Raw genomic sequence first — 58,898 nt, 5'->3', positions numbered from 1 at the left:
CCAAGGAATCTCAATTCTGAAACACCAGAAGAATCTCCCCATAATTGATCCCACGAAAGTCCTCGCCCAAGCACGTGATGACAAGATTTCAGTTTTGTCCCCTTGTGAAGTGCACCACAACCAACTGGACAGCTCACGCAAGCCACATACAGTCCATTAGTTCTGTTCAGTTACGCAATCTAAATAAAATAATGAAATAAAATATTTTAAATAATAATAAATAAAATATTATTATAATATAATTTTTTATTATTAATTTTATATTAAAATTTTAAAAAATTAAATTATTTATTATATTTTATATAATAATTATATAAAATGAAATAAAATTATTTAATTTTGATTAAACAATTCAGACGAAGACAACCATGCCAAGCCTTTTGTCCCTACAATACTTACGTTTTGTTTAGTTGATTTCATTTAATATAATTATTATAAATTATTAAATAAAATATAAAAAATAATTTAATATTTTAAATTTTAAAATAAAAATTATATTATAATAATATTTTATTTAATTTTTAACTTTCATCTCCTCTCAACTTATTATCTAAATATTTACTTAAATTATATCTTTGAGCTTAAGCCATTATCCCCTGCCAAGAAAGAAAAAAAATCTCCGCCTCATGTTATGAACTTACGGCTTTGTCACCCATTAAACATTAGGATTTGAGTAGATATTATATATTAGCCAATCATTCATGTCCCAAAGAATCTTTGGACCACAATAAATTATGTACAACGGGGCTACAAATATTTAGCTTGCGTATACTTGTAGGGAATGACCACTTGTAAATTAAATAACCAGCCCCTTTATTTGATTTTCAATGATTTTTCATATACATCTTTCTATATGTATATATTATATTTTGTTAAAAAGTGATGAACGAAAATTCATATTGGTGTTTTTGTAAAAATGGTGACAATTCCATTAAGAGTGTTTGTCCTATATGTTGATGATGGACAAAGAAATTGCATGTGCTATAAGAGTGTAAATCCAAATAGTACACTGTTTGGTGTGGGATCACACTCCTTACATTTACAATTTTGTTATCAAAGAGAAGCACGAGCAATATTCACATACAGAGAGAGAGAGAGAGTTGGAATCGGAAAGAATTCGGACACAGATGTGGAAGGCTTGGTGCCAAATTGGTGTAAACGGTAAACTAGTGGCCATGAATTGGAAGGGATATTTTCTCCCAAGGGCCCAACTTCCACTTGAGGACCCTCATGGCACGAGGTCTAAGTGAGCCCAGCCTAGCCCAATTTCTTATGAGGGAGAATTGGGCCACGGCACGCACAGGTGGGGCCCTAGCCCAAATTGTGTTTGAAGAAGGGCTACCACGTTAAATGTGTTGGCATGGTATGCGAGCGAGAATCCCAACTGAAGATCTCTTGAGTTGCCCCGTTAAATGCAATTGTCTAGCAGACCATGGGAACGAGACCTAAGGAGGGGAAATGTATACTCCTCGTATGTTTTTCAAAATTTTTTAAAATTTCAATATATTTAAAAATGTATTTTTTCAATTTTCTTATAGTTTCGAAATTTTGTATAATTTCTATATATTATTTATTTTCAAAGACGTGGTCTCACTAAAATTAAATTAGAATTAAGTTTAGGAAAAATAATATAGTTATTAGTATAGATTTCTAATTTTTTTTTTTGTTATACAATATTAGACTTCTTAATATGAAATTTAAATTTAAAATATAAGAAAAATCATTTAAGGTTGATAATTTACATGAAAAATAGTTGAGAGATTTTATCCTCTAAATTTCATTGAGAAAAAAAAATATTTAAAGTCTCCATTATAACATCATATGCTTAATGTGACATGAAAATATCTAAATTTTGCATGAAACTTGATAAATTAACTTACAAACTAAAATTAAATATGAAAATTTAAAAGAGCACTTGATAGTTTTTATAAAAATAAATAAATTCTAAATATTTTATTATAATAATAATAATGTATTAATATTATTTCATAAAATATTATCGTCAGAATTTAAAACATATATTCAGTTATGCTTTTTAAAATTTTATTTTTATGTATATGTTGTAAATTATTGAGATCTAATTTTATATATAGTTATATTTTATAATTTTATAATTTCTTTTTATTTTATATAAACATGTCACGTGATAGAAAAGTTAGCCCCACTCATAAATGTTCTTAGTTCCGCCACTGCCTTACGCTATTCTTTAGAGGATACTGAGTTTAACATCGGAGGTGACATGGCCATCCACTTCCTCCCTTTCTTCCACTTTTGCAAGTACATGAGAACTGTCATCGTCTGGTAGCTACAAAACATGCATCAACATGGATGGGCAGCTGGCTACGAACGATGGCTAAGAAAGAAAGCTCTGTTTTCAAGTGGCATCCATATATGATGTACAAATAAAGATGGTTCAGAAATATCAGTACATATTTTTATTTCTTTTTATAGACAACCATATTATTTAATTAGGACACACAATGAAAAGGTAGAAAAATATCAGCTTGAAACAAGCTAAAGAGCTACGAGTTCTGGGGCTGTCTAGAGTTCATGGAAATGGTCTGATTTCCTATCCGTTAAAGTCGTCGTTTTCACGTAGGAGTGTTTCAATATGGAAGTGCCTTTTGGATCCAAAGATATCAAATCTCCTTGGCATCTAAATGCGATTGATGCGTCAGTCCATTCATTGAATCTCTAGTTATGTGCTTTGTAAAGGAGACTTTGCTAATTTTGTTTGAAAGGAAGGTCCTTATCTGGTTTCAAAAGGCCCATGATAGCAAAGGTAGAAATGGGGATGGAATTCAAACAATTAGAAGCGAACGTGGATGTTTGATGGCAGCCTTTTGGGCATACTTTGGTGGTGGCACTAACATTGGTGGGGTTTTAGGGCAGTATTGGAGGGCAGCTTGCTCTTATGTGTGAAGCTGATTTTGAGGGAGTGGAGATGAATCATATTTATTGAAGGTGGCGAATTGGTTTAAAAATGTTCTTGGTGTACCATAGTCAGTGAGTTTTTGAGGGGTTATTGGGATTAAATTTGTTTGCCATGTTGATATGTCAAAGTAGTTATCTCATGTGCATTTTAGAGACTATCCACGTAGCATGGTATTGGTTAAAGACAGAACGAGAAATATAAATTAGGATGCTATCCACATATACGGGAGCGGAATCAACTCTTCCTAGCACATTGCCCCCGCATATGTGGTGGATAGTGTTTCCGCCCCCATCCACTCAGTCCAATTAGAGTGGGTCCAATAGTAACGATAGCCAATTGGGCCTAAAAATGATTTATGGGTCCAACCAAAAAACTATAATTTTTTTCTGTTCTTTTAGCTTAATATGACACTGTTATTAATATCTTACAGTGGTGGGTTTAATGGTGCAGAAGAACGCCTTCAAGATTCGAAAAATATAATTATGAAATACCCAGATCAAGTTCCTGTAAGTTTTAACGATATTCTATGGCTTTGGTTTTGAGTCATCTTTCCTCTACTTTCTGCTCTAATCGTTCTTCTAAGTATAATTATCTAAATATTGCAATTTATAATTAGAAATTGATAACTTGCGGTTGACCAATTTTTTTGAATGGGTAAAATATATCTGTTAACAAATTTGCAGTGGTCATTATTCGTTTTTGCTTTGATCTTGTGATCTTTATTTTTGGTTTATTTAAGTCTCGCAGTATCTTAATTTTATTAATGGGTTCCAGTTTTTTGTTCTCATTCATCTGATGTGGTAGTAGAAACATGGCTCGACACTGTGAGATTTTAGGCGAAAAATGTCTTGTATTTGATGGAACGCTGAATATATTAATTTTTTATAGAAACCTAGACGTTAAAAATTTCGACCACCAATATTCTGTTCCTGTAAATTCGAAAAGCCAATGGGCAGAAAGTTGCTTATGGCTTATGGCTTTCGACCATTGAAGTTTGAGGTCAATAGTAATAAAAAAAAAAAAAAAATCGATTTTTTGAAAACAGATTTTTTTAAGCTTTTTTTTTTAAAAATTATTTTTATAAACAGATTTTTTTTAATTTTTTTTTTAACAATTTACATTTCATTAAAACTAAAAAATTAGACCGGAACCGATAAAACCAGACGTACCAATTTAAGGGAATAATCAATGCATAATCGATTTTTAAAATTACAAAATCGATATATATTGATTTGGTTTTAAATTTTATTCAAAGCTAGATCGGACAAGATCAATTACATTACACCTCTACCTATCATATTACAATATATCATGTCATTAAAAACATTTGTGATTAATTTTAAGAACATTACATCTTCTGATATAATGATTTAATAATGGGTCAAAAAATTGCTTGGGAGGAGGGTGTATACAAGAAAGGTGTGTCTTATTATATTAATAAAAATTTTATGTGTAGTCACTTTAATATATTTTTTTATATATTCCACTAATATGGTTGGTTGTGTCACTTTTTTTAATATAAAATAACTATTTTGACTAATCATATCAATAAAAAATATAAAAAATACATAAAAATAACTATATGTAACAGAACTCATTAAAATAATAGTCATCATAAAACTGGCCTAAACCCATCAGAGACTAAGAAATTATCAACTTCTTGCCCCACAGCCAATGGCATTTGTATTAACTTGCAAAACAGTTCTTCCTGACTGTTCTTTCTTTAATCCCAATGGACATCCACTTCTCACTCCCAAGGAACCTGAGTTTCAATGCATGGTATTGGTGTTTGCGTTCCCTTTCATGTTTATTAACTGAATCTTGTCCCTTCTTCCCTTTAATAACAATCAAACATGGCACTAATTTGTTGAGCGGAAATAAAACTGTTACATTTATGAAGAAATTTTATAAAAAATAAATTTATAAATTGATATAATTTCAAGTGATATATTAAATTTATTTTATAATAAAAATAATAATTAGACTAAATTATTGATTTTATGAAATAATCTTAACCTAGAAAACATAATGTAATCATTACCGAGAATAAACATGTTAAGCCGGATGACTCAAATACTTTATCAACCAATGTTTTGAATACTGTACTGGATGGTATACCGGTCAATGCACTGAAACAAAATATTTCGATATCAATACTGTTTCGAGATAGTCGATATATGAATAAATTATATATATAAATATATATTAATTATATTCTAAAATAATAGTTTATATATAAATAAATTATACATAAATACATATATATAAATTATAAATAGTCTAGTATAAATTATTGATTAAAAAATGAGCTTGTAGTTTGAAAAAATGGAAGAAAAAAAAGAAAAGTAAAGGTCGAAATATCGGCCGGTACGGCTGGTATTTGAACCGGTACGGCTGGTATTTGAACCGGTACAAAACAAATGAAATTTCTGTACCAGACCAATATCGATAGGGCATATTCCAAGCGTATCAATCGGTACGATACGAAATTTGAAACAATGCTATCGACTGAGGATTCTCACTCACTAGCAGCTAGCTTTGGCTTTGACAAGTAACAAGCACCTACTCCTATCAAAATAAAAAGAGAGATGCTGGGTACATTCCTTATGAGGAGGCTCCGTGTACTCCATCCTTTGTCTTTTAGTCCATATAAGCATATGTCAAATAATCAAAATGTCATTCTTTGGATTTGCCCATAAATCATATACGGGAAGGAGGGAGCTATTCAATTTTGTCTTTGCTGCTCATCACCTAACCTACGTGAATCTCTTGTGCCTTGTGCAGTTCGAAATCCAGTGTTGTGGTCACCACCACTGGTATGATCCTCAACTCCTCCACCACCACCACCAATGGTGATGTTGACCCAACTCGGCCTATGCAAGTAACAAATTTCCCGAAATAATCCTGCTTAAATAATCAATGAACCCATGTAAATACATAATTTTCTCAAAGCTGGTTGCATTCCATGAAGTTGAGTCCCGCATACACATTTTCTCAAACAATTTTACTACAGCTTTGACCGCACGACATTTCCAATACAAACTCAAAAAGTAAATTTTCAACAAAAACTTCATTTAAAACTCTCAACTTCAACATGTGCCCATGAACTTTTTTAACCTTGTCTACATCAAAAGTATACAAAATGCCTTAATTAAACATGTAAAGAATCTGAATTGCTCATATGGAAAACCACATTGCCATAATAGAGAAAGAAATGAAGATGTATAAACCAAGGGTTTTAGTAAATCAACATTGCCATAGCATAGGAAACATTGCCATGAAAACTCGTTTTGTAAATAATGCCATAACAGAGAAAACACTAAGGCAAGAAGAAGATTAGTCTAGTGCTCAGACGGAATTACTCTTCAGGGCTGAAGTAGCTCCTCCACCACCTCACACGACGACATTACAGCTGGGCAAAACTTTAGTCTCGAAAAGGAAGGAGAAGAGCAATCTCTCAAAAAGAGAATAACAGTCTTGAGAGGATGGGGGAGAGCCATCTATTGTGAAGAGAAGAGTTGTCTCGAGCAAGACAGGCTCAGCGTCATGGAAAAGAGGAGTATGATGAATCGTTTTTACCACGTTGGGTGTGTGTGTCCAGTCATCTAATTTGAGACTGCATAAAGAATTTCTGAAATAAAAAACTAACAAGTTTTGTTCGAAGATGTGAGCCCCTATGAGAGAGAGCCTAATATCTATTCTATGTTGAGTATTGCTCTTTGGAGTCCTACGTCGGTGGAAAGTTAGGAAGACGTAAGGCTCATGACTTATAAAAATGAGATTTAGCTTTTTAATTTAAGTGTATCAATTGAAAGCTTATTTAATAACTTTTTACTTTAGTTAAATTTTTCTATTGACCTTTTTGTAAAAAATGGGAAGATGTGTAGGATTAAAATTTTGCTAGTAGGGAAGCTTTGTGGGGTTAGCAGAAAAATTGTGTGATTGTAACAATTTTTTACATAATGAATTTTCTTCTCTGGATCTAGTGTTTTTTTCCTATTTAAGAGTTTCCACTTAAATATCTTATGTTGTTATTATTTCTCTATTTTTCTTATTATTTATGCAAATGGTATATCCTAGAGGGTGAATTTGGGAGGTTCAAATTTACAACAATTGATAGTAGAGCCACTAGGTTCTTTTTGTAGAGTGGAGTTTTGGTGTGGTAGTGTGGATACGTACAGTCTAAGGAGGTTCTGTGTAGGATATTGAAAATTTTAAGCATATCTATTGTGACCTTTCAATCTTTTATGAGAACTTACTTAGTGATGTACTATTCATTTCTACGGTAAATTCATCAAAATAATGTAAGGAAGTAGGGTTTCAAATTTTATTAGATTTGAGGTGAAGAAATTGGTTTATACAAGGTGTTGAAGGGTAGATCAACCCCTGAAGTTAGCAGTGATACTAGCGATTGGTGAAACGGTTAGTACAAGAAGCATGTTCAGCAAGTGGTTTCAAGTCAGTAAATTGAAATATTGGTCTGGATGCTAACATTGTGTTTCTCTCCATAGAAAAAGAGACATGTATATCCTCATAACATGCTGCTAACTTCCAAAATTGTTATGATAGAGGATGTGTTAATGTTAGCAAGTCTACAAATTTGTACACATGCATTGGTTTGGCATTGATGTAGGGTGTGTGGTAGAAATTCATGTCGATAGCTGATGAACTTTCAGGAAAGCCAAACGTGGAAGTTACACCATAATTTTTAGCAAGGTTGTTTTCTACATGGGTCGAAGTGAAATGTTTTGAATTAATTTATTCTTAGTGATATGTTTTTATGATGAAGCATGATAGCGGAAGTTATGAAAATCTTCATTGAGCTGAAACTTGGTTGTGAAATAAGTCTAAGTCGCAAAGTAGAGATTGTTGAGTGTTGCTCTTTTGAGTCCCACAACAGTGGAAAGTTAGGAAGAGACAAGGCTCATGACTTATAAAAATGAGGTTTAGTCTCTTACTTTAAGTATACAAGTTGAAAGTTTATCTAATAACTTTTAACTTTAGTTAAATTCTTTTATTGGCCTTTTTGTAAAAAAGAGGAAAATGTGTAAAATTAAAATTTTGCTAATGAGGAAGCTTTGTAAGTGTGTTTGGGGTGATGAGAAAAATTATATGAATATAATAATTTTTTATATAGTAGATTTTCTTCTTTGAATCTTATGATTTTTCTCATGTTTAAGAGTTTTCATATAAATATCTTGTGTTATTATTATTTCTTTATTTTTCTCGTTATTTCTATAAAAAATAAATGATAAAGGAGTGAATTTGAAAGATTCAACTTTCTAATATTCTATTATGAGGGGCTTGGAGACATTAACAGCCTAATATCATCTCAATCTAGGCACGATCATAGCTGCTTTTGTTCATGAACCTTGGGGATAACCATTAGCATTGAGGTCAATCACCACACCACCTCTATCATACATACGACATTACATTAAGCGAGAGTGCACGGTCAAAACACACCGAAAGCTGGGGCTTGGGGACTTCAACTTGTTCTTGACAAATCTGATTATATGTTAATAATTTAGAATAAAAGGATTTGAACCTGTGCATGACCGTACAAATCTGATTATATGTTACGTGATACTTCCCGTTTTAGTCGGGGAAGGCACGATGACGTGTTGGTGGTGTTCAGAGATGTCCGAGTGTGGACTGTGCAGTTGTAACGGACAGCAAAATGATGATGAAATTGCTTGCGCAGTGTAATCAGTCAGGCGAGACAGAAGAGTAGTGAGGGTATCCTATGCACATCCAACCAATGAACACAAAACATTGAATGAAGGCAACCTCAAACCTATTCTACGACAACGAGGAACCTATACCCAAGACATGCCCATGCGCATCCACTCAAAAACCACCACCTTCAATGCGCACACATAGAGATACTTATGATTCCTACTTCCAAATAAATGACACTCTGCTGCGTCTGAAAATTTCTGCATTCGTGTACCTTTTTTCTTCGATGATTTCCCCCCGCTTCCGAACAAAAGTTTGAAATTATTATTAAAATTAAAAAAAACAATTTACTGCTGAGATAAACTCAATCGTTTGCTCCTTCCGAGATTAGTACTGTTTATTTTATGTTTACAGCTCATTCTTAGGAATTTAGGGGATGTTAATAAATAACAATATCTAATATTATATATAGGGATTTACCATTTATACTCGTCTCATTTGAACTTTGCTGAGACGGGGCCCATTTCTCTTCCGCTCTCCATACTTTTCCTACCTGCCAACGAATAGAACCGTTAGGGTCAATCTAGAAGTTATGTTCCAAACACAAGGGCTAACCCACAAATCACAATGCGCCGAAATTTCAGACGACTCGACATTATCTCGCCTCCCGAAACAAGGCTCAGAACCCGATGACACTGCGCCTGACTTCGAAGACACGTTCTCGAAACTAACCATCGAAATCACGTCTTTACCCTTCACTTGGCTGATGGCTCAAAATTCCAAAACCCGGTTTGTATCCACGAACTCAACAGTCAACATCCTCCGTGGTGAGCAGCGTCGAGATTAGATCTGATTTTGTCGGGAAATACTTCAATTAAAATTAAAAATTAAATAAAATATTATTAAAATATATTATTAAATTAAAAAATATAGTTACAAGTACAATTATATACTAATCTGTATATTAATATAATGTGATTAGTTAAAAAGTAAATTTTATTAAAAACAATATTAATTTAAATTTTAAGTATACATAAATCAGTATTAATACATAGATTAGTACACGACTATGTTTGTATATAACAAAATTTTTATTTTAAAATTTAAAAACATAATTATTTATTTTATTTTATATAAAAATTTAAAAATTTATAATAATAAGATAAATTGAGTTTACACAAATTAGGCCTAAATATCATTAATAATTTTTTAAAAATAAAATAAAATATTATTAATATATTTTTTTATAATTTTAAAAGATAATGAGGTTAACATTATAGATCTTATAATATTTAATATTCATATTATTCAAGAATTATTTAAGATCTTACAAGATCCGTACGTTATGTCTATTTGGATAAAAAAAACCCAACCCACCATCCCTGCGTAATCGCAGGAGGGCATATTCGACACGACGTTCAAATTGTATTCTTTCCTCCCGAGCCATCCATTCAAATTCTGGACCGCTACGAAACGCTTGTACGCCGTGCTCTAACGTGTTGTACTCTTTCTCGGCTTCTCGGACAGAGAGCAGAATGTCTAAAAAGCCCTTCAAAATTGCCGTTTCTTCGGGTTCTTAAAGTCTCGAATGCTACAGTAGCCGCAGCGAAATCTGCGCCGTTCTCTGCTACAAAGCGCAGCGACGATTTCCAAAGTTGGGGATTTTCCCGACCGGTTTCGGAGCTTCGGAAGTTTTCAGAGAGAGAGAGAGAGGGATAGTGTCAGTATGTGGTAAGAGAACACTTGAAATCGATGGTAGTCGTCAGGTGAAACCAGTGGGGGATTCACGGGCTGGCATTATGGAGAGAGAAAGTGAAGGCTGTAGAGAGAGAGAAAGTGAGGAGGAAATGGAGGTTGAACCAGTGTTTGAGGTCCATGAAGTCGATCTCGACTACGAGTTTGACGCGGCAATGTACTTCGATTTCACTCGACCGGAGACTGGAGAAGAGGCTCGTCTGGCCGAGCTCTGGTTCGTGTCCGCCGCAGAATATACTCCTTCTCGTGAGTCCAACTTAAACCTTAATATTCTTTGAACCACCTTTCATAAATAGCCGTTCTACTTTTACTTTGCTTAGCTGATTTTCCAGCTTTTTAAGCCCCAGAGTTAATGCATCTTGTTTAGTTTACTACTTTTTTTTTGGAAAAAAATTGAAATAAAAATTTTGCAATACGAGTGCGTATTTGGTAACATTTGCGGCAGAAAATTGTTCTGTCTTGCTCTGTTTTCCATTTCACATTTTTTTCTTTGATCCTTTGAATTATCTGCTGCATCTAATCCAATGTTAAGTGCGATATTAGATGTCACTTGCCATTCTCAGCTTGTTTTCGCCCCCTTTTTGCAAACCAAAAACTCTTCAGTTTCTGCCCGTCATAGGCTTATATACTTTTCTTTTCATGGTCCAGCTTTTGTAACAAAGTTGGTAATGAGAGAGGAGATACTGATGGAAAATGTTAATACATCCCCAAAATCAAAGGACGTGGAGACTACCATTGACGCCGATGTAAGCATGAATAGAGAATTTTGTGCATTTGATGCCAACGGGAAAGGTATTGTTTATTTGTTTATGTCCATTATCGATTCTAATGCGATGAATTATTGGGAAATTACCTATTATTCCTAAAAGTTAAGTTGATGGAAATGGATTCTTTAAAGATTTATATTTTCATCTTTAGCACTCTTCCTTGTGCTTCCTTGCGTGGGGGCCACTGTCCCTCAATAAGTGGCCCATCACTATGTTTCTGCTTTTTCTAACCGATAATCTTGAAGAATGGAATACAGTCCCTTCAGAAAACATCTCAAGATAGCAAACTGCAATGCACCTTCAGCATCCACCGCTGGAGTGTCATGTTCGCACAGCAGTAAAAAAGCATCATTAAGACAGTGCCCGCTTTTGTAGGGTATGGGTGGGGGACTAAGTTTTTGGTCCCAAAATCCGATTTCTCACATTAGCACTGTGATTGTTGTAATGTGGTGTTTGTTAGCTAACACCCCTCCTCATATATCTTGTTTTCCGTTTCTTAATGAAATATTTGCTTGCATAGGAAAAAAAAGTAGCCCATCAATGATGATTGATTGATCAAAACTTTCATCGTGTTGTTCTTGACGGAAGCGCCAGATTCCATGATTTATGAGGCTGTCAAGGCTGAAGAATCTCATTAATGAACGTTTAAGCCCTCTCTCACCGGTCAAAAATAAAAGAACTTTGCTACTCATCATTCATACCCTGCAAAATAAAAGCCCTCTCTAACTAGTCGATAATAAATATTTTTATTTATTTATTTATTTGTCTTATTCCTCCTAATTAATTGACTTCTTCTCCTCATCATCCATACATCATAATTTGGTAAGGAAAAAAAATAAAAAAATAAAAAATCATGTGTGGTGATGATGAGTATAACTTTTCAAAATAAAAATAAAAATTTAAGCCCTCTCAAATTTAAGTTGCGATGATAGCCCATATTTATGTTTACAAAAATTCTACGTGTAGTTATTTTTGTGTACTCTTTTACGCACTCCATTGATATGATTGGTTGTGTATGGAAAAAAAAAATTGATCCAGCCAATCATATCAGTGGAATGCACAAGGAGTACGCAAAAGTGATTGTATATAGCATTACTCTTATGTTTATTATGACTTGCATGTTATAGATGCTATCCAGTCTTGAGGTTTAAGGCTTTCACCAATTTTTTCTTTCAAAATTAAACCTTAGTTATGATTTCCAATCGAAAATGATCTAATTTTTAGCCAAAGCTTGCTGTTGGGCTGGGAATTCCTCGGGTACTGTATACATTTGCAACTGCCAGATATTCATTAAAGAAATTGCTGAGCTGAGTCTGCTTTAGTAGGACTATTTCTAAATGGAATGATACGACTTGTAGTTATGCTATTCTTTGATAGTGCAAGGAAGCATGATTCCAAAGGGAACACTCTTATTTTGATTCACTTATAAACTCTTTTCTAATAGTGATGTTGTACATGGTCCTCCAGATTGTGAAGGAATGCTTAGAGGAATCTTCGCCAAATTACGTAGTTGCAATCTGCAAAAAGTTTTGAACCAACCGTTAGAAGTAAATACAGGTGAACACTTCTCTACCTTGATAAATGATACATCGCCGCAAGAATGATATTTCCACAGGTTACAGACTTATGAAGACAGCACTTTACAATGATTACTTCAATCCCTAGAAACATTTAATTTTTATTATCACACCTTGACTGAAGCTCTGTTGATGCATGCCTATTTTTGATCTGGAATGTGGGTAGTGTTTTATCTGTGGATTAATACAGTTAAAATTGAAGACCCTGGACATATTAAAGCTATAGTTTTTTTTATTTTTCTCATGATTTTGTCTCGGTGAAGTTACCTCATTTTGATTTATGCTTGTGATGCTGTTTCTTGGTAGAAATGACATTTTACAATCACATCTGCAACGACAACCTAAAAGCTAAAGTGAAGCCTACTGTAAAGCCTTTTCTCCCTAGGAGCTCAACCTTATTGAAACCTACGGCAAGTCAGCTGGCTAAGCAAAATCGGCCCCTCATTTCTGTTTCAAGGTGAGTTTCGTAAATGTTGTGCTCTTTATTTATGAAGTTATTGTCATTCTATAATCATGAAAAATCTTACTTATAAAAAAAAATCATGAAAAATCTTAGACTGAAAATAGACCTGGTCCACTTTTAACATTCTCAATAGTATTTCATAAATGCTGTCATTCTCATAAGATGTTCCTTTTAGTGTGTGCTGTACTTTAGATGCACCACATATCTACATTTCATGCCCTTGATTCCATGGCAGTGCCTTGTGACAAGATGAGGGAGGTCAATCATTGCAGTTTTTGTATTCTTGTCATCTTTTTAATATTATACCATCCTTTTATTAGATTTCAGACACAATTGGTTCATCACAGTGATAGAAGCTTGCATATTTCTTCTGGGGTTGAAAGTCAAGCTGCCAAGAGGCAGAAGCTGGAGGGAGGTCACTTGCGAAAGGTACAGTACGTGTTTTAGTCTATCTTCTTGTCTTTTAGATCTATTTATATTTTAAAGAGCTTGCCATAGTAGATATTTATACTGTTTTGCGAACTTGCGAACAATATGTGATTGCCTAGAAAGAGATTTTCTATGATGTTCGAAGAATTTTGTATCTCATGGTAAACAACTATAATATGAATGCTTCTTGTTAAAAATGCTTTGTTATTGGAAATTAGTTTATATTCGAGCTGATTTCAGAAGACTTAAAATGGTCCTTAGTATTAACGGTGCCTATGTTTAAGGTTGCCTACCTAACCCAAATCTTTTGGTAGGCTGGGTTGTGAGTTCTTGCTTCTTGTTACAGATTGGGCATCCAATTTAGGGTATATGAACATATTCTTCTTTCTTTTGAGTTTAGTTTATCATCAAAAGGCATATCTGTAGCTAACCATTGTTCTGTATGACAGGTTATAACAGGCGTAGACCAACTAACCAGTTTCGTTCACAAGCCGCCGAAGAAGGCATGTCACTCACTTTTGGTCCTTCAATTTGCCACTCAAGTTAAACTTCGATAATTCTAGACTCTAGTACATACATACTCATTGGAATTATATCCCTTGTAGTTAGCAAAATTTGGACAATAGAACCCTTATCCCTATGGTTTCAAAACTCTCACTCTACTTGATGGACCACTTTGACCAATGGGCAAAAAAAGTTTATTGGCTTTTATATTTGAAGCACAAATTCATTTTGAAGTTGCAAACTCTGAGTGGAAATGCATTTCTTTTTTTAATCTTTTTTGTAACATGTTATCACTTTTTGATTGGATTGATACTAGAAACAAAAGCTTTGAGTACTTGGAAGGTAAACTTGAAAGGAAGTTGAAGGTTGACTGTAGGATAGTGTAATGGCCATCTGTGGGCCATTTTTGTTGTATTGAAAATGTTTGGGTGAACTTGCAGGATGAAACTGTTGATAAGAGCTTTGCGCATGGTATAATGAGGCTTACTATTCCAAGAGAGCCTGACCTTGAAACAGCACACAGGGCCCAAAGGATAAGGTTATTCTCTTGATACTGCTTGATTGTATCTTCACATATTCAATCTGCTGTCTTATGGGCTGCAGGCACAAATGACTTTGTATATTTCAGGCCTAAGAATAATACAAATCTGGAACATGCAAAAACAGCTGTAAGAATATTCAAAGCACGCCCATTGAACAGAAAAGTTGGTACTTGAAATCTTTAAAGATTGAATCTCTTTGTTTTTCCTCCCTCCCCTGAATTTTATGTCTGTGATGTGCAGATTCTCGAGGCCCCTTCATTTCCAATTCCAAAGAAGAGCAGGCCAAAGTTGCCAGAGTTTCAAGTAATTGTGCTATATCCCATTTCCTACTTGTATACTCACTCCAAGTACCGAGTGTTATTGCAAACTAAGACTTCCATTACTCAATTTTACAAACAAGTTTGTGATTATTTGCAGCATGTTTTTTGTTTGTCCCTTTACTTCTCAGGAATTTAACTTGAAGACATTGGAGAGGGCAATGCAACACACATCTGGTCTTTCATCATCCTCACTTAATTACAGTGATTCCGACAAGGTTTTCATTACTTTTACTTGAATAGTTGACACAACTTTATTCTAAATTCCAAATTTTTGTTAGAATATTACTTGAAATAATAATAGACATTGTCATTGTTTGGATTTTGTACCCAAGACTTGGGCTGTGCCTATTTCTATGAATAAAACTTCTTGATTACCTATCCAAAAAATAAATAAAAATTCTACCCAAGAAGTGAGAGCGGGCAGTCTCTTGCTTCTTGTTGGTGATTGCCTGCCTACTCATCTCTCAATATTTGAAGTTCTTCCTTTCCAGGGGTTGGACAAACGTAGCACTTCTGGTGTTGCAGGAAATAGAAATGAGGACAAAAGGTAATAAAACTGCACTCTTAAGAAAAGAGAAAAAAAAAAAAAAAAAAAAAACTCAAGTACATTTGACATTATATTAGACTGAGAGGAGTGGTTACTTCACTTCTGCTTTGTTTAGATCAAATACCTTGGATACTCCAAAGCAGTATGGATGTGATGTAATGCTCCCCTTCAAAGCACGTCCTCTTAATAAGAAGGTAATCTTTTGTTAGTATAGATCAGTTGGTCCAATTTTGTGCTAGTATTTTGTCAACTAATTCCCTCTCCTAATCAGATATTTACAAGTAAAGGAGACATTGGTGTTTTCAGAAATAGTAAGCGAGATGCAACTGTACCAATGGTATTCTAAAGATATTTATCGTTTCCTTAGTCCCAATAAAAATGAGATTCCTGGTTGATTGAATTACCGGAGATGGTATGATTTTTTTACTTACTATACAGGAATTCAATTTCCATTCAGAGAAGAGAATTCAGCATAATCCACCGATAGAGCTTTTCAGTAAGGTAAACCTTGAATTAAATGAGTTGCACACCGAATCCCCTGTTTCTTTGCTAGGAGCTTGTTGTACATATCATTTGTGCAATGTAATTGTAATTGCAGATTTATCTCCTATTTTTCATTTTTCATCTCCTTTTTGAAATGTAGCTCTCCCTTTCAACTGGATTCCAGCCAAGTAATGGATCTTGGTCCAAATTGCCTCAGCAGACCCCTTTGTCTCTAAAGGTTATCCTTGCTATTTTAAGTTTCTACTTTTAAATGAATATACAAACTATCAATTTTAGTTTTCATTTGCATGCCACTGTATTGAGGGTTTTTTTTTTTTTTTTTTCACTTTTTTATGTGTAAGGGCTCAAAAGAAAACAGATCAGATGCTTTTCAACTAGACCATAAGGTGAGCATGCCCCTATGATTTTATTTTGTTTATTTAATGTCTATAGGCAAACACCACCCATGCACCCAAAGAGAATCCTGTTGCCTCACTCTCAAGCACTTTCTAATGGAGGGAGGAGATGCCATGTGGTCCAAAATGGCATTTTCTTTTAGTGTTGGCTTTTTGTAAATTTGTAGAAAATTAAAGCTTTTAGTCATGCCGTTGTTGTGATGAGGTATTGTCATATGCTCTTGTAGATACTGCAGCGGATGAAAGGAAAACCTTCTATTTTTGTTGGAAAGGAGGTTCCATATGGAAGTGACGGGTGCATCCCTGAAGCTGGTTTGCAGAGTATGAGGTATGCCTATTGAATAAGGGATAAAATGCATGCTTGAATGCGTCTCTCTCTTGGTTCATTGAGGCTTTCGCATTTAGAATAGAATAATCTTGCTTTTAAATTGCCACAGGAGCTTGGGCATCCGCTGAGAGGTATTTAAATGAGGGAAATTTTCCAAAAAGGTTTTTGGCATTGACAACAGTTCTGCGTATCTGCCGGGAAGGATGGAACATCCATGTACATAAAATTTTATTGCACCTCAAGCATTATCAAAAGCTCTTTGCCGTATATGGAATCCATAGTGGTCCATAGTTATCTCACCTTTGAAGAAGCCCACATTCTCGCAAAAGTATGTTGAATTAGCCTTTTGCATTTCGTATAGTTTGTAGGTTTCTGTTCATAATCCAATAAATAAAGGTTGAAAGCCCTGGTGTTGTGTATAGGTATCAAAGCCACCTCACCCCTCATAGCATCTTCTACCTGTTTATGTAGGCATCAAATCAATGTCAAGGAATATATATTTATCTTCTAAATCAAATTATGTATGTGGATGATGTGACGTACAGACTTCAGAATAGAGCTATTGATACATTTATATGTACGTCAAAATGCTTCTATGCTTATTAAATTGCATCACACCCCCGGGCATCAACACTTGTAATGACCAATGTCAAGAGATATATATTATACCAAATCATGTGGATGATGGATGGTGTAGAGACTTTAAAATGGTTATTCTTACATTTACATTTATATTCAACCATGTTTTCTATTTTCAGATGGTGGGACCCAATTTTTTTCATGTTAGGCTATTTTTTGTTTTAAAGATAATGATAGGCTTACTACTCTCTACCACTTATTTACTATATAATGTATTTGAAATTTTTTTTTATTTTATTATAAGTATTTTTTTTAACATTCTTAAAGAAAAAATTAAAAAATATATAATTTTACTAAGTCAATTTTTTAATTATTAAGTAAAAATACTTATAATTTTAAAAAAAATCAATAGAGTAATAAATGGGTGATAGGAGATAATAAATCTATCATTATCTTCTTTTATTTATTTATTTTAAGGAGTCTACGGATCATGTTCAGCATAATATTTATACGCAGTATTGCTCAGCTGTACAATGTATTCTCGCAGGCCTCATCAGTTCTCGTAAATGCTCAAAGCCGCTGAGCCGATCAGGCCGGCCCTCAAAATATGTATTCAAGGAACAGAACAGATTAACAAAATTAATTTTTTATTAAATAATTACTTTGAAAATTTATATTCGGCCATTCGGCATTGGCATTTGACCGTCCAGTGACAGTCGATCAATATGTGAGAGATGTCGTTGAACTTATAAATAGGCAAGAATTGAAACTCTTCCGAGCCAAAGCACTTCTTCCTGCTACAAGTACCGACAAACCCAACAAAAGAGTATCAATCTGAGAGAGAGAGAGAGAGAGAGAGAGAGAGAGAGAGAGAGAGAGAGAGAGCTTCTGATTCTCAAATCTCAATTAATGGCAGCCACCAAATACAACTTCATCCTTGCCATTGCAGCAATTCTTGTCCCTTCAAGTTTGGCCACGGATTTCGTGGTTGGTGATGATAAGGGTTGGACCATTAACTTTGATTACCAAGCTTGGGCTCAAGGAAAAGATTTCCATGTAGGTGACAAACTTGGTAAATTACCTCTCTAAACTCTCCTTTCCCATGTCTTTTATTTAAAATACAAAAGTAGGGCATGGTGGTCTCTTTCTATTTAGACTAACGTGGTTGTTGTAGTGTATCAAATTCTAAAGCTCTTTTAACGATTCTCATCGCTAATATGCTTTCTTTTGTGTAGTTTTAAAGTACTCAGAGGGAGCCCACAATGTGCTTCGAGTTAATGGAACTGGCTTCCAAGAATGTGCGGCACCTGAGGGCACTGAGGCCCTGAGTAGTGGAAAAAATGAAATAATCCTAGCAACACCAGGAAGAAAGTAGTACATTTGTGGCGTTTCCAGGCATTGCGTGGATGGAAAGCAGAAGCTTGCCATAACAGTAGAGTTGCCTCAAACAGAAGTGTCTCCAGCATTTGCACCTTGTCCCACTTCAGCAGCCAAGGGACGTTTTACACCCAGGTTTTGGTCGATGGTTGTTGTTTTTGGCATCCTTATGATGGTCATGGTTTAAATCTTGTTGGAATACTTTGCAGTCAAATTCTTTTAATCTATTATTTTTTTGGGAATGGTTTTTGACTGTGTCGAGTCCAAAGTTTGCTTTGTGTTTGATCTAAATTTAGCAGTTTGTAAGGGAAAAAAGAGAGCATTATGTTAAATATTTTAACATGAAATATTAATATTAGAATCTTTGATTTTCTCTGATCTATGATAATCAATAATAATAATTAAAAGACATACCTTCCTATATTTCAGTTTGATAAAGAATTTGATTTGACTATAAGAGAATGATCACTTAACAACTTTACCTCCGAGTGTCTTCCGGGGCTATAGGCACTATTATTGTAAGCGAATTAGGAGCATTAATGTTTCAATGAATTGAGTTAGATTTAAAACGTCTACAATTTAGGAAAAACTACTTCTCTATTCCATGTTGTTTATAAGGGGTTAAAATGAATAATAGAAGGAGAAACAGACATCAGGGAAAGGGACTACCATCAATCTATTAAATTGTTAATTTTTATCCAAGATTAATTTAGGTTGGCCCTTACTTCTTTTAAGTATTTTTAATAGAATTCATCAGGTGCATTTTTTAATTTATATCTTAACAATTAGTCTGGACGTCAAAAATATCACAAGAAAAACATCATCCAGCACAAATGGCTTGATATTCAAAACGTAGTAATCGATAAATCTTACTTCCAACTCCAATACAAATACAACCCTTGGATCCAATTCCAAAATGCTTGAATATCATGTGCACAAGGGATTTAACTGAAATGCTACAACATTAATTTAAACTATGATGATCATCACAAGGATGCCAAAAATTGCAATCATCCAGCCATCATGATGCGTGGGTGCAAAAGATGATCCCTTGGATGCAGAAGTAGTACTGGGAGAAGGTCCTGATCCGGAAGACAGTTTTTTAGGCAACACTTCAATGGCAATCTTCTGTTCTCCTTCTGCACAATGCCTGATAACCCCACAAATGTACCATGTTTTTCCTGGGGTTGTAAGGGTTATTACATCGTTTCCACTGCTCAGGGCTTCAGTTTCAGTAGTTACCAAACATTTCTCGTAAGCAGTAGCATTATCAACTCGGATGACGTTGTGGATTCCTTTCGGGTACTTAAAAACTGCACCAAGATGTCATCCATTCTTCCATCAACAAATGAGTGAGACTAATAAAATTGAAAACATTAAGAGTTCTTTTGAAATGTTGTGCTTTGTTCTTTTCAGTACACCAGTTCATGCGTCGTGCATGAATGAAAACTATCCAAAACATGTCATATCAATCATTGAGGATGATAAGAAACAAGATAAAGAGTAGCATTCCTTGTTAATTATAGCATAAAAGAGAGAGTTTATAGAGCTAATTTACCAAGTTTGTCACCGACATGGAACTCCTTTCCCTTTGCCCAGCTTTCGTAATCGTAGTTGATGGTCCAACCCGTGCTGTCACCAACCAAGAACTCCTTGGCCAGAATTGAAGGAGCAAGAGTTGCTGCAATAGCAAGGACTAAGAAAAGAGTAAAGGCCTTCATATCCAGAAGCTTTTCTTTATCAGATTTGAGTATTATCTTTTGTTGATCACCTTGTCGGGAATTTTGAGAAATTATATCCGAAGGGCATGTACACGAGATGGCTAAATCTAGGTAGTATTGCAACAAACATTGGAGATAACTATTGATAAATAATTAGGCTTTCTTAGAATAGTATAATTAGTTAATTTTATTGGTTTTCCGACGGTTATTTGTCTAATATTACTTCTCAACTATGAGAAAGATAAAAAATAAAATAAACAGATTCCATTATGTTGAGATCTACATTATCTACATGCATTGCATTGACCAGGAGAGACATTATTCTCCTAATCGTAGAAAATCATAGTCTTTGATCAACAATCAAGATTAGTTGTTCCTTTTATTTAGGGGAGAGGGAGAGAGAGCTGAGCGGGGAATGGGACTCCTTCTGAGAAGAGTGCTTAATTAAGATAATTGGCAGGGCAGTTGACCAACTACTGCTCATGTTGTAGCAGTCAAACTTGATGTTTTATGTTAACCCACATCAAGTAGTGCCAATCCCCAAGAAGCCAACCTCTGCCAACCCAAGACACAACGCGCTTCTCCCTGCCGGATTAAATAAATGCTCCCGGGGCTGGATTTTTCTTCTTTTTCCTTTTTATTTTTATTTTTGGGTCTAGTTAAGTAAACAGAACAAATATCCCTGGGGATGGGATAATCTAGTTTTTGAAGTTTTAACCGAGAGAGAGAGAGAGAGAGAGAGAGAGAGAGAGAGAGAGAGAAGAGTTGTACCAAATAATTCATCTTACACTCCAATTAACGCAATATATGACTTAAACTAGGAAGGATGAGAAGGAAATTTCAACCACCACCAAAAATTAAGCAAGTACTCTGCACCTCTCCATGTCTCTTCCCCGATGCAGATGGAAATGCACCAAGAGAAGCTCCCACTCCCAAAACGGCAAAACATCAGAACACACGCATTGCAGCATGGTCAACAACGTAAAAATGAGTTGAGACACCCTAAAACTGAATGTGACCTTCAGGTTAACATCCACCAACTTGGACCCGATGCCAGATTCATTGTACTCAAGCAAGCAGGGCATGCAGTTTCTGTTCTGGAAAGAGGGTTATGAAAAATGTTGTTTTTCATGTTTTATTTAAGTAATCAATTTAGGAAACTACTTAAATGTAACATAAACAGCAACTAATGTGACTGGGATCATAAAATTTAAATTGAAAAATAGTATTACTTAATTTATGACTGTCAAAGTATTCTCAGCAATCTACTACAGCCTAATCTTTTTTCCTCTGAGCTCAAGGGTGAAACAGAGGGCGACGTACTTTAAAAAACGAAAGATGGAAAAATCTAGTTGTAAGCATAAATGTGCATTAATATATACACTAATCTAATGTGATTGGTTAAAAAGTAGATTTTATTATAAACGGTGCTAATTTAAATTTTAAATATAAAGGAATTAATATTTATATGCAGATTAGTATACAATTTTACTTGTCCCTAGCAAAACTCATGAAAAATATAGTCCAAGATAATGACTGCCAAGAAGAAGGGGAAAAGATGAAGAATAAGCAAAAAGTACAGAGGCGGAAAAGTACCTAAGATCACAGCCACAGTCAGTGCCATGCACACGATGCATGGTATACCAGTACCAATAATTACAGATTCGTAGACAAAAACAGGGTAACTCTACAGTACTCATCTGACCTTGTTTTATCCACTCATATCAAATGAGCTTCTTTTCCTTCTTCAAAGCAACTAAAATGTGTCTTTTTCTCGCAAGCACTCAAGAATCAATTGAACTTTTATGGATTTCATTCCCAGCAAGTTATACTGAATTCAAATGGGATTATTGGAGTCAACAGTTTGGCTTCTTGCCCTCATTCCTGCTGTCAAATGCAAGAAGCTTAGCAATGACTTCAAACTACCATGAAACTAACCGTATGGATTGATGAGGATCCAAGGTTGCTGGTTGAGACTGCCAAAACTTAAATTCGTCTCTCGAATCCATTCCTTGGAAGCTTTTATTAGAGACCATTCATTAACTGCACCATCCTAAGTGTTGGAGTATAGATTCACAAATTGAGCAAATGGAATTAAAGTCTAGAGAAGCACGGGTTAAGTAGGAAAAGATATAAAAAGTTAGTTATTTTTCTGTTATTTTCTTTTATCTCTATAAATACATTCTGTAAGTTGTATTAAATCATCAATTCAATAACGTGAAAGTCTTTCTCTTCATCTCCTCTGTTTCTATCTTGTATTCACCGAGTCTTACCTTCAAGTGTTCATCAGAAACTTGACACCAAGTGACAGTGAAAAATCTGAAACTTTTACCAGGAGCTAGAAATCAAGCAGGTAAAGGATTCCTTTGACATGAAAATTGAGAAATTAAGGTATAAAAGAACCGTGATTAAAGCAGACAAACAAGCAAAAACTTCACCCAACAAAGAACAACCACAAAGAAAAGAAACCAAAACCGACAAACACGAACATATCTGATTTTCGAAAAAGAATGGGCAAGCGTAAGGCAGCAAAAGACGCAATTATAACAGCAGAGAAAGTCTATTAACCAAATAAAGTGGCGAAGACTTTTCCTCCCCACAAAAATGCACTAAGATTTAATGGTAGTGGTACATGTTCAAAATGCATCAAAACATTTATGTAAGGCTACGCACGGGGAAAGGTATACAAAGAGAGACTTCTTCCTGTTCTCTTAAACCATTCCCCCAATTATAGCCCAAAAATTGAGACAAAAATTAAAAGAAAATAAAGGGCTCTTCTCCACCTTCATATTCCTATACAATCCAATTCCACATCTCACTTTGATCCAAATTCCCCCCTTTCCTTCCGTCGAATGAAACATAAAAATCCGATAATCATTTAAAGAAGAACAAAATAAGGCAAATCAATTTCAAAAGTGAAAATCTTTTTTGATTTTCAGTTCTTTTTTTCGTTTATTATTATTTTTCTCTGTCAATGAGTGGTAACCTTGGAACGTTTCTTCGCCTCGCTGTAGAGCACCACGCCCATGAGGGTAACGGCGAAACCCGTAATCCCCATGACCGTAACGGGGTTCCTGAAAATCAGAACGGAGACCACCGCCGCAACCGCCGCCTTGGCATTTCCCAACACCTGGAGAGTCAGCGCGCTGGTGTGTTTGGTCACCAAGAAATTCGTCAAGTTGACCAAATACGCCACCGTCGCATTCCCAATCAGCAAGAAGACTATAAAGGGGTCTCCTTTGGCCTTCTCGGCCGTGACCGCGGCTACATTGCCCTCTATGTAAAGCGTGAACGGTAAGAGAATCATCGCGGCCATGGGAGCCATGTACAAGAGCAGGTTCATGGAATGGAGCTTCTCGGCCTCGGAGGTTAAGATAATTCCTTGTACAACGGACTTCAATGCGCGGCCGGCGGTGGACCCCAAGCAGACGAGGAATCCGAACAGGTGGAACAAGGGCTCGCTGTTGCTCGCCAAGACGATCCCGAAGACAACGGGAACGAGGGCGAGGTAGACCTCGCCGGACTCCTTCTTGCACGTGATGACAAAGGCGAAAATGGCTGTGAAGAAAGGCGTCGTGGCGCCGATCGCCTGGTTAAACGACACGGGGAGGTAGCGGAGGGAGGTGTTGCCGCAGACAACGGAGAAGCAGAAGATGGCGCTAAGGGCGAGGATCTTGAGGAACTGTCGCTTGGAGTGGATGTGCTGGAGCGGGACTAGCTCGAGGAAGTTGATGGCAGCGTAGCTGTAGGCGGCGCAGGAGAGCATGTGGAGCATGGTGAGGAAGATGGGGTAGCGGAAGCCGTAGAAGCTGAGGAGGTACTTGTTAAGAAGAAGCACCCCGATGTTGGAGAAGTACCAGGAGGCGATGATCATGGCCGTCATAAGGTTAGGCGAGAAGGAAAAGTAGGACCAGCTCATGTTGTTGTTGCGAACATCCCCCGGTGGAGTCACAGGAATGTCCAGCATTTGGTCGTTTGCGCCGGTCTCCAGCCTCGGGTTGCTCATCCGCCGCGTCGTCCATGTCTGTGCCTCCACCATTGCCAAAGCACAAAGACGGGAATACAAAATTCAAGCCTGTACAAGCAAGGGAGCGAGCGAGCAGGCAATGCTTCCTGCTGAATATGTAGTTTCTGTGCTGGTTTTGAGATGCAGAGAGAGAGAAAGTAAGAAAATGCAGGCTCAGATCAGATCTGAACGAGAGAGAGAGTGGGTATGGCATTGAAAACGAGAGGATGGGAAGTAGAGTATGGAGGTACATAGAGGGTGGGGATTTAGATTTGAAGTAAAGGAGGGGTGGGAGCCGTTGGATTGAGACTGGGGGGGTATGGAGGGAATAAAAATATGGATTAGATTCTGAGGGAAGCGAGGTGCGTGAGCCGTAAGGTAAAGAGGGCCAGAGAGTTGGTATTAGATCCGTATTTTACAGTGAGCTTATGTCTGAGTCTGACTATGGTCTGACTTGGATTTTAGACTAATTTTTATTCTTGTGTTTTAATTTATTTGTTTGGATAAATAATTCTTTTTGTCTAATATAAGTTGATAAATTCAAGAATATGCTGAATGGGGAGTAGTGAGTTATTTTGAAGTAATTGTGAGGTAATTATTTTTAAAATAAATAAATATATATATATAAAAAAATTAATTTTTTAAATAATGAATTCACTCTTTTATAAAATAAGTATACAGTATTTATAAATTTCATAACTGTAGGTAATATTATCCTTTATTTTATTATAGAAGATGAGTAAAAAATTAAATAAAAATTGGATAACATATCCAACAAGTATATTTATATGTTAAGTTAGGATATGACTGATATTTGTGATGAAAATGAGTAATTAGTTAAAAATAAGCATTGATTTTGTTGTGTCTAAAGTGCGATTTACAAGTAATTAATCTTGATAGTACATTTTCAGGTGATCGGAAGTGAACAACATGGTCACATGGATTGCTCATCTATAGATTAACAGTAAAAAAATAAGTGTAGAAAAATAGAAATAAAAAATGAGACAATAATATATATATATATATATATATATATATATATGTATGTATGTATGTGGTTCGACATTAAGCTTGCATTCATGAATTGAGAGGTAAGATCCAGTACATACGGTGATTTGTACAAACGCTCATGTTTTCTCAAATTCTCTGTTACAATATTCATATATATAAACATGAGAAAAATAAGAAGGAAGAGGGATATTGTCTTCCCCTCTTAGAGTCAGATCTGTATTTTTCAGACCATCACTTCATACCTATTTCGATGGGGTTGAATAATTCAACATATATATTTGCTCCCCTACATGACAAGATGGCTAAATTGAGACCATTTTGGTTCTTATCTGATAAAATATGTTGGTCGAGAGTACGATATCCCACTAATGACTTCCATTTTTCGTGGTGGTCTAACGTGTATATATGCAAAGTATTGTCGGTCTGAACTTTGAACCCTTTTTTTTAAGAATTTTGTTATATATAAATACAGTCGTATATTAATTTGTATATCAATACTAATTTATTCATGCTTAAAATTTAAAGTAGTATTGTTTTTAATAAAATTTATTTTTTGACCAATCATATCACATTAGTGTACAGATTAATACATAATTATACTTACAATTATATTTTTACTTTTTTTAATCTTCCGGATCGAATAAAATGGTAAGGAAATATTATACAAGACGAGTCGACGACCTTTACTAGAATCAGGACCACTTGAATCTTTTCTAAAGGAAAGGGAATTTTCAAGCTTGAAGGGGAAAACTTCTTCTTGGGAATTTAATTCTTGCTTTTATTTGCTCCATTTTATATTTATTTCTTAATTAATAATAATAGTTTAAAAGAAATTATTTGTACAGTATTAAAGTGTACAGATTTCAATAATTTTTTTTGAAAAAATAGATAAATTTAAGATTTATATAAAAAAAAATTCACATTTTAATGTTGGGTTTCTTCTTCTTTTGTTTATTTGTTTGTTTTCTTTTTTTTTTTAAAGTGCAAGACTCCTTGAAACTTTAGATTATATTTAGTATTCCTGTTAATCTAAAAGCCCAAAAAGCAAAAGCAAAAGAAAATCTTTTGGTGGCATACAAGGGAACATTGTGAATTTGAACCTTTTAAAGAGTTATTGGGATCTATGTAATGCATGCCATATGTTAACGTCGTGTTTTGCATATTTTATTTTTGGATCAGACTCTGAACAATTTAGATCTTCAATCTCGAGCCTACGAACACAAAGAAAACATTGAGATGGGGGCCATGATGGTGGTTGACAAGTCTTCAATACCAAAGTCAGTATCATCTTAACATTTAATACAAGTATATAGAAAGTTCAGATAGGGTTCTTAATACCTGAAAATTATCTTTTATACCCTATCTTTGGGGTAAGATGCTCATACCCTATGTTAAGAAAATGTGACTTCTTAGCAGTTTTTTCAGTTAGTCTCCTTTAATGTGGTGTGACCTTCAGGGTGACGTATTTAATGCAGCATGGCTCTTTGACATGTCTAGCCAATGGATGCATGCCATCACACTCATCATTTCCCATCCGACAAAGAATCAAGAGCTTCCCACGATCTACACCCACCTGTCTGCTCAAGGTTAAATGAGATTTAATTCTGTCGAAGTAGCGTGCTCTTCCCTCCTTCTCACTATGGTGGATTTCTCCCGTGTTTAAGGTCATAGACCAACTTCAGTCCCAGGGCCAGGGGTGGCCCTTTGACTAGGCCAATGGGTTGTTCGATTGGCTTAGGCCTTTTGTGATATTGGGCTCATTATTTGGGATTTTGGTTAGGGGAAAAAACCCCCTTACACTACCCATTTGATACAATGACACTGCTGCACCCTCAAGTGGAGAAATCTTAATTATTTTCTTTAAAAAAATAAATAAATTTAAGACACGTTAAAAAAGAAAAAAAAAAAAGAAAAAGTGCAAGACTCGTAGACTTTAGACTGCAGTCTACTGTAGTTAGCATTCCTGTTAATATAAAAGCCAAAAAAACCAAAAGCAAAAGAAAATCTTTTGGTGGCGTACAAGAGAACATTGTGATTTTGAACCTTTTAAAGATATTGGGATCTATGTAATGCATGCCACCCATTTGATACAATGGATACTACCGTCCGAGGGAGGTGGAGCTTCGGCTCCTCCCTCCCTCTCCCCAACCTTTTCTGTTTTCATTTATGTTTTCATCACTTTTCTTCCTAAAATAAGATCGGCTCCGGAGGCCTCCACCAGAGGCTGTGACCCAAGACCTTTACTTCTTTTTTTACACCCAGCTGGGCGGAGAGGTTTTCTTTTGGGGGTGGAGGTTCTCGGTTTCGTTTTTGGGCGAGATCCCTGACTGTTTTGTATAGTCTTCTGTGGGATGTTCCTCAGAGGGTTACGGCGTGAGTTTGATTCGGGTGACTTGCTCCTGGAGATGATGTTTTTGCTTGTTGGTTTGGGGTGCTTCCCGCGGGGTTAAGGATCTCTGTTTTATCTATGGAAAACAAAGGGTTGTTTTTTCGGGTTGTAAGCCGAGCTGCATGGAGGTTTTAAAGGGGTTGGGGTGGAGTCCGGATGCTTCTCATGGTGGTTACTCTTTTGGTTGGTGGCGGAAACCGGGTGTCGCAGTGTTAGATGGTTTTTTCTAGTTTCTTCTTTAATTTTCGTTTTTGGTTGTTAGATTTGTTTAGATCTGGTTTTTTGATTGGGGGTTGGGAATAAGCCTCGGTTTTTCGTCTCTGTGTGGTTTTGGATTTGGCTCTGTGTCCGTTTAGTCTAGCCAAAGTGTTTTGGTGGTTGTGGCCGGGCGACGGAGACGGTGATGTAATCCTTGTGCAGGGAGTACGCCGCATCCTCCACGGAGCGGCCAATGAACTTTTCTGTTGAAACCTGTAGGGATGAAGGGCTGAGCAGGAGCCGGGCGGGGGAAGGATGCAGAGGCTTGTGGGGAGGAAGATGGGTGGCGGCGGCTTGTGTTGAGATGAAACCCTAATCGGGTTGGGCCCCCATGGTCCTACGGGCTGGATCTTTAGCTCGGGCAGGGTCTTTAGTTCAGGCTGGGCCTTTTTGTTTTTCCAGCCCCTTAGTTTTATTTTGTAGTAAATCTGCTTTAGTTTTTTATAAATAATAAAACAGGCTTCTGTCCCACTCCTCTTTTGGAGGAATGTGGGTGTTTGTCCTACTCCTCTTTTGGAGAAAGGTAGGTGTTAGTACTCTTCCTCCTTGGGAGGAGAGAGTTTGGTTATTCTCCTCCTCCTTGGGAGGATGGAGCGGGTGTGTACCTCTCTTCTTCGGAAGGAAGGTTGTTTCAGCTCTGGTTTTGACAGAACGCTTTCTCTTTTGACTGTTGTCAGGAGAGAAGGTGTAGAAGTTTAGACAATGTCCGTCACAAAGAAATTTGTTGACGGGGAAGCTCCTGAGTAGTTGCGTTAGTTGACTTACAGTCTGGTTCTCCTGTATTGATAAGTCACAGTTGTAATTTTAATTATGAATGAATGCAGATGCATTTTCCCATAAAAAAAAAAGATACAATGGATACTGCTACACCCACGTGTAGCGTGATAAATGTCACCGAAAAGATAGATATCTGGGTGGGGTTTTTTTTTTTTTTTTTCCTTTTAAGAAAATGATAATATGCGTTGTCCCTCACATTGAATGTTTATATATTTTATTTTTTTATTTAATAATTAAGAAGTGACTATTAGATATTATTTAAATTTTGAGATTAAATGAAATGATTTTAAGGCTGCAAATGATTAGAGTAGCTCATAAACAGCTTAAGCTTGACTCGTATATACTCGATTCAAACTCAGTTCATTTAATAAATGAAATGTTCGTAAACACTAATACATGTTTGAATATTAAACGAGTAAAACTCGTATAACTCAGTTCGACTCGATTTAGACTCGTAAACAAAACTCGTATAAGCTCGACTTGACTTGTTTGAACTTGTAATATGTTTTATATATGCATGTGTCATATATATTACATGTTAGTTATATTTTATATACTTAATTATATGTTATAAATTTATTTATAGTTTACCTTATTTAATATAGATATATTATGTTTTCAAAATGTGTATAGATTAATTTGTATAATAATATATCATACAACTACAATTATTGATTTATTATATTATCTATATGTATTAAATAGTTTAGTTTATTACATTTATCTTTTGTATTATTCTTTTAATTTATAACTATCATTTATTTTTATAAAAAAAGTTATACAATAAGAATTTTGAGTCAAAATTATTTGGTTGAATAGTTAAATGGTTTGAATTTTTTTGTGAATTTCAAAAATTTTTATTAATCAAAACATAAGATTATAGATTTCAAAATAAAAAATTGAGTTCAAATAATTTATTTATTTATAGTCAAGCTCGAGTGATATTCAAACTACATTAATTGTTAATGAACCGAGTTCGAGCAAAGATATTCGAGTTTTTTTCGAATTCAAGTGAGTAAATATATTAATCGAGCTCAAGTATTCTTGTTCAAATTTGGTTTAACTCAGTTTATTTGTAACCTTAGAAGGTTTTAGATGAAAGTTAAATATTAAATAAAATATTGTTAAAATATTATTTTTTTAATATTATTATTTTGATATTTGAAAAAATTGAATTGTTTATTATATTTTGTACAAAAGTTTTGAAAAAATTATAATTATAAGATAAGATGAGAGTGGTTCTCAATGCAAACCTCTTAATATTTTAATTTTTTTTTAAAAAAAAAATTAAAAGTGTTTAAAAAATGTGAAAAAGGGTAATTTGGCTTAGGCAACACGCCCAACGATGACTGTTGGGCGGCACACTAGTAACATTATTTTTTTAAGAGTTTTGTTACGTATAAGCAAAGTCGCATATTAATCTACGTACCAATACTGATTCATTCATATTCAAAATTTAAATTAGCACTGTTTTTAATAAAATCTATTTTTTAACTAATCGCAATAGATTGATGCATATATTAATACATAATTATGCTTAAAACTAGATTTTTCCTTTTTTTAATCCTCTTAAACATCTATATATATATGATATCATTAAAAAGTACTTATCTAATCATTAAATAAACAAAATTAATCCAAGAATGTTTTAGAAGACCTGTTGTTATTGTTTCCCCTAGTGGAGGATTTGAAATATGAGAAATACTTTCTCCGTTCTCCGCATCTGATCTGAGGGTACCTGTCGATCGAGAATAATATACCCTGGACATACCTTCTCTTTTGTTGGCAAAATGTTAGGGGTTTATGATCATAGACAAAATTATGGCTAAAAAAATTGAATCAGTGTCCAGACCTTGGCCCATTGAACCTAGAAAATCTATAATCTGGACCTGGATCGAGGTCCAGCAATTGATCCATTTTCCTTGCTTTGGGTGCTCCCAGGCATTGGACCACAACATCTGTTTTGACCATTTATTCCAAGTACGTTCCTCAAATTCAGCTAACTTCTTGGATTAAAGATTTGGTAACTCGGTAGAGTAATTAAAACATTATGTTAATGGGCATATTCTTGTCCCATTCCTACATTTCTATATATCCTGTATATATCCCGCTCTTGTTCTCGAACTGCCAACAATAAGCGGTGAGAATTATTTTTGACAAAATATTATTCTTGATAAACATTTGGGCGGACTACATGAAACAAAACCTAAACATTTAAGAACAATCAAACTTGTCTTGTTCCAAAGCTCAAGTTGATCGGTCCAACGCCTATGACAAAATTGGTACTACTACCGCTCTTGTTCAAAGGCAGACAAAGCCCGTAACCCCCGAACTAATTTATGTAACAATTAATACCCAGAAAGCTGCACTTCCCTTCACTTGCAAAGCACCATTCTCTGAGTACCTAGCTACATCCATGAAGAACCCTCGTGGGAGGAGAAACCCAGTATTGGAGAGAGAGTACTGCTGCCGCTGCTACTGCTATTCACAGAGAGGGAGATAGAGAGGTTGGTGCTTGAGCTATGAGCATCCCACGAACTAGTATTAGTTGGTCCAGACGGTTCCACATTCTTTCTTGAACGCTGACGGCCTCTTTGCATATGCCTCTCGCAGTACTTTTTATGTGGAGCAGCTTCCTTGCTACACCTCCATTTCTTCCCATCTGTTCTTCTACACCTGCCAGGCTCTGGGTCGGGATCCATGCTACTTCTATAGTCCCAAGGCATGGGGCCAGACCCCAACACTTGAGGCAGGAAATCATGAAGCAAACAAACCCAAATCATATCTCAAGGACAGTAAGTAAATTGAAGAAGATTTGGGATATTGAGAACATAATTAATCTTGTAATGTAGCGCATGTAGAATGTCATCACTGTGACTGAAAGGAGAGGACTTGGGATACTTACAGCTTGTGTGACCTGAAGAGACTACATCATTGAGACCGCCAAGAGAGCTAGCAACACTCTTCCACAAAGGAAGAAGAAGATGATAAGGCACCGGAAGCGCAGCTTCCATGTACTTGTAGATAAATGCTTGAAGTTGCAACTCCTGCAACTGAAGAACGGTGAAGCCACACGATTTTGTGCTGTGATCAGACCCATGTCCAAGCTCAAGATTTAACCCAACTGGAGCTGACCCATTTTCTGCAGTTGATTCATTGGTCTTCATGTCCCAAGAATCACCCCAACTCGTTGCTCCGAACCCTACAGACAAGACAAAAGAAAAAACATATGGTGATTGAAATCGCGGTTTCTGAATTCAAAACAACAGAATAAAAGTGAAGAATGGAAAAGAATGGGTTACCAGAAATTGGAAAACTGGGAAGCATGAAAGCTGGGGCTTCTGAGTCCATGTTAAAGATGGTCAAAGAAGAGAGCTAGAAACAACGGGGACGGTCTCTAAACCAGTGAGCAGCAGCAGATACCAGTTTTTTCCAAGTCAAAGATTGCAGTCGATACTTGTAACCGACAAGCCGTATCACATCTGCGGTGCTATTGCTTTCGTACCCGAGGTGCACGCATACAGATGGAGGGAGAAGGAGCGACTGAGTGTGACATTGAGGTGAGAGTAGTGAGTCTGCGCTCTGCACGTCAGCTCTTCCGAGACTGTCAGACTATGTAGCAGCAGCTAGCGCGTTGTCAGATTATGACAATGACGTCAACTATGTCGGATACAGAGCTGACGTGTCTGATGATAAGTGGGGCCTGATTCTTCTGTCTCAAATTTCAATTCTGCAGTTCGACTTGTGCTGCATCTAGCAAATTACGGGGGAAAATGATCTATACCCTACTGATTTTGCTTATCTCTTTTTTAAAAAGATAATGCTTTATCCACAAAGTTGGCAATCGAATGTGGACACCATTGTACTTTTTATTTTTTTTAATATATTTTTTTACTTAATAATTAAAAAAATATTTTTGAATGATGTTGTAATTTTTTTTTTTTAAAAAATTTAGATATATTAAAAAAAATACATATTAAAAATGAATTTTTTTTTTTTTTTTTCACCTTTTCGGTTGCCACCTTCGATGGCGTTTTTCTGTGGACGTCCTTTTTAAAAAAGTTGCGGAGAAATCTAAAAGCTACACTCTTCACGATGGTTATTCGATTTTTTAAAAAAGTGTACAAATTTTATATATTTTAAAATTGTATATTATATTATTATATTATATTATTTAAAGGGAAAAAATATTATTTAATTTTAAAATTTAATGAGATTAATAAAATTTAATTTATATCTCCAATTAAACGGCGAGACCACACATTTTAATTGAGTTATTAATATATGATAGATGCTAAGAATCTTATATCATGAAGGCATATAGATGCTAAGAATCTAATATATATATATATATATATGACAGATGTGGCTAAAGATGTAAAGGAGAGTAGCATTTTTTTACAGTACATACAAACAAAAATAAACATACCCTCGTAGCATTGGCAATAGGCTCAAGTCTAAAATAGAATTTTGACGTGATTTTTTAGTTATAATATAGATTTATAGTTAAATTAGTCCACATTAAATTAATTATTTTAAATTTTAAATAATAATATAATATTATATATTTTAATAATATTTGATAATTTTTTTTAATATTTTACAAATATACTTTATATATTAATTAATAAATAAAATTATTATTTTGAAAATATTTTTTCATAGAATATTCAAGTTTTCATAAAATCTCAAACTTTTTATGTATGACTAGTCCAATGTAAAGAAAAATAAATTTCAACTTCAAAATTTTGGACTTGCATTTGAAAGACATATCATTATTTCAAGCCATATCGGTAACTAGGGAATTCATTTTGTAGCTTATATAACTTAGCAAACTTTCACTAAAGCCATATCATTATTTCAAGCCATATCAGTAACTAGAGCCGGAAACAAACCTGAACATTTGACCCCCTCAAAGCGGCACTTACTTTGTGGGCCTGTGGCAGTGTCTATGTATCATGTACTCCTCAAATGCACCAAACCCAAGTGAGAGTGAAGAAAGACAATATACTATATATATATATATATATATATATATATATATATATATATATATATATATATATATATAATATTAACCGTTAAAGTTATAAAAAGACTTAATAAAATTAAATATATAAATCGGTATAACTTTATATTATATGTTAAATTTATTTTATATTAAAAATAATCTTATAATTTAATGTAACATATCAAATTATGACAATTTAAAAGTATACTATATGATCAGTGCTAAAGTTATAAAGAAATTTAACAAAATTAAAAACATAAATTGAGATGATTTTATGTAATAGGTGAAATCTACTTTATATTAAAAATAATTTTATAATTTAATATAGTACATTAAATTATGTTAATTTTTAAATTTATTTCTGTAATTAAAAAAATTGAGATGATTTTATATAATAGGTTAAATTTATTTTTTATTAAAACTAATTTTATAATTTAATTTATTACATAATTTTTAATTTTTAAATTTATTTTTGTGGTTAAAACAATTTTTATATTTGACAAAAGATGTGAAATGGCGTCGCCAAGTCTAATCTAAAAGGTTCTTTTTTTTTTAAGGTCTCGTTTAAGCAAGTCAGGAGTAGTATTCGAATTTAAATGTTCAAATATTGAGATATATTTTAAATAATAATAAAAAATAATAATAAAATATTAAATAATAAAATAAATAATAATAATAATAATAATAATAATAATAAAATATGTCAAAAAATACTCAACACCCAAACATACCTAAAAATCTTCCTCCATTAGTCCAGCAATATTTTATTGTATCCATAGCCTTATCAAAAAAGCCAACACAATTTGTAGCAACATCTCCTCTCAGGAGGCTGATATGTGAAAGCACTGGCATGGAGACTCTATCTGAGCCTCGCAAGAAAATCCTAGACTTGCTTCTACGGCTTATTTCCCGTCTATATATAGTTTAGTTTTCTTTTTTCCATGTCACTTCCTCATAAAAATCTAGTGTAGATTCTAATGGTAAAAAAAAAAAAAAAAAAGAAATTCTAGTGTTGATTCGCTCTGCCGTTTCCGTTTACCGTGAAAAGTTTGTACCCTCAAATTCATTTTGTCTGCGTTAGTGGCGTAATGGTGTTCTATATATTTCAGGGGAGGGTATGAATTGACTTTAAGCTATATATGACATGCATTGAGTTTCAAATTGGAGGTGCTTGAGATAGAAGATGTCGAGAAGGATTTGCATACATCATCTTGTCCGTTCGGAAGAGTCATATATATATATATTTATAATGTTGGCTTTTACTTATTTGCCGAGATGCTACCTGAGGATGGAGTTGTTGGCACGGCTGGTCATCCAGCTACCCAAAGATGGCTAGAATATGGTTCTTAACGAGTTATATTCACAGATTTGCAGAGTCCGAAGATGCTACACGCAAGCCAAGTTTAGTTTCGTGGCTGCAGTCAGTGTCTTACCTTTGTGCTCAAGCCACAAGTAGAATTGTCACCTCCAAAGGGGTGGAGAAAGTAAATATGAATTCTGCACGGATTACAGACTGATCATTAAGCATGACTAGACTAAATGCACGACTTTGAGATACTGAAGAGGTGCAGATTTTGGGTCACCTGCAGTTATATAGTTTACTATATACAGACATGAAGGAGCTTTAAACCTGGTTAGTTTCAAACGCCACTTCCTTGTCCTCACTCTTCTCTCACCCAATGATCTGGTTATTTGCCTTGAAATCTGTTATGGTACCTTTTTACAGCAGTAACTCATACTACGTCTATGACGCTGGGAATGCCAGAGTTACTCTACAATCCTGCAATCATGGTAGAAGTTCAACAAGAGGTGAGAAAGGAGAACCAAATATTCTGATGAGTTTTGTCATGTATAAGCACACTCGTGCATCAATTTGAAGTATTGATGATCTTTTTTATTTAAAAAAAATATATAAAAAACTTTTAAGAGTAGAAGAAAATCTAATATCTCATGAAAATTATTTCCGTTTCAAATTCACATAGTTTCGTTAAACATATGCCTTACATATCAATATCGGTGTGCGAATTGGTGCACAAACTCTGCTTGCAAGAAAAATTTTCTATTCTCAAGACTTGCAAGCGCTTACCTCTTCTTTTGCAATAACTAAAGCAAATGCAAAGATACGCGGTTTATATAGCCTCAAAGAATTCCCTTGGGAACACCAGCTCTTTTGTTCCCAACTTATTTTCAAGGTTAAAGATTGGTGTCGGAGATGGGATGTGTGTCTTTTTTTTAGAAAGAGATGAAGATCACCTGTTTATGAGTGACTCCATTCTAATTTTATTAAAATCCCTTACTTATGGCGAAGGAATACCATGAAAACAAAGATGACACTTGAGATTTACAATATGCAATAAACCCATCCCAAGTATCAAACCAAAAAAAAAATTAATCAAAAACCCAAACCATAGAAGAATAAAACCAGTCTAAACAGGCCTATAAAGACCAAAACCAACCGACAAAAGGAGAACGACAAAAACAAACCAAGACTAAAACATATTAACAACGTAAAGAAGGAAGACCAATTTTGTCGAGTTGAACCATGCCTCTCACAACCCGCGATAAAACTTCCGAGCTTCCATACATTTTATTGATCCCAGATTCACCTTGGCGAGGAAAGAAATCTACAACTTGATACCCTCACGAAAGATGTGAGATATTGAGTAGGTCATGCCTTCAAGACGCTCTAGCAGCTCCTCTCAATAGTCCCAGAGATACCACAAATTACAATCATTCGAGGTCAACTAGCATACAAGTAAAGAAGAGTCACATTCGATTTCCACATGATAAAAGTCGAACTCTTTACATACAGCCACTCCTCTACTAATGGCCATTAGTTCAGTAGCATTATTAATACCAAACCCAATATGTTCCAAAAAGGTAGCCCTGACATTACCAAAATGATCCCTAATCACTCCACCTCCTCCACAAGATCTTGGGTCTCCCTTACAGCTCCTATCAACGTTTAATTTCATTCACCCAGCTACTGGTTTACGCCACACCACCGCACAATAACATTGAAGGAAAACCTGATTGATTGGCACGTTAATAGTTCTAAGGATCTCACAATCACTTAGAGACAATCTCCTGCGCTTAGAAACATTCTCAGAAATTTGACTCAGCCAAGACTTCACTACAAGCCAAAAGAGACTTTGCATATTCATGAACCGATTCCATTCGAGCCTTACATCTTCAAACCCAAAGCCTCCAAGTGATCAGGCATGGGAATAGGCCAACCAGAACACCACGCTTGGAGGAGTGCTTAGCACAACTGAACCAAGAACATATGTATGATCGCCATGAAGAAAAACTCATGTAGCGAACACCTAAGGCTTCCGATGCCCTGCGCCAAACAACCATAGCAATATCTCCAGAACAAAGAACGTGATCCAAAGACTTAGAGCACCCTGTCGAGCAACAATCACAATGGGATGCAATGGAGATACCCTGGACATTATACGAGCATCCATTGGGAAGCACTAGAACCATGCCTTCCAAACACAAATCGACACTCTCCTTGGAAGAAGTTTATGCCAGAGCCATTCCGTCTAGGGGAGTTTCACACCACGAACTCGTATGATATCCCAAGTTGAAGACGTGGAGAAATTACCATCCCGACTAGGTTCCCATATATAAACATCAGGCCCCTCCTTACCTACCACAACTTACCGAATCACCTCTAGGGCTCTAGTTTCCCCAAGCAATTCCACTAGAGCATGCTCATCCTAGGTGTTACCAACCTAGAAGTCCCTAACTTGAAGATTAGGATTATAATGTTCTGAACAGAGACACTAAGTGGCCCACCAGACAGCTGACGTTCATGCCAAAATGAGATCTTGCCTTCCTTAACCCGCACCTTCGTATGATCATAAGTCTCTGAAAACACCTGCCAAATAGATTTCCAAAATCGTGAACCAGCTGCACGTGAAGATGCCGTACCAAGGTGTCCTCCTTTTACATACTTTGCTCAGAAAAACCAAGTCCAGAGATTATCTAAAGATAACAGTCGCCACGCAAATTTCATATGCAACGATCATTGCACTTTCATAAAATCCTGAAGACCAAGATCTCCTTCCTAGAATGGCTTACAAATCGCAGACCATGACACCCACTTTTTCTTAGATTTTCCATTATACTCACCCCAAAAGAAGGTCGAGTTAATGGAGTTAAGCTTAAGAAGAATAACCTTTGGAACATTCAGAACTGCCAAAAGATGGGTAGCCATGCAAGATAAAACATGTTGAAGCAAAGTAAGACGTCCACCTTAGGACAAAATTTTAAGCTTCCACCCCGCAATGTTGTTATGAATTTTGACCACCAAAAGCTCCAAAAGTCTTGCCGTAAGATGCCTTGTCACCAATGACACCCCCAAATAAGTAGTCGGAAAAGCTCCCTCCACAAATCCCATCATTCTCAAAAGGCTACATTTTTTTTTGAATAATTAATCTTCTTAGACAGAAAAAGAGCCCACTTATCCTTATTAATTAACTGTCCAGACCATAGTGCATAAGTATTTAGCGATCGTAAGAGTATTTTAATGGATCTCTTCTCCCCATTTGTAAAAATAAGAAGATTGTCAGCATAAAGGAGATGGGACACCAAAGGGGCCCCTCTAGGATGAAATAAGAGCCTATCCTTCATTTCTCAAAATTTTGACACAAAATTTGAAAAAGAACTTCCTGCATAATAATTAACAAATAAGGAGAAAGATGATCCCTTTGACGTAAGCCGAAGGTTTGAAAAAACCTTTATACGTTCTATTCATCATAATTGAAAACCAAGGTTACCCTACGTAGGCCTTCACCAATCCACAAAATCGATCCGAGAATCCAAACCCCTTTAAGACCAAAATTAAGAAAGACCAATCAACTCTATCATACGCATTTGTCATATTAATCTTTAATATTACATTGCCACCATTGCTATGACAATGAAGGGAATGTACCGTTTCTTGCGCTAACGTAATATTCTCAAAAATACTGCTCCTCGGGATAAAAGCACCCTGCTTCCATGAAATCATGTGTGGAAGTAAACTAACCAACTGGTTCACAAGTATCTTAGAAAAAAATTTTATAGGCAACACTACACAAGCTAATCGGCCTAAATTTATCAAAATTCTGAGGATCCTGCATTTTAGGAGTGAGAACAATGTAAGACGCTGAATAAATCTAGGTAAGGGAGTACCGTTAAAAAAATCGTGAGCAGCTTCAATCACTTCCCTCTTAACAATCTCCCAACACGCTAGATAGAAACCTAAACCAAAACCGTCTGGCTCGGGACTACCGTGCTTAGGAATTGAAGATAGTGCCTTCCATACCTCCTCCTCCGTTGGTTCTTGAGAAAGCACAATATTCTCTTCATCATTCACCACCAAAGATAAAAGGCTATTTAATTTAGGTCGCACTGAAGGACCCTCCCCCTGTAAGGAAATTATGAAAATAGGTAACCGCCTCATCATGAACCATTTCAGGAGAATCCAAGACAACCCCATTAGATAGGGCCATTCTTGAAATGGTTGAAGTTTTTTGGCATTGATTCACAAAAGTATGATAAAACTTTGTATTACGATCACCTTCCTCAAGCCATTTTTCGTTTTGTTTGCTATGCCAACCTAATTTCTTCTCTACTTTCCCACATCTCTAATTCTGCCTTGGTCTGCAAATATTCATTCTCCAAATCGGAATGAAACCCATCCTGAAGTTGGAACTCAAGAAGCACCTGCCGCTCCTCTAACTCCTTAATAGCTTGATCCACACGGCCAAAAACCTCATTGTTCCATACTTTCAATCTCATTTTAATTTTCTTGAGTTTTGCAGCCAATTGGCCCTTACCATATACATCTTCCTTCCAAACATCCTCCACACACTACTTAAAATTCTCATGTGTACACCACATATTTTGAAAGCAGAACGGAATAACCATAAGAAGATACTTCTTTATCAAATCTAATCAACACAGGACAGTGATCTGAGGACTTATGATTAAGATATTTGAGATGAACTCTTGGGAAGCTTTGGAGTAAGGCCGTATTCAAAAGAGCCTGGTCTAAGCACGCCCTACTCCTGGACGTACCCATATGTCCATTACACCATGACATTCTACAACCATTGAACATCATCTCCACAAGCCCACAATTATGGATGCAAGAATTAAAATCCGCCATAGCCTTTAAAGGCCTTGGTTGACCTCTAACCCGCGCACTATCTTCACGTATAGAGTTAAAGTCCCCACTACATGCCAAGGGAGCTCAAAAGTCAAGTCCTGCCAAAGTTCTCTTCTTTCCACTAGTGTGCACTTAGCATAAACAAAAGACATATAGAGACGCTTATCATCCATCATAAATAACCCATGAATAAATTGATCAGTCATGCCTTGCACCTCAAAAGTCAAGTCCTCAATCCAAAACACCCATAGTTTACCCCCCAGAGCCTCATTAGAACAATAAGAAGGGTAACCAAAACATCTTGCCCAAACTTCCATAGAATTCTCTTCAGCAACAGTTTCTGGAATAACCAAAACAGGAGGGCTAAAATCTATTAACAACCGTTTGATTCCTCTCTTTGACATGCCTAATTCATGCATGTTCCACACCAATAGGTTTACAATCATAAATTTAGTTTTTCCCAGCGGGAACTAACCCGTTGAGACTGATGCAAAGCCTGGTTAACTGATTTCTTCGCACAAGAATCCGATGCATTTTAATCTGACTCTGAACCATAGCTTTTTTCTTTGGCCAGCTTATGAGATGATTAATTTTCTTCTTGGTCCGAGCGACAAGCGCCTTCTTCCAACAGCGCTGAGAATTTATTTTCCATATCCAGTATATCAGACACCACATCCTAATGACCCTCAACTATCTGTTGATCAAATGAGAAAATTTCTTGCATGGCCACATCACTTGCAACCTCCACGTCCTGGTGACCCTAAACTATCTGTCGATTAAACGCAAAAATTTCCTGCATGGCCACATCACTTGCAACCTCCAGGTCCTGGTGACCCTCAACTATCTGTTGATCAAATGAGAAAATTTCCTGCATGGCCACATCACCCACAAACTCCACATCCCGGTGATCCTTAACAATCCGTTTATTAAATTTCCTGCATGTCCATATCCCCCTCAACCTCCAAGTTACTCTCTGTAGGCACTGCATGAACCAATAGAACCTGATCACATCCTTTTTCATTTCAGGAGAGACCTCTTGTGCCGAAACTGAAACCCGCCCCTTCTCTCACTGCACTGGCTTGACACAATGCTATTTGAGGGTGTAAAACTATAACTGCCCTCTATTCACTGCATCCTGTTTGTATTTATTCTCATTGTTGTTGCTAGTATTGTACGCATGTAAATGCAATTGCGTCTGTGCAGCCTAGCTAGCATGCAATATAGTTAACCTGCTTAATTTGTTCTGACCAACTACTCGTGCAAAATTAAAGCGCCCAGCTCATTGAGGTTTGAAACCTATATAGTTAGGTTATCATCACACTACAACAAAAAATATTTTTTGGAAGAAAATTTTCGTCCCAAAATATATAGATTTCGTTCTGAAATATTTTTTAGGATGAAAAAATTTCGTCCCAAGGTCGTCCCAATATCACTGTCCCAGAAGATATATTGGGACGAAAATCACAATTTCATCCCAAAATATGTCTTTTGGAACGATTTTGAAATTGACCATTCGATACCGTTCGAACGATGAAATTTTTTGTCACGGTTAAACTTCATTCTAGAATGGCATTCGAATGCTTATCATCTACCGTTCGAACGTTAATGTTTCTTTTGAATGGTTATCAAGATACGTTTAAACGATCAATAGAATTACGTTTGAACGGTAAAGGAACAGATCAGACGGTAGAAGATATCGAACGGTGCTGATCAATGTTCGAACGCTATGGTAATGACCTGCGTTTGAACGTTTTTTTGAGCATCTGGCATCGTTCGAACGGTTTGCTCATTAATGTTTGAACGGTACATTATCGTTTGAACGGCATGCCCATTAATGTTCGAACGGATATTATTTTTATTAAAACCAATAATAATAAAAAAACTAAATAGACATCCATATTATTTGAAAAACATAAATTAGGAACTGTTTAATTACTCACAAAAGTTTTATAATAAGTGCGAAGAAATAAATAACCATGAGACTAACATTGTTCATACATAATTAGATAATGTCATAAGCTAGACGTAAAAAACCATCAGTTGGTTGGAGGCCTGTATTGTTGCATAAGCTGTTGCATTTGGAGTTGCATATCTCTCCTGAACTTTGCTTGTTCTTCTTCATGTTGTTTGAGGCGCATCTCCATGTCTCATTGTCTCGCCAATTGAGCCTCTAACTCTTGTTGTTTTGCAACCAAATTTTCAATTCTGTGATTCGTATTCTCTTGCGCTATAGAGGCAGACCCGGAAGAAGAGGAAGAGGGAGAAGGTTTTGCACAACGACCCGAACCCCTCAAATATCCTGAACGTTCACCCAAAACTTGTGTAAAAATCTCAACATCATTATTTGAGGAATTTTAATCTGACGCAGATTCAGCATGTAGGGCAACCATTTTATCCTACACATAAGATAAAGAGTTAATATCATCATAAATATTCAAATATATTTATTTAAAATAAATTATAATATTTACATAATTTTCACGGGCATTAGGATGACTCCACTCTCCATTACGATTAGTATGTAATGCAGCATATAATTTTGTCAGATCATAATTGGCATTTGAATCTTACTATAATAAAGATTTGTTAAGATATAAAGTCATTATGATTCATATATTCAGTTAACTATATACAAATAAAAGAATAGCAATACCAATTTCTTAGAGAGGAGGTGGAAAGATCTTGAGCCTACATAATGAGTAATCTTAAATTTTGATCTATTTGTTTTGTTTATATAACTTCGCTCCTACATAAGAATTGAAAATATTAGAAAGTGAAATCAAAAGTAGGACGACTAAAATAATTAAATTAATTATACCTTATATGATGGATTCTCAAACATGTCATAAAGTTTTTCTCAATCAGAAGGTTGCACATCTTGAAAAGGATGTTGGCGTGCTTCTTCACTATTCTCAAATTTATTATAATGCTCATGACACCTCGCCTTATACTTGCATAATGCATTACTCATAAGCTCTTTCACAGTTTTACGCTTCTCTCTCCGACCAAAATTTAATTCAAAATCATCCTTACAGAAAAAAATTTAGACAAAAATATTATCATTTATAATATTCTAACTTTAAAGTAAAATAAAATCATAAGTCCAATTAAATTTCGTTTATTAAACATTACCAAACAACGCTTCTTGATAAGGTCCTTAACATCTTGAGGGACTTTCTTCTATGAACTTGTTGCCAAAGATGCATAAGTTCGTATAAGAGCACCCACATGCGATGCAAGCCAAGCTGCTGGTTGGCCTTCACCTTCGGTATGTTCATCAAGAATGTTAACTTTGATCTTACCCACCTTACGATATTTTTCCAACGTCACGCCTCTCGTAGTGTCTCGACCTTGGCGAGATTGTAATGTGAAGTCATTATGATATATAACATTATAATCAATTTTCTATTATAATCTTAATTAATAACTTTTATGACTATTAGAATTTTACCTTGTTCTGTAGAGTCAATCTCTAATGGTGAGTTTGAAGGAGAGTTAGGAAGTGGTGGAGATGGGTTGCGAACTTCCTTTCTCTTTGGAGGCATAATTTCAAAAAATTGATACAATATTCATTAAGTAAAATAGTGCTCATCATCACGTAATGTGAAAACATAATTCGTCAATCACTATCTGTATCAGTATCATTTGACAATTCAGTCTCATCTTCTGTAGATACTTCAGATGAATCAAAATTTTGCTCAAGTGTCGCATCAACAATTTCAGCTCAATATCTTCTCTATTCAATGGAATCATCTCATACTGGCTCAAATCCACAAACAAATTAAAGACGGGCTGACTCTCTTGGTATGCTTCTTAAGTAGAGGCATCATCTTCTTCTTCATCTCGCCCTTCTGCCTGAGGGATAACATCATATATATTTCTTAGAGCATATTTTTGTACTACTCGCCATTAATTTCCTAACTTCGGGTCATCTAAGTAGAATACTTGAGATGCTTGAGAAGCTAAAATAAATGGATCATCCTCGTACCATTTTCTTGATGTATTAATACTCAAGAAATATTCATCATCACTGACTCCAGTTCGAGGATTGCTTAAATCCCACCAATCACACTTAAACAGATACACTGCAAGCTCCCCCAAATATTTCATTCCAATTATATCAACAAGCACTCTATAGAAATCAATCTTTTCTCCATCATGACTTCCCTCAACTAGGACACCACTATTTTGTATTTTCCTATAATAATCTCAATCTATTGTGTGATACCTACTACCCCGAGAAATACATGCAGAATATCTTGTAGCCCGTCTCGATGGGCCATGCGCTAATGCATACAGTTCATCTGATATATCGTTTGGATTATTGGCATGCATTTGTACAACCTACATATTAAGTAAAGCTTCTATTATATCAATAAAAAAAAAATCAATATTTTCTATTTGTTTTGAATGAGTGTCGCATATGTAATGTCATTACCCGTTGTTCAAACCATCTCGGAAACTCCTCTTCATGTTTCTGGTCTATATCATTTACTCCTAGTTCCTTGAGCATGTTAATATGATCACTGAAATTGATGATTACCACATGTATTTTATATTCTTAGAATTTTACGAAAGTAAATGAGCGAATACTAAATTAAGAAAAGATTAATACTTACTTCAAGTAAATCTCTATCTCAGGGTAATTATTCAGCACGTACCACTGAACTTTCTCAAACTCTCTTCCACATAAGTCATAACCACGCACTGCACCAAGTGGACGTACTTGTTGGGAAAACACGGAAAACACATTTCGTTGTCTTGCTATGTCAACATCAAAGTTTCTTTTTGGCCGATCAAACCTAGTGTCAACTCTGTGGAAATATTTGGAACAGAAGGTATGCCACTCATCATCAATATATGCTTCTGCAATTGATCTTTCTGGGCGACCCTTGTTACCAACTGTTCGTTTCAACTTCCAAAGAAATCGTTCAATGGGATACATCCATCTATACTAAACTGGTCCTGCAAGTCGAGCCTCAAGTGGCAAATGGACGGCCAGGTGAACCATGACATCGAAAAATGACGGTGGGTAAATACTTTCTAGCTTACACAATATTATGGGAATTTCCCGTTCCATTCGATCCAAAGCTTCTACATTTAATGTCCGTGCACATAAGTCTTTAAAAAATAAACCCAACTCAGTCAAAGCCACGCGCACGTCTCTAGTCAAGTACCCACGAATACCAATAGACAAGATACGCTGCAAAATGATATGACAAACATGACTTTTTAACCCAGTTATTTTCCAGTCATTTTTTTGCACACACCTTGTCAAATTCGAGGCATAGCCATCCGGTAATTTAATTTTTATTATACACTCACAAAAAGTAGCCCTTTCATTCCTTGACAATATATACCACCCAATCGGCATGTAAACGGACGAACCATTTTCTCGCAACTGCATTTCTGGTCTTATTCCCAACCGCTTCAAATCCTTCCTTGAGTTTAATGTATCCTTCGTTTTTTCTTCAATTGACATCAATGTTTCCAATACGGATTCGCATATATTTTTTTCAATATGCATAACATCAAGACTGTGCCGTAATTTTAACTTAGACCAGTATGGAAGATCGAAAAATATACTCTTCTTAGTCCAATTCAACTAAGATGCAGCTAGTTTTCTCTTTCATTGTTTTTTACCAAATTCATTACAACCAACATCTACAAATTGTGCAAGTAAATCTTCACCAGACAAATATGGTGGAGGTTGGCCCCATTCAACAGTACCATCAAACATTTGTGAATTTTCCTACCATCTATGATCACCAAGTAGAAATCGACAATGACCCATGAAACATAATTTCCTCCCGTAAGTGAGCCATTCAGATTTGGTATGTTTGTTACAAGTTGGACATGCCATTTTCCCTTTAGTACTCCAACCTGACAAGTTTCCATAAGCTGAAAAATCATTTATTGTCCATAAAACGGCAGCATGCATCTTGAACGACTTGGCTGTTGATGAATCAAATGTGACAACCCCATTCTCCCACAAATCTTTCAATTCTGCAATCAATGGCTGTAAGTGTATGTCTATATCATTTCCCGGTGATCTCGGACCTGGAATGAGCAAACTCATCATGAAATATGGATCTTTCATACACTTCCACGGTGGTAGATTATAAGGCATAAGTACAACTGGCCAAGTACTGTGACTAGTACTCATGTTCCCAAATGGATTAAATCCATCTGTTGCCAACCCAAGTCTCACATTACGTGGTTCTTCTGCAAACCATGCGTGTTCCTTATCAAATTCCTTCCACACCTGGGAGTCAGCAGGATGCGATAAAATATCATCGTTTCTAACTCTGGCTGATGAGTACCATATCATGTTTGCAGCCGTTGCACGTGACATATATAATTGTTGTAATCTAGGTGTCAATGGAAAGTGGCGTACTACCTTTTGCGGCACATTTTGTTTCTCAGATATCCATCTTGATTCGTGGCATATGGGACATTCGTTCAATTGCTCATTCTCTTGCCAAAATAATATGCAGTCATTCTTACATGCATGTATTACGTTGTAATCAAATCCAAGTCCTCATTTCAATTTTTTTGCTTCATAGAAGTTACGAGGAAGTGTATTATCTGATGGCAGTGCCTCCTTAAACAACTCGAGTAACATATTGACAGTCTTAATTGATAATCGACACATTGATTTTATGTGAAGCAGTCTTACGGTAAATGACAACTTACTGTGTCTTCTGCATCCTGGATATAGCTCACGTTGTGACTCATTCCACAATCGTGCAAAAGTATTATGACCCCCATCATTTGAACTTGATGTGTCCGTGCCACCTTCATTCATAAACATTCCCGCGCCGATGTCACCTAACATTTCTTCCATATCCTCATCATACTCATCTCCAACAACATCTGGTTGTACATCTTCATCGATCTCTTCTTCTTCATGTGGAGCATTGAATGAAGTTGGATATGGTTCGCCGTGTAAGACCCAATCAGTATAACCCTTGTCAATACTTTTCACAAACAGATGCTCTCTCACCAAGTCTATCTTATGAGAGCGCAAATTCCTGCATTCTTTACATGGGCATCTAATACGTCCATCACTATCACATATACCCAATGCAAACTCTAAGAATTTCTTAACACCTTCAGCATATACGTTGTAATTCTGACCCAAACGATTGCTAACTCGCATCCAACTCTTATCCATGCTGACTATCTTCATTATAAACAATCACGTGTGCATCAACAAACAAGCATGTTTCATGTATCAATCAAGGAGTATGCCACCTTACACCGGGTAGTTAGTCCTATCCCATTCGAAATTATAAGATCATAGTCGCAAACCTATCCTCTATAATCTGTCACGCCCAACAAAATTTCGGCAGCATCTCCCTATAGTTCTCCAAATATGCTCGTCTGGTTGTGTGCACCGACTTGTTAATCGTCGATACAACATCACCGAAACTGCATATCCGGAGAACAAGGGATAAATTTGCCAAAATCTTAATGCTGGACGTATAACAGATATAGATCGATAGTTTGCGAGAATGATCTTACAATTCTAAACTGTCCACTCTGGACAATTCAAGAGTTATCAATCTTTCAATTAAGGCGGATTGATAACTCTCGAACGGGTCTAAAGCTAATTTTGATGAACAAACAATATAAGATATACCAATATTTAACATGTATCAAACAAACAATGCAACATATGTTAATTAAGTATTTATATTATTAAATAATTAGATAGTTGTTTTATATCTTTCAAAATATTTTATTAATTATAACTATTTGTATTGTAATTAACATTCATTTTATTAATTATAATTCGGAATTTATATTTTAATTCAAATTCATTTGATTACTTTTAACTTTTAAGTATTTAAGTATTATTAAATCTAGATTATTTGTATTTTATTTAAAATTCATTTTATTAATTCAAAGATTAAGTATTTTTGTGTTATTAAAACAAAACTATTTGTATTAACCTATAGTTGAATAATTCAACTATTAAATATTTAAGTATTATTAAATCTTAGATGATTTGTAATTTAATTCATTCTCAGTTGATTACTTTAATCTTTTAAGTATTTAAGTATTATTAAATGTAGATTATAAATAATTAATTTTTAATTCAATTTCTGCATTTAAAATGTTAATTATTTTAACACTGACCAACATAACGTTCAAATGGTGCTAGTCACCGTTCGATTTAAGGACATACGTTTGAACGGCACACGAATACCGTTCGAACGGATTAATTCCACATTACAGTCGTCTTCAACCTCCGAAAACTTCAACATTTACAATCCAAATTACATCAAAAGACAGCAAACTATATGACGAACTCATTATAGCAAACGAAAACACTTATATAAAAACTAAAATGAGAATATATTTAAGGAGAATACCTAATTTGGAGAGATAAACTGGAAAATCCACCCGTACCCAATGCCTAAAACTTAAATACTCTTCACCAAACGGTAAAAACAACCTCTTAATCCGAAAATATAAGACATTGATAGAAGTTAGTAATATTTGAGGCCTGGATTGAAGAATAATGGCGTTGGTTGGAAGAAAATGAGCGTGGGAGCGACTGGAAGTCGACTGGAACGAGTGCGAGATTATGAGGTTCTGTCATGTAAATGTAGAACATTTAGTTCCTACCACCTATTTCGAAAAGTCTGAAGAGAATTTATTCTCGGCAAACGGATCTAGAATGAAGATTCATTATGAGTTAAACACAGCTCATGTTTGCCAGGACAATGTTTGCTTTAAAATTCCTTCTGTGCTTGTTAAGAATTTAACCCATGATGTTATTCTTGGTATACCTTTTCTTAACATGATTTATCCGTTTCTTTCTGAAGCCGATGGGATCACTACTGATCCCTTTGGACAGAAAGTTAAGTTTAAGTTTGCTTCTAAGTTTGAACGTGATACTACTAGAAGATCTGTGTTTTTGCTCTTTGCAAAAAGAAAACAGTTAGATTTTCTTAAATAAGAAATTAAGTTCAAACGTGTTTCTGATAATTTGCATGATCCCTTGCTTAGATCTAAAATTGAAGGTTTTCAAAAAACTTTGATTTATGAGGTCTGCTCGGAACTTCCTAATGCTTTCTGGTATAGGAAGAAACATGTTGTCTCATTACCTTATGTTAAAGATTTCTCTAAAAACTTAATTCCAACCAAAGCAAGACCTATTCAAATGAATAGAGAAATTTTGGAGTTTTGTAAAAATGAAATCCAGGATTTTCTTGCTAAGAATATCATCAGGCATAGTAAGTCACCCTGGTCGTGTGCAGCCTTTTATGTTCAAAAGAATGCTGAGATTGAGCGAGGTACACCCCGTTTAGTCATTAATTACAAACCTTTGAACAAGGTGTTAGAGTGGATCCGGTATCCTATCCCTAACAAGAATGACTTGGTTCATAGGTTAAGTGATGCAGTTATTTTCTCCAAATTTGACCTTAAGTCCGGATTTTGGCAGATCCAAATTAGGAAGTCAGATAGGTACAAGACTGCTTTCACTACTCCATTCGGTCACTATGAGTGGAACGTCATGCCATTTGGGCTAAAGAACGCTCCTAGTGAATTCCAAAATATTATGAATGATATCTTCCTATCATTCACTGATTTCACCATCGTCTACATAGATGATGTTCTTGTTTTCTCCAAATCTATTGATGAGCACTGGAAACATCTTAAAACGTTTCTTGAGATCATCAAAAGAAATAGACTTGTTGTTTTTGCAAAAAAGATTAAACTATTTCAAACCAAGATCAGATTCCTTGGTTATGACATCTTTGAAGGCAAAATTAGGCCCATCCAAAGAGCCATTGAATTTGCTGACAAGTTTCCTGATGTCATCATTGACAAAAACCAGTTTCAAAGATTTCTTGGTTCCTTGAATTATATTTCAGATTTCTACAAGGATATGAGAAAACAATGTCGCCCTCTTTTTGCGAGATTGCGTTCCAATCATTCTCCGTGGACTGATGTTCACACCAAAATTGTTAAACAAATCAAGACGCATGTCAAAACTCTTCCGTGTCTTGGGATTCCTACTTCAAATAGCTTCAAGATTATTGAAATTGACGCCTCAGACGCAGGCTATGGCGGCATCCTGAAACAAATTGTTTCACCAGGCTCCTCTGAACAGATTGTTCACTTCCATTCTGGAACCTGGAATCATGCACAACATAATTATAGTACTATTAAAAAAGAAATTTTATCTGTAGTACTATGTATTTCTAAATTTCAAAGTGATTTACTTAATCAGCATTTTCTTTTACGCATTGATTGCAAAACTGCTAAAATTGTTTTAGAACAAGATGTTAAAAACATTGCATCAAAACAGATTTTTGCAATATGGCAAGCTATTTTAAGTGTTTTTGATTATGATATTGAATTTATCAAAGGTTCTGATAATTCGATCCCTGATTTCCTTACCCGTGAATTCTTGCAGAAAACATGAGTAGTAAGAAGAAACCAGTTCCACCGGTTACTTCACCACCCCCTGTACCTATTTTGCCAATGCTTATGCCTCCGACATCTGCATCAACTTTGGCTTCCTCCCCACTGGAGATAGCCAATAGATTTACCAGCTTAGGACAAGTTCCTAGGCCTATTCCCCCCAGTTCTTTTGCTTCTACCTTAGCCACTCCATACGATGCGTATGCGAACCCCTTGGCTACGGTAAACCCCAGATTTCCTTCTGCCAACAAGGCAGAATATTTCTTAAAAGCCTGGTTTCAGACTCTGTTTTACATTGAGAAATTGGTAAAAATAGACCCCTTCCAGATTGCTTCTGATTATTTTCCCCGAGGTTTCCATTGGATCCCTGAGGATCTAAATAAAAACCTCATTTACTATCTTGGAATCTTGGTTAGCACCGGTTCCGTTTCCATTAAACCTATTTATTGTAAAGTTGATCCTTCAAAGATCATCTTTCACAATTGTTATATTGTTTCAGTCATAACAGAGGAAGAATGAGAAACCCACCCTTCTATCTTCAAAACAATCAAGGATTCTAACACTCAGTATAATTTTTATGATTATATTGAGGCTTGGTTAAAGTTTTCTTTGTTTCAAAACCCAGTTATGCAGCACTCTTGGTTCTTCAATTTCGACAAGAAGTGCAAACAATCTTTTCCTTTGTGGTTTCAGAAATGGTGGCATTTCTTTAGCCCCATTAATGATTTATTTCCTGATAGTCTTCAACAGGCTATCAAGCATTTTACTCTTTCCAGTGTATCAAAGATGAAAGGACGAGACACTCTACTCCTGCCCTTGCTCCATTTTTGTGCCAAATAAAAAATTCCTTGGATTTGTAGATGGCAATACACTAAAAAAGACCATATTTTAATTCGCCAATATTTTGTCAAATGGTGGGACAAATTTCCCCATACAAATGACATTATTTCAAGAATCTCAGTTGATTTTCCCCTTGTTGTTCCTAACCTCAAGGATAAACAAGAGTTCCCCTCCCCCACCCCAGTTCAAGCTTTGATTACATATCCAGCCATTCCAGGTCTATGTAATCAAGCTTCCCTTTGATTACATATCCAGCCATACCACCTTTCAACTTTTTGGGGGCGGAAAGATGGTTTGATCATTACAGTTTGCTTTTGGCACAACCAGACAGCACATTGAGACAAAAATGCTTTTGGTGCTTTGAGTGCAGAAAGAATATTTCACTTTTGGCGAAAGAAGACAAGACCACTTTCGACGAAGTGCATGCTTTCAGAAAAGTGAATAGTAAAAAGTCACTGTTCACTTGCACTGTTCATCCCGTAATTTATGGGATTCACTATTTGTAAAAGAGCTTCCTTCTTCTATAAAAGGGCTCTTCATTTCATTTAAGGGGCAGAACTTTCTAGCTGAACAAACCTTCAGCAAGAACTGCTTCCCAACTTACTTGCAAGCTCAAATTCACCTTCGTTCTCTTCTTTTCTTTATTTCAAAGCTTGTGTAAGTTTTTGTTTAAATATTTATTTTCAGTTAATAATATTTGAAAGTTTTGGTTCTTTATTTCTTTAATTTTCATATCAAGCATTTCATGCATTGGCAGTCTGTGACTCTAAATATATTTTTTTCACGTTTAATTCTTGCCATTAATCTTTGAGCTCATTTTCTTTCAATCTTCACTTGATTCCGCATTTTATGGTATCAGAGCCTTCTTCTGGTTCTGGTTGCTAACAGCTTTGCTTTATCTTTATCTCTTTCTTATCTTGATAATTTCTGGAAACATTCTAAGTTCATCCTGTTTCTAGTTATTTTCTTTCTTTTCTGTTGTACACCACCGCAGTTGAATAGACCCTACGAGATACCTCCGGAGTTCCTTGTGGTCCGTGTAAGCCGGGTAGGCGTGTGAAGGACGTTGAAGAGATATAGAGGTTGTGCTTTGGTCTTGTGGCCCTCCGGTATGTGTGAGTCCTGCAACTAGGAAAAAGAAAAGACCTAGGTCTAGGATGTACCAAAGAATTTCGTTTCAGTAATTACCAAGATGAGCAAGATGTATAGATCTAGTTCATTTGCTAGTTCCTAGTCAGGTATGCCTCCTGATATTATTAATGAAGAAGATTGTGAGATTTCAGAAAATGATTCAAATAGCTCTGACCAAAACATAAAATTGGAAGGAATTTCAACTAAGTCCCAGGTTACTTCTGCTTACTACTCAACCAAAGATGATATTAATTCCAAGGGTAAATCCATAAAGGAAGAAGTACAAGTAGAAGATGATGCTGAATCAACATCTCCTACAGCTTCTGATATGGTTGCTCCTATCCATCCCAGTCTTTGTGTTTTGGATAAAGCATTGGATGATTTAGATTCTGAATTGCTTGTAATTGATATGATTAATTTACATGCAGATTTTATGTCTAAAGAAAACTATGATAAGCGAAAAACTTATCATAGGATTTACTCAATTTCTGAGAAACAGAAGATTCAAAAAGAATGGAAGAAAAAGATGTACAAAGATAACAAGCACATCTTATTCTTCGATTTCCTTGAAAATCATTATGTTTCAAAGAAAGATAATTCAAAACAATATTTGAATGTTTTAGAATTAAGTTTTACTAAAGAAGAAGGCAGGAAAGTTGTAAAAACCAGCCATCCTCTTTTAGAAACCATCCTTGTTTCTGTCAAAGGGAAAGAAGTGAGAGCTTCACCTTTTAAAATCTCAGATCCAGGTCCGAATGAAAATGTTTTAACAGAAACAAAAAAGATCATAGAACCAAACAATTTCGCCAACCAAACCCTCCATACGATAGGTCAGCAACTTGACCGAATAGAGGATAAAGTTGATAAACCTGTTTTTGAAAAACCTGCTTCAACGATTGAAAAACCTTTGATCGTCCTGCCAGAAGATAGGTCAAAAATCCATTTTGGAGTGACCAATACTATGGCTAAACTTGATCAAATGCTTGCTGAAGTTATGCGAGAAAAATCCTTTGTTTCAATTATAGACAGAAACAGCCCAGGGGTTAATTTCGATGATTCTTTTTCTGTGCATACTTGGAATGATTCTGATAATGATGTTTCTTTGTCTGATAATTCCTTAGTTCAGAAAATTGATTTACTTGAAAAAGAATTTCAAGGTATTCAAGTTGAAAAACCCGAACTTGCCAGGATATATTCGAGAGACATTAAGCCAATAGGTCTCACGAAAAACTGGTATTCTAGACCCACTCCTCCTGATTTACAGTATGAAGAGAGAGGTTCACACTCTCAGTTCTCCGTATCTGCCGACCAAATGCATGAATGGAATATTGATGGATTCTCTGAGCAAGAAATCCTCAATATCCTAAATCGTATGTCTATGGTTGCTGTTGCTTATTACAACAACAAACTCAGTCAACCTGAGATTGTTGATATCCTGACTCACGGATTTTCAGGGATGCTTCGTGCTTGGTGGGATAAACATCTCACTGCCGAAGATAGGGAAACCATTCTTTCAGCTGTCAAAAAGGATGAAGAAGGTTTGCCCATTCTAGACACCGGAGAAAACCGTAGGGAAGGAACCCATGGATCTCCTGATGGTGTCAATACCCTGATTTATACCATAGTTAAACATTTTGTTGGAACCCCTTCCAACATCACAAATAGAATTTCTGATTATTTGAATAACTTGCGATGCAATAAAATGTCTGATTATCGTTGGTATAAAGATGTTTTTATGTCTCGTGTTATGCTTAGAGAAGATTCCCAGAAACCTTACTGGAAAGAGAAGTTCATTGATGGATTGCCTCGTTTGTTCGACATTAAGATAAAGGACTCACTTACTGATATTACAGGTTATCTGAATTATGATAATTATACTTACGGCGACATTGTAAGTATGATTCAGAAACTTAGTATTAGTATGTGCAATGATCAAAGAATGATTGCTCAACAGATGAAAGATAGAAAGAAAGCCAAATATGAGATGGAAAACTTTTGCGAACAATTTGGCCTTCCTCCTATTGCTCCATCTGTACAGCGCAGAAAGAGTTCTAAAAGGTTTACAAAACCTCACAGGAACTATAACAGATCCCATGAGGAGTTTTATAAAAAACCCGTTTCAAAATCGGTTTCAAAAAAGAAACCATTTCACAAAAAGATTTCAAAAACCCCTGCAAAGGGAACATGTTTTAATTGTGGCCAACCTGGACACTATGCGAATAAGTGTACAAAGAAGCCACAAGGTTTTAAGAAGAAGCTTAATGAGTTAAATATCAATGCCGTTGATCAAGAAGATCTTTTTCGATTACTCGAACATAGATCTCCTGCATCTTCGGATGATGATGAACTTAGTTCTAGTGGATCTGATTACCACTCAGACTTTGATCATATTAACTCACCAAATATCAAATTTGGTTGCAATGATTCTTGTTGTGCTTCCAAAGTTAAAACAATCAATGTTTTAGACGGAAGAAGAGAACAAGGACCTGTTTTGAGTAAAGAGCAGGAACATGAAAACATGCTCCTCTCTATTATCTCACAGATTCAAGACCCTGAGCTTAAAGAGAAATATCTCAAAAAGCTTAAGGAAACGATGACTCGTAAAGAACCATCGACATCCAAGGGCAAGATTTCTTTTGAAGAAACTTTGGGACGTTTTCAAAAACAAAAACCCAAAGATATTTCATTAAATGATTTACAGCATGAAGTATCTCTTGTAAAAAGGGAAATTATTGAACTCAGAGAAGAGATAAAAAATCTCAAATCTGAGAATGCATCTTTTAAACAAGACTTAGCATGTTTAAAGTTGAATAAAGAATTTGATCATGAAAGTTCTTTTGGTGAAGAATTAAACCAGTCAGATCAATAACCGTTTGAACGTCAAATCGATTAGCGGGAAAATTTTTCCCTGCTAATTTTCATGTTCGAACGTGAAAATTGACGTTCGAACGTTTTTTATACGTTTGAACGGTTATTTTAAACCGTTCAAACGTCAAATTAAAATGTTACTTATTGTATTTTTTTTGCACTATACCTTTAAATATAATAACTTGTAAGTATACTATAGTTTAGAGACATAATAATATAACTATATAATATATAATCAAACATATATTATATAGTTTAGTAACATATATAGTATAAAATATCATATTACATCTAGTATTATAGTCAAGTACATATATTAACCTATTATATATAACATGGTATCATAGCATAGGGTTATATGTATCACATGCATATATATAATGTTTATTATATTATAATATTATTTAATAATAGGATATCTACTATTAATATATATAGTGTCATCTATACTAGTTAATATATATATATATATTTATATTAGTTAATATCACATATAATATATATGTTATATAAATACATGAACATAGTTTCATGTATATAGTAGTCTATATTATATTAATTATACTATATAATATAACTTATACTATATACTATATAATATAACTTATACTATATACTATATAATATTCAATAGTATAATATATTTTAATTAAATATAATATAATACATACTATATATATAAAAAATTATAAATATAATATATAGTGTTTAATAATATATAAGTGCATTAAATATATTGCATTTAATATATTTAACAGTTAAAATATATTATAATTGAATTAATTATTATATTTAATATAATTAATACCAGATATTGCATTTAAATAACATTTATTATCATAAAATTTGGATTAATTAGGGATGGGTATTAATATTCAGTTAATACATTCGAACGGTATTAACTTACCATTCGAACGGTAATGCATATATAAGGCCCCCGACGTCACTTTCACGGAAGTTTACGTCTCCATTTCCTCCGTTCTAAGCCTCCAAACCGTCAATCTCCGCCGTTGAACGCCGTCTTCGTCGTCGTCAACAGTGCCCACTCAAAGCCTCTACCTCTAACTACCGGTATTTTTCATTTTTAAAGCATTTTACAGTTTAGATTTAGGTTTTTGATAGATTAATTGTTTAAGTTAGGATAAACCTATTTATACATCAAAATAATCGGTAGATTTGCATAAATCCATGTTAGAAACGTTTATTTAGGTTTCTATTGCATTTATTTTGGTGTAAAATCCAGGGAATCGAAGGATTCCATGGATTTCAATGGCTGAGTCGACTCGGCCTGGAATGCCGATCGACATGAACATCGTTCGAACGATATAATGTAACGGTCAAACGGTCTGTCTGTAATCGTTCGACCGTTACACGAAGCGTTCGAACGGTTATTCTCAGCCTATTTTCCAATACATTAATATTAGAAATCTAATATTTTTCAGTCTTTTTTTAATATTATATTTATATTAATATTTATATAATTAATATTGATTTTGAGAGATATATTTATTAAAAACAATGTTGTTCATAATATCAAATATTATTAAATTGCTATTTGTTTCAAACTACTGTAAATAGTTCTTTATTGTATTTTTCTTGTTAATGTTATATATCTAGTTTGTAATTATAAATTTCAGATTGATTATAATGTCTACTTCTAGACCGGCACGTAAGCGATGCAATCTTGTTGAGAGTAGTAGTGGTCCAGTTCGGGAGAGGACAGTTTCACTGGAGCGACCAGTGAAGATTTCTGATTTCCAGAGTCTTCTCTGGGAGGGTCATTCATTGCCCTCAGTATTCAATGATCGTGGTTGGGTACCTATCTTGGATGAACGGGAGGAAGCATGGGAGCCAGTCTCCTACATTGACATTGTTGCTGAGTTCTATAGAGAACTCGGCAGTGCCAGCGCAGATGATTCTGGGGCCTACAGGATCACTGTCCGAAGAGTACCCGTTGTATTTTCACGGGATGGACTTGCTGAGCATCTCGGTATTCCTAAGCTGCTAGATGCATATCCAAATGTGGTGCCTAGAGAGTCTGATCCTTCAGTTGAGGCGGAGACAGCTGAGGAGGAGGCATCAGTTTATATTGATGAGGTCGATACCCTTGCTGATCACGAGGTGAGGGATTTGGTTGTCGGTCCAGATGCTCCATCGTATGACGGGACGAAGAGCATCAAACAGGCAGATTTATCTTCTTTCTTTAAGATATTAAATTTGATAATTGCCAATAACATTGACCATCGGCAGCACAAGACAGAAGTTGGAATTGATCGGACGAAATTTATGATACGGGTCGCTCGTGGCATTCCTATCGACTTGGTGGGGTATATATTCGATAGGATTCGATAAGAATCTCGGTACATTTCGATGGATATACTACCATTCGGAGTCCTGATCACCAGATATCTACTATGTGCTGGTGTTGTGCCAGATGTTGCCGAGCGTAAACGGGAGTCGATGGGACCGATAAACAGCACCACCCTCTCACGCAGCACGGGACACTCGAGACTGCATTTTCGTACACATGTTCCAGAACCAGTTGATCCTCACAGAGATGCACAGCCGGGAGATCATGGAGTCTCAGCTGCAGCTGCTGAGACATCTACAAGGGCCGAGACATCAGTTCACAGTGTTACTTGTGAGGAGATGGCTGAGATAGTGCGTGCAGCGATCAGCGAGCAGACATCAGCAGTGATCGATGCAGTGCGTATGGAGATCCATTCTACTGTGTCTGAGCTTCGTACAAAGTTTGCTGCCATGTCTGCGACTCAGGTCACCATCAGTACTCGACTGACACAAATAGAGGAACATATAGCTGCAGTCGAGGAAGTGTGCAAAGACTTGGGGTCTTAATTACTTTATAATATATTTTATTTATTTATTTACTATTTTTTATATGGACAACATTTTGTGTTTTGTAAATTCAGTATTTAAGTATGAAATAGTATTGTTTTATATTTTCTAAACTAATTCTTAATTTAGATTATTCATATTATTTAATTAACCAATTTTTTATAATTACTAGTTAATCTAAATATAATTTGGCAAAAAACTTAAAAAATTAAAACCCTAGTCACCGTTCGACCGCTTCAAATAACGTTTGAATAGTGAATATGCATCATTCGAACGTTTATAATTTACCGTTCGAATGGTTTGCCAATTTCCCTCTAAAATAATTTTGCCTATCGCGCTAATATTACACTCAAACGGTAACAATTAAACGTTCGAATGGTTAATCATTAACGCTCGAACGGTTAACTTATTTGGGACAAAAAATTTCGTTCCTAAGAATAGCATTCGAACGGTCCCGCATTCCATCTTTATTTTGGAACGAAATTCAAATTTCTTTCAAAATCTCACTTTTGGGACAATTTCCAATTCGTCCCAAAGCAATTTCGTCCCAAAAAATCATTTTTGTTGTAGTGTCATGTGCTATCTCTTAACCTCAAAATAATTTATTTATTTTTAATTATTATAATTGGATTTGAGTTTTCTAATCACAAGTCATACATACAATTAGTTGTCATTAAATTTTGGAATTCTACTACCTATAAAAATTGATGTCGAATTTATTAT

The 58,898-nt window shown here is 35.4% G+C and overlaps 4 protein-coding genes and 1 pseudogene across 6 annotated transcripts; 2 read left to right on the top strand and 3 right to left on the bottom strand.

Moving 5' to 3' along the window:
• Nucleotides 1-10,047: 10,047 nt before the first annotated feature.
• LOC122280364 (protein TPX2-like) lies at nt 10,048-17,333 on the top strand. 3 transcript variants are annotated; one of them, XR_006229889.1, is made up of 18 exons: nt 10,048-10,615; nt 11,018-11,161; nt 12,604-12,693; nt 13,020-13,170; nt 13,497-13,605; nt 14,055-14,108; nt 14,550-14,647; nt 14,738-14,813; nt 14,892-14,954; nt 15,100-15,186; nt 15,463-15,518; nt 15,634-15,712; nt 15,790-15,855; nt 15,957-16,019; nt 16,162-16,239; nt 16,374-16,408; nt 16,645-16,745; nt 16,855-17,333. XR_006229889.1 is itself a non-coding variant. In XM_043091233.1 (18 exons), the coding sequence occupies exons 1-18, from the start codon at nt 10,414-10,416 to the stop codon at nt 16,871-16,873; spliced, it is 1,554 nt and encodes a 517-aa protein (XP_042947167.1). In that variant the 5' UTR covers nt 10,048-10,413; the 3' UTR covers nt 16,874-17,333. The 3 variants fall into 3 exon arrangements, 2 of the variants coding, with proteins under 2 accessions (XP_042947167.1, XP_042947166.1); XM_043091233.1 differs by having other exon boundaries at nt 13,524-13,605; nt 16,364-16,408; XM_043091232.1 differs by having other exon boundaries at nt 10,051-10,615; nt 16,364-16,408.
• A 452-nt stretch (nt 17,334-17,785) lies between these two features.
• Nucleotides 17,786-19,017, top strand: LOC122280365 (annotated as a pseudogene).
• Nucleotides 19,018-19,546: 529 nt separating this feature from the next.
• LOC122282003 (mavicyanin-like) lies at nt 19,547-22,831 on the bottom strand. The gene is made up of 2 exons (XM_043093909.1): nt 20,260-22,831; nt 19,547-20,014 (listed from the first exon to the last, which is right to left on the bottom strand). The coding sequence occupies exons 1-2, from the start codon at nt 20,420-20,422 to the stop codon at nt 19,671-19,673; spliced, it is 507 nt and encodes a 168-aa protein (XP_042949843.1). The 5' UTR covers nt 20,423-22,831; the 3' UTR covers nt 19,547-19,670.
• A 154-nt stretch (nt 22,832-22,985) lies between these two features.
• LOC122282001 (probable sugar phosphate/phosphate translocator At1g12500) lies at nt 22,986-24,758 on the bottom strand. The gene has a single exon (XM_043093907.1). It carries the CDS (start codon nt 24,459-24,461, stop codon nt 23,394-23,396), a length of 1,068 nt encoding a protein of 355 aa, XP_042949841.1. The 5' UTR covers nt 24,462-24,758; the 3' UTR covers nt 22,986-23,393.
• A 6,239-nt stretch (nt 24,759-30,997) lies between these two features.
• LOC122282002 (growth-regulating factor 10-like) lies at nt 30,998-32,365 on the bottom strand. The gene is made up of 3 exons (XM_043093908.1): nt 32,166-32,365; nt 31,769-32,065; nt 30,998-31,606 (listed from the first exon to the last, which is right to left on the bottom strand). Exons 1-3 carry the CDS (start codon nt 32,212-32,214, stop codon nt 31,272-31,274), a joined length of 681 nt encoding a protein of 226 aa, XP_042949842.1. The 5' UTR covers nt 32,215-32,365; the 3' UTR covers nt 30,998-31,271.
• Nucleotides 32,366-58,898: the final 26,533 nt, after the last annotated feature.

The sequence above is a fragment of the Carya illinoinensis genome, chromosome 11 (genome assembly GCF_018687715.1).
Source record: "Carya illinoinensis cultivar Pawnee chromosome 11, C.illinoinensisPawnee_v1, whole genome shotgun sequence".
NCBI classification, from domain to species: domain Eukaryota; kingdom Viridiplantae; phylum Streptophyta; class Magnoliopsida; order Fagales; family Juglandaceae; genus Carya; species Carya illinoinensis.
This window is presented reverse-complemented; position numbering and strand designations above follow the sequence as displayed.

Excerpts from the sequence above, each read along its gene's own strand:
- LOC122282002 (XM_043093908.1), bottom strand. The coding sequence starts at position 32,214 with ATGGACTCAGAAGCCCCAGCTTTCATGCTTCCCAGTTTTCCAATTTCT. Across the intron at positions 32,066-32,165 it reads TCCCAGTTTTCCAATTTCTG|GGTTCGGAGCAACGAGTTGG; the intron begins GTAACCCATTCT and ends TCTTGTCTGTAG. Across the intron at positions 31,607-31,768 it reads CTCTTCAGGTCACACAAGCT|TGTTGGGGTCTGGCCCCATG; the intron begins GTAAGTATCCCA and ends TCCTGCCTCAAG.
- LOC122282003 (XM_043093909.1), bottom strand. The coding sequence starts at position 20,422 with ATGAAGGCCTTTACTCTTTTCTTAGTCCTTGCTATTGCAGCAACTCTT. Across the intron at positions 20,015-20,259 it reads CCATGTCGGTGACAAACTTG|TTTTTAAGTACCCGAAAGGA; the intron begins GTAAATTAGCTC and ends ATCTTGGTGCAG.
- LOC122282001 (XM_043093907.1), bottom strand. The coding sequence starts at position 24,461 with ATGGTGGAGGCACAGACATGGACGACGCGGCGGATGAGCAACCCGAGG.
- LOC122280364 (XM_043091232.1), top strand. The coding sequence starts at position 10,414 with ATGGAGAGAGAAAGTGAAGGCTGTAGAGAGAGAGAAAGTGAGGAGGAA. Across the intron at positions 15,187-15,462 it reads ATTACAGTGATTCCGACAAG|GGGTTGGACAAACGTAGCAC; the intron begins GTTTTCATTACT and ends CTTCCTTTCCAG. Across the intron at positions 16,409-16,644 it reads CTTTTCAACTAGACCATAAG|ATACTGCAGCGGATGAAAGG; the intron begins GTGAGCATGCCC and ends ATGCTCTTGTAG.